This window comes from Musa acuminata, chromosome BXJ1-9 (genome assembly GCF_036884655.1).
Source record: "Musa acuminata AAA Group cultivar baxijiao chromosome BXJ1-9, Cavendish_Baxijiao_AAA, whole genome shotgun sequence".
Classification (NCBI taxonomy): Eukaryota; Viridiplantae; Streptophyta; class Magnoliopsida; order Zingiberales; family Musaceae; genus Musa; species Musa acuminata.
In genome coordinates this window covers 34,030,009-34,102,097 of record NC_088335.1, presented here as the reverse complement: position 1 = coordinate 34,102,097, position 72,089 = coordinate 34,030,009, and the positions used below count along the sequence as shown (strand labels likewise).

Below are 72,089 nucleotides of genomic sequence, written 5' to 3'. Positions count from 1 at the left end.
TATATATATAAATATATATATATATATATATATATATATATATATATATATATATATATATATATATATATTGTGATGTCCTTGGATTTGTGCAATGGGAATTGGATCGTGATGAGATCACGATAATGAGATCGATTCACCTTTAAACACATATTCTAAATAATCCCGGTCATAGGTTACTCGAGAGGGACATTGTGATAACCGAATAGACTGGTGTGCTGTATACCCGTCCATATGATGGATGCAGCTGGTCTCATAGCTGCTCGTGTAGGGACACAAGGGATATAGTACAGGTGCTTATTGGAGAATGAGTTCACTGATTGATCCGCTTACGGAATGCTGGATGGTTGATGATGCCTTATTGTCAGACAGTGATTCCGTAGTCCTAGTGGTGTATCTGGTCCTTAGACTTGAGACACCAAGGATGTACTGTATGAGTCCTCCACTCTTTGATACCAGACTTATAGGTTTGGTTGTCCCAGATCTAGTACAGCTGGTCATTGGGAGTGGTAGTCGACCTTACGAGGCCTATTGAGTGTCGATAGAGGATCATCCACTCTTGGTGTCATGAGAGGAATATCCCATGTGTTCTTGCTCAAACAAATCCCTAGTTAGGGTCATTCGGGTTGAGAGAGAAAGAGTTCTCCAAGAGAATCCGATTAGAGCGAGACTCGAATAGAAACTATATGGGTCTGACAGCACCATACTCGATATATGGTCTCTAGGATATTAGAGGGATGAGGGACTATAGGTACACGGTAACTGAGGATAGACAGGTCCAATGGATTGGTTTCCCCTGCATCGTTTGGGGACTATGGCGTAGTGGCCTAGTACATCCGTAGTCGATGAGTCGAGTGAATTATTACAGAGATAATAATTCACTGAGTTAAAAGGAGTTCTGATAGGTATGACTCACGGCCAGCTCGATATTGGGCCTAGAGGGTCACACACATATGGTAGGCATTGCGATGAGTAGAGGTTCGGATATTAGATATCCGATGGAGCCCTTGTCTTATTGGATGCAGATCCAATACCCACTAGGGGAGGACCCATTAGGGTTTGACAGGGGACCTCTATAAATAGGAGGGATTCAGAGCCTCATAGGCTAGAGCCTTTGCTTGCCTCTCTTATTCTCCTCCCCCCTCTCCACCTTAGAGTAGGCCTGGAGTTTTTGAGGAGCGTCGTCGCAACCCTGCTATGTGGATCACCGCTAGAGAGGAGGACGCTTGACCTCCTTCACCCTCTCCTAAGGATCTGCAAGGAAACAGGGATATACGATTTCCCTAGGTAACACAACCTCCTCTATACGCAATTTTAAGTTTCGTGGATTTAGCGCACCAATCTTCGCATGACGACGAACATCTCTTTGGGAATCGGGGATTTTGTTTTCTTGTTCTTCCGCTGCGCATCTGATGTTGCCCCCAAGATTTCCCAACATGTAGTCCATCCCATTGAACATATGAGGACAAGTGATAAAAAGATGATTTTGATTATCGGCAAAAGCCATCTCTTTTGGGTTTTAAATTAAATAGAGAGTAACTTTGTTCTAATACCAACTATTAGGATCGTGAATGACACTAAGAGAGGGGGTGAATTAATGCTATCACAAAAATTAAGTTGATTCGAAACTTTTGGCTTGATAAAAATGTATCGAATAAGATATTAAAAGTGTGTTTGACATAGAATAAGAGTGATAAGTAGTTAAGGCAGAAAACAATAGTAATGAAGAGCAACAAGAAAGTGCATATTAATTTTATAGTGGTTCGGTCATCGTGACCTACGTCCACTCCCCATTCCTCCTCCGTTGAGGCCACCGACATCCACTATCAGTCTTCCTTCAATAGGTGAAGACCAACCACCCTCTTACAACAGTTTCTATTTTTTAAAAATTTAGGAGAACTTTTTACAAGCCTCACACCTCTCTTAAATTTATCACAAAACTAAAAAAGGAGGAGGAGGACACTTAGCACTTTTTTAATACTTTTATAACAAAAATCTCAAGACTTCTGTTCATATTTTTTGTGCTTTTTCATGTATGAAAGAGTGGGATATTTATAGGCCTCAATAACTTTAAAAATGGAGCAAAAAATATCTCATCCTAGGTTTTTGGGATACTGGTGGTACTACTGAAAATAATAGGTAATATCAATGCCTACAAACTGACACTAGGCGATGATACTGTAGGGAATTTTTGGGCAACATCACATTCGCAGTGGAAGAATAAAAAAATAAAATCCCAGAATTCCCGTAGAAAAGAAGGTTTTATTGTCGTGCAAAAGTTGGTGTGCAAAAACCCACGAAACCAAAAAACTACACGTAATATAGTTACCTAAGGAAATTATATATTGTTGTAAATCTGTAGATCTGTGGGAGAGGATGAAGGAGGTCAATTATCCTCCTCTCTAGAAATGATCCATGCGATAGAGGTTGTAGTATGAGAAGGAAGGGAGAGAGGATAATAGAAGGAGGCAGCCAAAAAGAACCGCAGCCTATGATCTTTGGTTCCCTCCTATTTATAGAGGCTCTTTGTCAACTTAACCATAATGGATCATGTTATATTAGATATTGGATCTCTATCCAACTATCAAATAATCTCTTATTAGCTCTTATTAGATCTCATCTATATGATCCAATAATTCAAGGGTTTATTTGATATGCAATAAGATAAATGCTCCCGTAGGGAAATATAGGGGGCGACATCATATGCGTAGCGGAAGAACAAAAAATAAAATCCTTAATTTCCCAAAGATTTTTTCATAGTCGTGCAAAAATTAGTGCGTCAAATCCATGAAACTTAAAATCACACGTGAGATAATTATGTTACCTAGAGAGATCGTATATCCCTGAATCTCTATAAATCTGTAGGAGAGGATGAAGGAAGTCAAGCACCCTCCTCTTTAGCGGTGATCCACAAATAAGGGTTGCGACGATGCTCTTCAAAACTCTAGGCCTACTATTTGAGGAGAAGAGGAGGAGAATAGGAGATGGCAACCTAAAGAGACTTTAGCCTATAAAATATTCGTTCCCTCATATTTATAGAGGTCCCCTGTTAACTTAACTATAATTGATCCTATCCTATTGGGTATTGGATCTCCATCCAACAACCCAAGCCTCTTAGATTAGTGGATCTTTATCCAATAATCTCTCATTGGCTCTTATTAGATCTAATTCATAAAATCCAATAATTCAAGGGCTTATTGGATATCCAATAAGATAAAGGCTCCGACGGATATCTCATATTTGAACCTATATTCATCACAATGCCTACCATATATATGTGACCTTCTAGGCCCAATATCGAGCTAGCCATGAGTCGTACTTGTCAGAATTCCTTTAGCTCAATAAATTATTATCTTAATAATTCACTTAACTCATCAACTATGGATGTACTAGGCCACTATGTTGTAGTCCCCAAACGATATAGAGAAATCTAATCCATTAGACATGTCTGTCTTTAATTACCATATACATATAGTCCCTCATCCATCTAAAATCCCAAAGATTGTATATCAGACATGGTGTTGTCAGACCCATACAGTTTCTACTCGAGTCTCACTCTAATCAAATTCTCTCAAAGAACTCTTTCTCTCTCAATTTGAATGACCCTAGCCAGATATTTATTTGAGCAAAAATACATGAGATATTCCTCTCATAATACCGAGAGTGAATGATCCTCTATCGTCACTCATCGTAAGGTTGGCTACCACTCTCGATGACCAGCTATACTAGATTTGAAACCTCCAGACATATAAATCCGGTATCAAAGAATAGAGTACTCATACAAGACATTCTTGGTGTCTTAGTCTAAGGACCAGATACACCACTAGGACTATGAAATCGTTGTCTGACAATAAGGCATCATCAACCATCCAACATTCTGTAAGTGGATCAATTAGTGAACTCATTCTCCAATGAGTACCTATATTATATCCCTAATGTCCCCACACGAGCAGCTATGAGACTAGCTACATCCATCATATGGATATGTATATAGCATACTAGTCTGTCCGGTTATCTCAAAGTCTCTCTCAAGTAACCTATGACCGGGATTATTTAGGATCTATGTTTAAAGGTGAATTGGTCTCATTATCGTGATCTCATCACGATTCGATTCTCATTGCACAGATCCATAGACATAACAATATATTCAAGCAACAAGCAATATAAAGCAATAAAATGTTAAATAATAATAATAAATAAAAAGATTACGTATCAGGTCACATGTGCCATCACTCACGTGATTTGCTTATAGGGCACCTATGACTAGCAATCTCCCACTTGACTTAAAGTCAATCACTTATGTGTCTAATCCCCATCAGACTCATGTGATGCTTAAAGATAATATGAGATAACGGCTTTGTTAGTGGATCTACGATGTTATTTTCGGATGGAACTCTTTCCACTATTACATCTCCTTGGGTTACGATCTTTCTGATAAGGTGGAACCTCCACAAAACATGCTTAGACTTCTGATAAAACTTATGTTCCTTCGTTTGAGTAATCGCCCCGTTGTTGACGTAATATAAGGGAATCAGCTCCATGTTATCTAGCATGACTCCCATATTTGTGATGAACTTCTTCATTTGTTGCCTCTACTGTAGCAATGTACTCCACCTCTGTGGTTGAGTCAGTAGTAGTATCTTGCTTGGAACTCTTCTAGCACATTGCTCCTCTATTCAAGGTGTATACATACCTCGAATTCGGCTTGCTATCATCGACATCAGACTGAAAACTTGAGTCTGTGTAACTTTCAACCCTGAGGCTACTACCTTCACATATCAGTAAAAGATCCTTAGTCCTTCGCAAGTACTTAATGATACACTTTATTGCTTTTCAATACTCCAAGCCTAAATCTGCCTGATACCTACTTGTGACACTTAGAGCATGCGCTATATCAGGCTTGGTACATAGCATGATATACATGATAGACCCTATCCTTGAGGCATATGGTATCCTATCCATGTCCGTACTTTCTTCAGGAGTCTTTAGGGATATACTCCTAGAAAGTGATATCTTATGTCTCATCGGTATGAGACATCTCTTGGAAATTTTTATATCAAACATTTTGATAATTGTGTCTATGTACCTGGATTGGGACAAGCCAAGCATCCTCTTGGATCTATCTCTATAGATCTGAATCCTCAAGATATAGGATGCTTACCCTAGGTCTTTCATAGAGAAGTATCTAAATAACCAAGCCTTTACTATTGATAACATTCCTATATCATTCCCAATGATTAGATGTCATCCACATATAATATCAAGAAGGTGATAACACTCCCACTTACCTTCCTGTATACACAAGGCTCATCTTCGTTCTTAACAAAGTCATAAGATCTGATTGCCTCATCAAATCTTATGTTCCAACTTCGGCAAGCTTGCTTTAATCCATAAATGGACCTAAGCAACCTACACATCTTATTTGGACAATCCTTGGACACGAATCCCTCAGGCTGTATTATATACACTTTCACCTCAAGGTTGCCATTGAGGAACATGGTTATTACGTCCATCTGCCAAATCTCATAATTATAGTGTGCTGCAATAGCCAATAGAATTCAAATGGATTTTAGCATGACTAAGAGTGAGAAGGTTTCATTTGTTAGGATCAAGAGCACTAAGAGGCGGGGGGGTGAATTAGTGCAGCGGAAAACTTTCGACGATTAAAACTGCATTTGTACGTTGAAATCCGATTCCGATGTAAAAGTCATTTCGTGTAGATAATAACTTTGAAAGCTTATGGAAACATATTTGAAGTAAAGGAAGGCAGTTTGCAGTTAAGATAGAAATCAGAATGTAAGCGCAAACTGAAATATGATGTTCGTACGATAAAACCAATTTTTATCTTAACGCCAATTCGGAAAATACTTAACTAAGAAACACATTTGTAAATGAGCAGAAGGCAATAAGCTACTGAGGAGGTTTGCAGTAAAGATGAGATGCTCAAAGTAAATGCAAACCAGAGAAGACGAGAGTTTATAGTGGTTCGGTCAATCGTGACCTACATCCACTCCTCCGATTCCTCTTCCGTCGAGGCCACCAGCATCCACTAACGATCTTCCTTTACTAGGCGAAGATCAACCTCCTTCTTACACCCCTCTTCTCCTTTTACCTGGTTTAGGAGACAACCCTTACAAGCACTCACTCTCCTCTCTTAAACAGAATTCTAACACTTCAGCTAGAGGAGGAAAATTCTAGAGATTGCAGTAGCGTTTTCTCTCTTTTAATCTCTCTATGCTTGTGTTTTTTACCCAGGGATGGGAGGGGTATTTATAGGCTCCAAACCAGTTTGAATTCCGAGCTCAAAACTGTCATCTCCCGAAATTCTGGGGTCTAGCGGTTGCACCACCTGACTGGGGCAATTGCACCGCCTGGCAGAGCTCGGAGACTGAGCCTTTGGGTGGTGCCACCGCTTGTCAGGGGCGGTTGCACCGCTTGGCAGAGCTTGAAGACTGAGCCTCTGGGCGGTGCCACCGCCTGACAGGGGCGGTTGCACCGCCTAGTCTCGCTCGGCGATTGAGCCCTGGCAGTGCCACCACATGTCAGGCGCGGTTGCACCGCCCAGTCTCACTCGGAGACTGAGCCCAGGCGGTGCAACGCCCCAGGAGGTGCCACCGCCTGCCTAGGGCGGTTGCACTACCCAGCTTTCCTGGGAGACCCTCTACTGGGCGGTGCCACCGCCGACCCTAGTGGTGCCACCGCCTATTAGGAATTCTGGTTCGAATGGGTTTATCCATTTGGCTCAATTTGGGTCTATCAAGGGCCCAATTGCCCCCAGATTAAGTTAATGGGATCACCTCCCATTCCTAACTTAATCTACATGCTAACTACGACAATTCTTAAGATATTTACTACAGCTTGCTCCGGTGCGTCAATCGCTTCTTCCGACGAGCTTTCGGCGAACATCCGACGAACCTCCGGCGATGCTCCGACGGACTTCCGGCAAACTCCTGGACTTGTGACGATCCACTTGGTGAGTTCCGATGAGCTTCTTTTGGCAAGCTCCTGGACTTCTCGGATTTGTTCCCGTAGAACCTCCGACAACCGTTCGGACTTCCGTCGAACTCTCGAACTCCCAACGTGATCATAGTCTTGACTCCGGCGCAACTCCTGCTGCATGTCTTACATCCATCGTAGTTAATCCTGCACATGTAAAACAAAACTTCGATCGAGATAATTATTCCTAAGCAATTAACCGAGTTGTCTGGCATGTCATTGGTCCCTCGATGCTTCGTTCGATTTTTCGGCGCATCGTCCTCTCTTGCGGCCTATTGCCCAATCGGCTAGTTGACTCCGCAACTCCGATATCCTTGGCATAATACCCGCTCTTCTTGGCCCGATGCCCGAGTCCATGACCCGAAGCCTTCTGTCGATATGTCGACCGATCCACCGGCCCGACGTCCAATCTTCTGACATGTTCCTCCGGCACAACATGATTTTTCCTGCTTTAATTGTCTCATCCTGATCGAAGCATCCTACATCACTCAAAACGCAGATTAAAACATAAACACAATTATCAATTGGTTTTATCATCAAAATATGAGATTCAACAATCTCCTCCTTTTTTATGATGACAACCAATTGATGACGGAGTTAAACTTAACTCCCGGAGTTTAAACAAACTCCCCCTATCAATATGTCATATTGATAGAACTTTGAATTCAAACTGAATTCAAGTCATTGCAATATTCATCATGAATACTTGCAACACGTCATCATGAACTTATGCATAGACTTATGCATTAACATGTCATGTCATCAACATACTTCTCCCCCTTTGTCATCAATAAAAAGGAGAAGTACAACTATTCTTGTGTTTGTAATATAAGTTCAACTCATTGCATGAAAAACATAATATTAAATTTTTATCATCATGCAATCTAGCAATTTTATAACATTTTAGAACTTGCAAGCTAGCAATTTAGAGATGTTCAAGAAAGCAACTCTTGCTTCTTTGAAATATGCAAGTTTTACAAGCTAGCAAATTCAAAGATACATAAGTTGGCATATTTGCTTTTCTTGAGATAAGCACGATAGCACATTTTTACATTTTCTTGATGATTCAAGCTAACAATTCTCGGTGATGTTCAAGATAGCAATTTCTTCTCTTTTGAGAAGTACAATTTTTGCTTTCTTCTTGAATTGTGCACGCTAGTTATCTCCCCCTTAGTCATTGTCAAAAAGAAGGGAAGACCCTTTCTAAAGAAGGGAAGACCCTTTATGTCAATTTCTAAATCATGACAAAGGTGAGTAATCATTCTTATTTCAAAATTCCATAATTGAGATAAACCTTGAATTCAAATTAAGGCAATTTTAATCATGATTCATATCATATGCAATAGATCACATAAAAAGCATAAGTATTGCATGCATCATTTTAGCAATAAATCATAGCATTTCATCATATGCCAAGATATCATCGAGTAAAATTACGATGCAAGTTCTTGATATCTTAACCTGATGCAAACATAGCATATGGCAATCATAGCATTTCGATTATCAATTTACCATATATTTCGATTCAAGCTTCTTTTGATATCTTAACATAATTCAAATTCAAATATGGCACTTATAGCATTAATTCATATATTTCTCATTCAAATATGGCACTCATAGTATCAATTCATATATTTCTCCCCCTTTATCATCAACAAAAGGAGAAGTAGCTCTAGTTATTTTAAAAGATATGCAAGTTTTTATAACATGAAGCTAGATTTTCATCACAACATATAAGCACAAAAGCATAGCAAGATTCTTAAGTTCAATCATGGCAATTCAACACTTGCTTCTTGTGCAAGATTGCACTTTGCTGTTCTTTGCATGTTCTAACTAGCAAAAGCTTTCTCCCCTTTGTTTTTGTCGAAAAGAAGGGAAGAGTACAAGCTAGCCAGCATTTGCCTTGAGCTAGCAATCTTTCTCCCCCCATGTCATTACCGAAAAGAAGGGAGAAATCAATGGCCAAAAAATTTTAATCATTATACAGGCCATATTACAAAATCATGTCATGATATCAAGAAAATTCAAGAAGGACATGATTAATTCGACAAATCCTTTTAATAGAGCAAAAGAATTATACAACCAAGGATCATGATTAAAATATATCAATATCATAGATCAAGTCATGATTCGTGATTCATCATAAAGCAAATTAATTTTCAGTCATCACATAAGGCATTTAAAGAATTTTTGAAACATAGGAGAATGATTAATTTAAGCATGCAATGTTTCAATCAAATTCAAGTCATGAATACCAATACTTTCATATTGTGAGGATCAATTCATGAATACCAAAAGATATTATTTGTGATTCCAATTTTGCAAGATTAAGATTATGATTTCGATAAAACTCATTCAAATCGAATCGTTAACTTGAAACTCATAATCAAGTCATCAAAATCAATTTCAAGATTCACAAAATATCATGAAATCATTAATCTTGATCAGATGGAAAAAGTATTTTTTAAGTGATTTTTTTTCATCTAAGCATGCCTTAGTCTTTATATGCCAAATCAAGATAAGCATGAAAGTTCAAGACGTAAAGGCAAAATCTTATAAAACAACTCATCAAGCAAGATTTTAAACATCCATTTTCAACCCATATAAAGAGTACGTCAAGAATTCAATTATCTCATGTCATGAATTCCAATAGGCATCTCAAAATATCAACATCACATTAAAAAGATATTTCAAAAAGATATATCAATAAGTGATTCATTTGTATCATTTCATTCATTCGGAAGATTCTCCTCTTTGGTAAATAAATGTAGGAGAACAAAATGAATTAAGGAGATGTAACATGATTGAAGCACTGAACATGATTCATATTTAAAATGTGTCTCATGTCATAAGTATGAATCAAGCATTTGTAAAATCCGAAATCATCCTCAAAGTTACATTCAATAAATTCATATATGACAAGCATAGATTTATTGAAAAGATGATAAGATAGAAGATCACATTTCATTTTTATAAATTTCTATTCATGTGATTTGCTTCTTATAAGCATGCCTTTACCTTTAATAAAACAAGTGTCAACATTTAAGACGGAAAGGTAAAAAATAAATCATCAAGCATGATTCCATGATAACATCCTTTTAATATCTTGATATTCATCATCAAGTATGATTTCAAAAAGTATGTTAAAGAGAAATCATTAAGATCAAATGCATGATACACTCATTTATTTTCAAAATATTCATCATGTTTATTTTCATGAGATTCACAAGATTGGTAAAATAAATTCATTAATTTCAATAGGATAGAAAATTATTTTCATTTCATACAATTGATTTCATGTGAGGGTATTCAAGTTTTTATGAAAACATGTATCATCATTTAAAATCGAAACATAAGTTTCGTCATGAAGCCGTCAAGACCAAACACATCATGATATCACATCTATCATCAAAAGACTATCAAGAAATTCTTACATAGATGTACATGCACTATGCCATCTTAATATGTCATGAGAATGTCATCTTAATTCGTCATAGAAATGATTAGACCAAAAATATATTAATCTAAAATGAGAGTTTCAAATCAACATTTACTTCAAAAACTCATGCATGACATAAAATCATCAAGATACACATGCATGGATTAATCTTAAGCATTATCACATATCATATTATCATCCCTACTGTAAATACATCATTCAACATTTTCATACATAACATGCATGAAACCTTAGCAATATACTTTTCATGATCAAATTTTTAATTCTTCAAAGATGCTAAAAAGAAAAACATGATATAATTTTTGAAAAATAATTTATTTATTTCCTATTCCTACTATCTAAATTAAGCACTCATGAAGGACTTCAAGTAATTTTAAAATAATTCAAGAGAGTTGAGTTACTTACCTTGTAGTCGAAGCCCGTCAAAGCCCAATTCGTCGTTTCACCTTTGGAAGTTTTTGATTCATCCTTGGTTGCCTTCCTCTTCTTTGGCCTCTTCCTCCGTTCAAGTTCATTATTTATTTTAGATTTTTGTTTAATAAACTTATTAAGATTTAGTGTTCGAAGTTCAAGTTCATCATTGTCCTCATCACTTGAGTCATCGCTCAAGTAGGATTTATTTGTCCGGGATTCCAAATCCTTCTTGTTCTTTGGAAGGTTGTTTTGTTCATCATGTTCATCATGTGCATTGTGCACCATTTCATATGTCATCAACGAACCAATTAGTTATTCAAGTGGTAAGTTGTTTAGGTTTTTAGCTTCTTGTATTGCAGTTACTTTTGAATCCCACTTCTTAGAAAGAGAACGTAAAATCTTGTTTACGAGTTCAAAATCCGAAAAACATTTGCCAAGAGCTCTTAGATTATTGACGATATCCGTGAAACGGGTGTACATGTCGCCTATAGTCTCGCTTGATTGCATTTGAAAAAGCTCAAAATCATGCAATAAAATGTTAACTTTCGAGTCTTTGACTCTACTAGTTCCCTCGTGCGTGATTTCAAGTGTTCGCCAAATATCAAATGTCGTTTCGCATATAGAAATCCGATTGAACTCATTTTTGTCCAAAGCGTAAAATAAGGCATTCATAGCCTTTGCGTTTAGAGAAAAATACTTCTTCTCCAAATCCGACCATTCGTTCATCGGTTTAGAGGGAAGTTGACAACTATTTTCAACAATATTCCATAAATCCAAATTCATAGAAATCAAGAAAACTCTCATTCGAGTTTTCCAATAAGTGTAGTCCAATCCGTTAAACAACGGTGGACGAACAACCAAAAAACCCTCTTGAAAGCCATGAAGAGCCATTTCTCTCGGGTGTAAATCCGAAATGAGAAATACTAGGCTCTGATACCAATTATTAAGATCAAGAGCACTAAGAGGGGGGGTGAATTAGTGCAGCGGAAAACTTTCGACGATTAAAACTGCGTTTGTACGTTGAAATCCGATTCCGACGTAAAAGTCATTTCGTGCAGATAATAACTTTGAAAGCTTACGGAAATATATTTGAAATAAAGTAAGAAGGCAGTTTGCAGTTAAGATATAAATCGGAATGTAAGCACAAACTGAAATATGATGTTCGTACGATAAAACTGATTTTCGTCTTAACGTCGATTCGGAAAATACTTAACTAAGAAACACATTTGTAAATAAGCAGAAGGCAGTAAGCTACTGAGGAGGTTTGCAGTAAAGATAAGATGCTCAAAGTAAATGCAAACTAGAGAAGATGAGAGTTTATAGTGGTTCGGTCAATCGTAACCTACATCCACTCCTCCGATTCCTCTTCCGTCGAGGCCACCGACATCCACTAATGATCTTCCTTTACTAGGCGAAGATCAACCTCCTTCTTACACCCCTCTTCTCCTTTTACCGGGTTTAGGAGACAACCCTTACAAGCACTCACTGTTAGGACTCTAGCTAGGAGAGTCCTAATTGAGAGGGATATTCATGTAAAACCTACCTAAGCCAACCCCTATTAAAGAGGTGAAGAGGCCGGCTAGGGTTAGGAGGTTGCTTCTTAGAGAAGAATTAGGAGTTGTAAGGGAATATGAGTCTTAAGTAGGAGTCTTGAGTAGGAATCCTATTAGGAGTTAGGGTTTAGAAGCCCTATAAATAGCCATGTATTCCTCCTCTTTTGATAAGCAATAGGTGAATCTTTTCTGTAGCCTTTGAGTAGCAACTTGGAGGGAGGAACCCCTATAGAGTTCCAAGGAGGCCGATCCCCTAAAGAGATCAACCCCAAGTTTAGAATCTGCAAGGGTTCTAACACCTGGTATCAGAGCAGCGTTCTTGGTATCTCGCTGCCCTTCCATAGCCATCCATCAACCCTCCACAACCACTCAAAGCAATTCCCACAATTGCTTAGAAGATCGTCGCCAAATTCCACCGTCATCTCCACCACCGCAGATCATTCTTTGATCTCCCCATGAATTGCAATAGGTTTTGGTTTCCTACCTTACTGTTGCTGCAATTTAGTTATCCCTATTCGAAAATCCAAGAAAAAAAAATTTGTTCCTATATTGCTGCAAATTTTCATCGTAAGTTGCTTAAATTTTTTGACGAGAATTCTACTATCGTAACTTACACCAATTTTCTTGCTGTTACTGTCAAAATTTTCTTAATTAAATTGGACATCCTTGCTGTCATATAAATTGAGATATAGTTGTCAATTCCCTCCTCAAATCTCTCAAATTTTTTGTGGAGATTTCATCGAGAAACCACTGTTTCTTCAACGACAATTCTGCTCTTACAATACAACACAATTCTGCAGCAAAGTTCCACTTATTTCTATCAAACCTTTGCTACCATCTACCATAGATCCAAAACTTTCATCCACAACCCTAAAACTTCACTAAACCACACCCTCAAACTGCACCCAAAACAGCCACAAAATAAGCCTAAACCACAGCCTACATCTACCAATCCACCAACCCTTTCGACCATCACCTCTCTCAACCTATACACGCCTTTAACCCGACAACAAAAGAGAGATCATAACATCATAGATTTGGAGGCATATACTATGGCATCTGAGGAGGAAATCAATGCTAAATTCGAAGCCTTTGAGGCACGAATGGAGGATATGATTCGGACACTCTTTACTGAACTCAGATTGGGCCGATCACTAAGCCCGAAGAAATCACATTAAGGAGAGAGCTCTGCCCAATCACACCAAGCCCGAAGAGATGACTTCCAAATGAGGGGAGGTTCTATGATCGATCCCAACTATACACGCATGAGGGTGGACTTTCCTAGATGGAAAGAAAGAGACCCAATTGGTTGGATTTCGCGTGTGGAGCAATATTTTTAGTACCACAAAACCGCGGACGCATCTATGGTGAAAATTGCAGCTATACATCTTAAAGGGGATGCCATACAGTGGTTTGACTGGTTTGAACACACTTATGGAGTCCTTTTATGGCGACAATTCAAAGAAGGATTGCTGATCCACTTCAGACCAACCGATTTCGAGAATATTGACGGACAATTAGCAAAGATCTGACAAACCTCCACCATTCAGGAGTACCAAACCAGGTTTGAAAGGTTATCTAATCAAACTTGTGATTAGTCTCAAAAATAGCTATTGAGGACCTTCATTGAGGGCTTGAAGCGAGAGATCCGGGGAGAAGTTAAAGTGCGCCAACCGTACACGCTTATGGCAGCCATCTCTTTCGCATGACATCAAGAGGAGCGATTGAATCATGAAGCTTGGAGGACTAGAGTTGCTCCTCAACCAAAAATACTGAAGCCCTCAGCCCCCCCTACTATCGATCGAGTCCCTGCACCAAAGAAGTTGACAAGAGAAGAGCTTCGAGAGCAATCTGCGAAGGGGTTATGTTGGCATTACAATGAGCCGTGGAGCCGCGAGCATCGCTGTAAAAAGGGCAGTCTTCTTATGATTGAACCAGTAGAAGAAGAGATCATTGAATATCTAGAAGAGAGCCTTGAACATGAAGAAGAAGATATGGAAGAAGAGTCATAACCGACCGACATTACGGTATACGCACTAGTCGGCTACTCAAACCCATAAACGATGAAAGTTGGAGGCCTTCTCAAACAACAGCCGATCACTGTTCTCATCGACACGGGTAGCACTAATAACTTCCTAAATAGTGAGGTTGCTGCTCAGATAGCACTGCATATTGAAGGTTGCAGCAAGTTCGATGTAAAGGTTGCCGACGGTAGAATCCTAAAGTGCGACCAAAGATGCCCGCAGGTGAAACTATTATTGCAAGACCAAGAAATTATCATCGATTTGTTCCTCCTACCAATTGATGACTATGAGGCTGTGCTTGGCATAGAATGGCTGACTACACTATGACACGGACTTAGCTGGTTTTGCCTAAGTCGTGCGGCACCCTCGCGCGTCCGTCCGCAAAGGTCAGCCTCCCCGAAGCCTCCCATTGTCCCTTAGGACCAACAAAAGGGAGAACGGGTTAAAGAGAACGCCTCAATCGGGATCCACAAGCAAACATGTCCGAAAAAACACTTCATAGACAATGCAAATTACAAACAGACTTTACAAGCTCTGAACAGTGGCACAACAAAGGGTAAAATGGTCCATTACAGACCGAGAATCTCTCGCACGTGTCCACATGACACAACCTTTATTTACAAGCCTAAAGAGGCCACCAACCCAACTAAAATGGGACTATTAAGCCTTCAGCCGCCCCTTTACATGTTGTACAAGGCATGAACATGCCAAAAGACACGGACATACATAAGCATTACATCAAACACCTTGTTTAGAAGTTTGTCCGTGACATTCTCCCCCACTTATTCCTTCGACGTCCTCGTTGAAGCCTTTGTCGACACTGCAACTCCTCGCCTTTGCTGAGTCTTCAATCTTCTGCTCCAGCTACAATGCGCCTCTTGGCTCCCAGCTGCTCTCCGCTGCTGTTTTTGAGTAGTCGAACCTTTGATCCGCCATGCTGCTTTAACTCACCAATAACTCTGACTTTGGTGTGGGGTTGGCTGAGTTGTGTTGATCATTGTTGATTCCTGCGGATCCCCCAGATGAAGGAAAAGACCATCCTTACTGCGCTAGTCTCTCAAATTCCACATGCTGCTTGAACTGGGTGGATGCTTGTTGGAGCTTTAACGAGCATCGTCTCGCAAACTTCTGAAGTTTTGGGTCCTTCCTCCACAAAATTTTACTCATTGACTCTTTTTTCACTTAGTTGTCGCATCCAAGTAGGTTCACATCACTTCCGCTTTCGATTGGCATTTCGTTGGGAAATGAAGCGGATAATCTACTCTCAGTAGCACTGATCACCGTTGGTGAGGATTTGACAACTATTGTCTTCCATTATCTTCGAAGGGTCTTTGAACATATGCAGAGCTCCTCTGCTGGATAGATAAGAGAATTGGGGTACTCGGTTTCGCCCATTCTCTTAAGAGTTGAGAAGGCAAAGGTTACTTGACTTCGCCCGCCTCCTCGAGGTTGTACTTCATGCATCGAGCTGGTTACTGGCCTTCGCCTACTCTTTGCTCACACTTCTGAAGCACATGAAGTATTTGCACTCCTTGCGTTGAGTTAGCTACTGTGATTCACCTTCTCAATGCCATCGAACTTCTGGAATGCAGGAAGTTTTCACCCCAACTTGGAGTAGTTCTCTCATAGGTTTGGTCGCCTCTGGGATTGTACTATCTTCTCCATCAACCCTGCCGCCTACTCCTCTGAGTAGCAAAGGTACAGCACCGCGTACTGCTTGCTTCGTTCCTTGGTTATGCACTCTTGCATGACCCGAAGTCCTTCACTTTCGGCTATCTTGATGAGAAGCACATTGACACCGGTCTTACGAAGTTCTTCGGCCTCTGCCCTTCAGCCTTGTCTCGGTACTTGAAGATTGCCTCTGCATTCTCCATCTCCTCGGCCCCTTTCACGACCAAGCACTCTCCCTCCATGAGAGTAAGGGATCAATGACTTTCACGGAAGTCCCGCCTCTGCGGTACCATGGCGTTGCCATGCCCATGGCCCTACTATCCGTCGCCTCGCATCTGCATCCCTTTTCTTCATGATCAGTAGATATGTTTCTGTGGCACTCCTTTGAGTCCACCTCCATTCTGACTGATGCTTGATTTTGGGTAGCTAAGTCCCTCTGGACTCGTCGTCGCTTCCTCGCCCCTTTCGACCTCCTGCTTCAACACCTCTGTGTTCTCCCAACAGTATGTTTGGTCGACGGAAAGATAGACTGCAACTCCCATGCATGGCCTCTGCCATCGCATTATAGGGTTTGCACCGATTCTGTTCTCCTTAGCTTCCTTGGTAGCAACGTTCGCTTACTCGACCTTGTCCTCTGACTTGTCGGGCTCCCTTAAGCGAATATGAGCTCTGGAGCAGTCCAACTCTCCAGTTGCTTCGATCATACCTCTGCATGATCAAGTTCCTCCCATGGAACTTACTGGTACTTGCATTCGAACTTTTCCCTTAGTGGAACACAGCCCCCATATGCTGATGACCAAGGTTTTCATTCGATGCAAAATTCGATGCACGCCCGGAAGACCCGCCTCTACGGTACCATGGCCTTCACTCCTTGAATCCATAGCCCTTCTTGCCGTCGTGTTGTTCATCGAAGTGGAGCTTCCAGTAGCTCCCGATCATACCTCCATATGATCCAGTCCCTCCCGGGACTATGTCGTGTGTGTCGCATTGCCACGAACTGTTCCACCACGATCCACTGCACCATGTCGCCTCCTGGTGACATCTCCATTGCATTATGATCCTTATGGAATAAACTCGAATTGTTAACCCTCCATATGTGGCCTCTACCAATACATCGCAGGGTCTCCTCCACCTTCGATTTTGTTCGCTCCTTTGGCAATCGACCTTCATCCACCCACTCTTGGGTCACACCTAGATGAAGCACCGCTCTAGGACAGTCCGTCGCCTAGTCTCTCCCGAAGTCCACCGACTTCACTGTAATTTGTGCACCATTGTCTGGATCCTGAGCCTCTGCCCCTACCAGCATAATCTCCGCTGCGCACCGCTTCCTTCATAGCAACTCGAATGGCAACACTGTGATATATTCTTCAAGAGTACCCGCCTCTACGTCCTCTTGCCCCATGCTAAGGCCTTCTGAACCCAACTTCGCCTCCGCAAATTGAGTCGCCTTAGTTCCTCCATCAAATGCTTCTCCGAGATAAGGTGCATGTGCCCCGAAGCTCCCTTCGTCTTTGGCACCATGCAAGATGAGTCCGCTCCGTCATAATGAAGGACCCATGGAACAACATGATCCTACTATTGCCTCTGCAAGAGTTCATGTCCTTGACCTCTGTCTAAGGAAAGCACTGTGCCTCTGCTCCACGTTCCAACTTCTATGCTGGCTCCCTTCATGTGGCTTGGGTACTTCGCCAAGTTACACCCAAGTTGCTCCGCTCCTCGTTTTTGCATTGAGTCGATGGTGGCCCTTGTGCCCACCATTCCACGGGTCAGCCCTCCCTTGAGTCTGATCTCCACATCAACTCCAAGTGTGCCTTCATTTAAGTTGCTTTAGGTCGCTCCCCCACTTGATCTCGCAATGCATCCACCAATGCATTCTCTCGAGCGAGATCATGCGACAACTCCTCGCCGCTTGCTCAGTCCATCGAGTTTCGTGGAGTTGTTGTTTGTTGAGGTACTCCTCCTCAACATGTGAGGTCCGTCTCACATGATTCTCCCTCTGGAGAGCTGGGACTTATCCCTCCTGGGTAACTATCCCGTTGGAGCAACATCTCTCTTCGTTTCGAAGACCACCATCCCCTTGGACTACTCTGATCTGCTGAACAAACTGTGCACTGTTCTGCCTCCTGCAAACGCACTTGCTAGATTGCGACTCCATGTCAATACAGCCCCCCGCTGCACCCCTCAAGGCCTAGCAACATGCTGAACTTGTTGCACACTTTAGCCTCCGACGGACGTATCCTTCACATGCCGAAGAGAAAGTTTCAATGATCCATGGCGCCGAGTTTCGGTCGCCTTGGGATGGCCACGAACATTCCGTCGTCCGCATACAAGCCCATGCATGAGTACCAAATTCTTCGAGTTAACAATTCCCCTCACCTTTGTGAGCTTTGCATAACTCTTTTGGTCGTTGAGCAACTCATTCCACCTTGCATGGTCTCATTCTTGCCAAGCGCCTCGCTTGCCTAGAGCACCATCAAGTATAGTTGTCAACGTTGAGCCGTAGCTCAAACTCAGTCATCCCAACCTTTGTGCGCTCCAAATTCTTCCAAGCTTGCCTGTTCTCGTGGTGCCTCTTGCACGAAGGGTTGGCCATTCCTCTGAATGCCAATCTCAGATGTCCGCTCCTCTAAGCGACTCTTTTCCCTACATCTCCATGCTCGTTTTCCCTCAAATGGTCGCGCGTGTGCTGACTGCCCTCAACGCAGCCCCGCTAGGTCCCCCACGTTTGCATGTCAAGTGTTTCTATGAGTGCTTATCCCGCTCTAATACCATATGACACGGACTTAGCTGGTTTTGCCTAAGTCGTGCAGCACCCTCGCGCGTCCGTCCGCAAAGGTCAGCCTCCCCGAAGCCTCCCATTGTCCCTTAGGACCAACAAAAGAGAGAACGGGTTAAAGAGAACGCCTCAATCGGGATCCACAAGCAAACAGGTCCGAAAAAAACACTTCATAGACAATGCAAATTACAAACAGACTTTACAAGCTCTGAACAGTGGCACAACAAAGGGTAAAATGGTCCATTACAGACCAAGAATCTCTCGCACGTGTCCACATGACACAACCTTTATTTACAAGCCTAAAGAGGCCACCAACCCAACTAAAATGGGACTATTAAGCCTTCGGCCGCCCCTTTACATGCTGTACAAGGCATGAACATGCCAAAAGACACGGACATACATAAGCATTACATCAAACACCTTGTTTAGAAGTTTGTCCGTGACAACTAGGTGATGTCTCTTAGAACTTTTCCAAATTAATTATGAAATTCTACTGTAAGGGCAAACAGATCATCATACGCGGGAAGTGCGGAAGCAACGTAACCACTGTTTCGACCCAACGAATGGAAAAAGTTTTACAAAAGGTAAATGGTGGCTTTTTGATGCATCTCCAGCCACAACCAGAAGGGAAGAAAATAGAAATTGAAGATCAAAATCTTGCCCAATTGCTTACTTAATTTGCCGACATTTTTGTTGAACTGCGCGGTCTTCCTCCTTCTCGGCAACATGACCATCGAATTCCAATCCTTCCGGGCAAGCCACTGGTGAACACTCGACCGTACCGATATCCTCACCTCCAGAAAGATGAAATTGAAAAGATCATAAAGGAGATGCTTGAAACAGGGGTGATTCGGCCAAGTTGCAGCCCCTATTCCTCACCGGTGCTACTTGTACGCAAGAAGGACGGAACTTGGCGGATGTGCATCGACTACCGAGCTTTAAATGGCATCACCATCAAGGACAAGTACCCAATACCAGTGGTGGATGAACTTCGTAATGAATTGAAAGGAGCTCGAGTCTTCACGAAGTTGGACCTCCGATCCGGTTACCACCAAATTCGGGTATGTGAAGATGACATTCCAAAAACTACATTTCGCACACATGATGGCCATTATGAATTCTTGGTAATGCCGTTTGGACTCACTAATGCTCCTTCAACCTTTCAAAGTCTCATGAACGATATTTTTTGGAGCTTTCTTCGTAAATTTGTACTGGTATTTTTCGATGATATTCTTGTTTATAGCCCTTCTCTTGAGACTCACTTTCAGCATTTACGGATTATTTTGATGATCCTTCGGGAGAATACTCTTTTTGTTAAGTAACTAAAGTGCAGCTTTCTCCAACAAAAAGTAGAGTACCTTGGGCATATAATATCAGAAGAAGGAGTGGCGGTAGACCCAACAAAAATTGAGGTAATGCAAGGCTGGCCGAAACCTACAAACGTGAAATTACTGCGTGGGTTCCTTGGACTAACGGGCTACTACCGAAAATTTGTTAAGGACTATGGGAAGATCAGTGCACCACTCACTTCTCTATTGAAAAAAGATGCTTTCCAATGGTCGAACAAGGCCTCCGCTACCTTCGACAAACTTAAAGCAGCCATGACAATAACGCCGGTGCTTGCGCTACCAGATTTCAATAGACCCTTCATCATTAAGGGCGACGCATCTGGAGTCGGAATTGGAGCCATTCTCATGCAAAATGGTTAACCACTCGCATACACTAGCAAGGCATTATCTCCCTCCCATCAAAATATGTCAGTATATGATAAGGAGATGCTTGCCATTGTACACGCAGTAACGAGGTGGAGACCCTACCTGATCGGCCGACGATTTCAAATTAAAACTGACCATAAAAGCCACAAGTACTTTTTGGAGCAAAAGATATCATCCCCTGAGCAGCAAAAATGGGTAACCAAACTTCTTAGATTTGATTATGAAATTATTTACAAAAAGGGGAAAGAAAACGTTGTTGCAGATGCACTCTCACGGCTACCTGAGCAAGCTAAGGTTTCAGCCATCCCCCTTCCTACCACCGGTCTCCTCGAGGACATTAGGGAAGAATGTAAGAAGGATCCAGAGATCAGCAACATCATAAAAAAATTGAAGGAGGATCCAAGTGCAATAGCCCACTACACTTGGGATTCTAGGGATCTACGCTACAAAGGTCGCATTGTGCTTATACCTGACTCTCCTTACATCACAATCATCATGCATGAAATGCACTTCATACCTTCAGCAGGGCACTCTGGATTCCTAAGAACCTACAAAAGAGTGAAGCAAATTTTTTATTGGAGAGGGATGAAAAAAATTATTGCTGAATATGTGGCACAATGTGATGTATGTCAACAGCACAAGGGTGAAATTGTGGCAAATCCAGGGAAGCTACAACCACTACCCATACCGGACTCAGTGTGGACTGATATTTCCATGGACTTCATTGAAGGGCTGCCACCTTCCAAAGATAAAAGTATGATTCTCGTGGTATTTGATCGACTTACGAAATATGCTCATTTTTGTGCTGTGAGAAATCCCTACACTGCTGCTAGTATTGCCCAGATTTTCATAGAAAATATTATTAAACTGCATGGGATGCCAAGGTCCATCGTAAGTGATTGTGACATGATCTTCACTAGTAAATTTTGGACCGATTTATTTCAGTTACAAGGCACCAAACTCAAGATGAGCACAGCGTATCATCCACAAACTGACGGCCAAACAAAGGTGGTAAATAGGTGCTTAGAGACGTACCTTCGGTGTTTCGCTAGCGACCGACCAAATGAGTGGGCGAAATGGCTTCTCTAGGCCGAATGGTGGTATAATACTATATATCATTCATCTACAAAATGTGCCCCTTATGAAGCATTATATGGTCAACCAGCCCTTGTGATTCTAAAGTATGTAATTGGCTCGGCCAAGGTAGATTAGGTCGACCAAGAATTGATTGATAGGGACAAACTCTTACAACTGTTAAAAAATAATCTCTCTACCGCTCAAGCCAGAATGAAGCAGCAAGCCGACACACGACGAAGTGAAAGAGAATTTTCAGTAGGAGATTGGGTTTATCTTCGCCTACAACCATACAAGCTACTCTCCATCAACACCCGAGCCTCCATGAAGCTATCCCCAAGTTTTTATGGGCCCTATTAGATCACAGAGCGTATTGGAGCCGTGGCGCATAGACTTAAATTACCTAAGGATGCCAAAATTCACCTTGTCTTCCACGTATCATGCCTGAAGCCCAAATTGGAAGAACACGAGTCACCCCAGATCCAACTGCCCAACACAACTGAGGATGGAGTTATTCAAGCCCAACCACAAGCCATCCTCGATCGCAGGATCATGATACGTCACCGACATCCCTCTACTGAAGTACTAGTGCATTGAAATAATCTACCACTTGAAGACGCCACATGGGAACCATATGAGGAGCTGAAGACCCGGTTCCCTGAGTTCATGGAATCTCAGCCTTGAGGACAAGGCTGATTTGAAGAGGACGGGTCTGTTAGGACTCTAGCTAGAAGAGTCCTAATTGAGAGGGACATTCATGTAAAACCTACCTAAGTCGACCCCTATTAAAGAGGTGAAGAGGCCGGCTAGGGTTAGGAGGTTGCTTCTTAGAGAAGAATTAGGAGTTGTAAGGGAATAGGAGTCTTAAGTAGGAGTCCTATTAGGAGATGGTTAGAAGTAGGAGTCTTAAGTAGGAATCCTATTAGGAGTTAGGGTTTAGAAGCCCTATAAATAGCCATGTATTCCTCCTCTTTTGATAAGCAATAGATGAATCTTTTCTGCAGCCTTTGAGCAGCAACTTGGAGGAAGGAACCCCTATAGAGTTCCAAGGAGGCCGATCCCCTAAAGAGATCAACCCCAAGTTTAGAATCTGCAAGGGTTCTAACACTCACTCTCCTCTCTTAAACATAATTCTAACACTTAAGCTAGAGGAGGGAAATTCTAGAGATTGCAGCAGCGTTTTCTCTCTTTTAATCTCTCTGTGCTTGTGTTTTTTACCCAGGGATGGGAGGGGTATTTATAGGCTCTAAACCAGTTTGAATTCCGAGCTCAAAACTGTCATCTCCCGGAATTTCGGGGTCTGGTGGTTGCACCGCCTGACTGGGGCGGTTGCACCGCCTAGCAGAGCTCGGAGACTGAGCCTCTGGGCGGTGCCACTGCTTGTCAGGGACGGTTGCACCGCTTGGCAAAACTCGGAGACTGAGCCTCTGGGCGGTGCCATCGCCTGACAAGGGCGGTTGCACTGCCCAGTCTCGCTCGGAGACTGAGCCCTGGCGGTGCCACCGCTTGTCAAGGGCGGTTGCACCGCCTAGTCTCGCTCGAAGATTGAGCCCAAGCAGTGCCACTACTTGCCTGGGGCGGTTGCACCGCCCAGCTTTCCTAGGAGACCCTCTCCCAGGCGATGCCACTGCTGACCCTAGCGGTGCCACCGCCTATTAGGAATTTTTGTCCGAATGGGTTGATCCATTCAGCCCAATTTGGGTCTGTCAATGGCCCAATTGCCCCCAGATTAAGTTAATGGGATCACCTCCCATTCCTAACTTAATCTACATGCTAACTACGATAATTCTTAAGACATTTACTACAGCTTGCTTCGGTGCATCAATCGCTTCTTCTGGCGAGCTTCCGGCGAACATCTGACGAACCTCCGACGATGCTCCGACGGACTTCCGGCAAACTCCTGGACTTGCGACGATCCACTTGGCGAGTTCCGATAAGCTTCTTTTGGCAAGCTCCTGGACTTCTCGGATTTGTTCCCGTAGAACCTCCAACGACTGTCCGGACTTTCGTCGAACTCTCGAACTCCCAACGTGATCATAGTCTTGACTCCGACGCAACTGCTGCTGCATGTCTTACATCCATCGTAGTTAATCCTGCACATGTAAAACAAAACTTCGATTGAGACAATTATTCTTAAGCAATTAACCAAGTTGTCTGGTATGTCATTAGTCCCTCGACGCTTCGTCCGATTCTTCGGCGCATCGTCTTCTCTTGCGGCCTATTGCCCAATCGGCCAGTTGACTCCGCAACTCTGATATCCTTGGTTCAATACCCGCTCTTCTTGGCCCGATGCCCGAGTCCACGACCCGAAGCCTTTTATCGATACGTCGACCGATCCACCGGCCCGACGTCTAATCTTCTGACATGTTCCTCCGGCACAACATGATTTTTCCTGCTTTAATTGTCTCATCCTGATCGAAGCATCCTGCGCCACTCAAAATGCAGATTAAAACATAAATACAATTATTAATTGGTTTTATCATCAAAATACGAGATTCAACCTACATATCTTATTTGGACAATCCTTGGATACGAATCCCTCAGGTTGTATTATATACACTTTTACCTCGAGTTTGTCATTGAGGAACACGGTTGTTACAACCATCTACCAGATCTCATAATCATAGTGTGCTGCAATAGCCAATAGAATTCAAATGGATTTTAGCATGACTACGAGTGAGAAGGTTTCATCATAGTCAACACATTGCCTTTGATGATATCCTTTAGCTACTAGCCTTGTTTTCTAGGTCTCTACTTTTTGATCTACTTCGATCTTTTTGAAAATTCACTTGCAACTGATGGATATAATACCCTCGGGTGCTTCAATTAGGTCCCACTTGCTACTTTCAATTGATTTCATCATCCAAATCTGAAATTTAATATTGTTTATATATAAGCGAGAGCAGAGAGTCTAGGATAAGTAATTATCCTATCAAAGGCATATCCTAAGGAATCCTACCATAATATAGACTTCCTTTCTCTATAACTCTCATTAAAATTCAATCAATTTTATAACATATCTTATTCAATTAAAAAGGGTTACATAATATAATATTTTCCCACTTGGCTATTAATTGATAAGACATAAAAATAAATTAAAATCAAAATAAATAAAATAAAATTTATTTGAAAATAATTTTACCTAAATGGATTTTAAAAAAATTTTAAAAGTATTTTACACATGGCCATGAATTTTAAAACAAGCTAATAAGTCCAATAAGCATAATAATACTACATTAAGTCAAACTACCAATATGAATTATAGCGGTCGTATATCATCAATGTCATACTCCCTTCTATATACCATAATATTATTAACCTTTTCTAATATAGTCCATAATAACCTCTATAATTTGTCTAGTCAAGACAATCTTATTATTATATTCAACCATAATATGCATAAACATAAATATAAATAGAATAGTAAAATTAAATAATTTTAATTAAGTGTGAGTTCAAAACTATGGATTATGGTTGTTCTATAAGATCATTAGAGGCGGCATCAATATCATGTGTGAGTGCATCGATATTATTTTATTATTCACTCTCATTAATTCTCTCAATAATTTAAATAACGATAATCTCTCGATTAGGAGATGATAAAAGAGAATGAACTTATATCTCCTTAATATCAAAATTGATCTTTCAAGATTTTTCACTCTCACTGATTTCGTCATTTTTTAGGAATATTACATTATCAAATTTTACTATCCTCATACGATAATTAGGAAAATAAAATCTATATCCCTTGAATTTTTCTAGATAACTAATAAAATACTAAAAATAATTCTTGGATCAAATTTCTTTTCATGTAGAGTGAATACTCTTATCTTTGTGCGACATTCCCAAATATATAAATGTCTTAAATTAAGTTTTTTACTAGTCCATGACTCAAATGAAGTTGGTGGAACTAACTTACTAGGAACCCTATTAATATATACATAGTTGTCCTAAGAGCTTTACCCGATATTGATTTAGGGACAAAGAAATAGCTTAGTTGATCATGCCTATAAGAGTACTATTTTGCCTTTCAGCAATGTCATTCTACTATGACACACTTGGTAAGACACATTGAGCATAAATATCTCATTTTTTTAAGAATCTACCTAAAGGATCAATATTCTGATTGGGTTTATTATATCTGTCATAAAATTCACCACCTCTATTAGATTTGATAATTTTAACTTTTCTATCTAATTATCTCTCAACCTTATTTATGTATACTTTAAGAGTATTAACAGCTTGAAACTTTTTATGTATTATATTGTCATATCTAGATAGATCATCTATAAATGTGATGAAATACCTTTAAACAGGGAATATAAAGTGGTCCGTAGATATCAATATAATTAATCTCAAGGAGTTCTTTACTTCTTATGATATTTTTCTTTATATGCTTAGTTTGTTTTTCCTTAATGTAATCTAGCAAACACTCTTTATTAAACCTTTTGTTCTCATTACTCGCTACAACCGCATCAAAATATTGTCAAAGCTGATAGCTATGCCTGCTGGCTTAATTAAGAAATTATTACCTTTACAAAAAATATCAATATTTTTTCAAAATGTAATGACTAGAAGAGCGAATGATAATAATGATCCGCATAAAAGAGATGCATAGCTTAATAATATTATATTTGTGTGCATCATTAACCATGTAGAGCAAGTACTAATATTGTGGAATGATGCATTTCAATTAAAAGACCCACCATGGCAAAGCCTTTCAAAATTAGTGAAGTCTAAATTTTTTAAAATATTATTTTTCACTAATTTTTTAATTCTTTCCTTGAAGATATATCACAATCGTCTATACCATAATATAAAAGATTTTATATTACTGAAACTACGAGTCAATCTAATATTTTGATTGCAAGGTCAATAATATCTTTGTAAACTCTAGATTCAAATTAATTTTATATAAACCATTACATTAAATTCTAGAAATAATTTTTATTGAATAATAAAATATACTGAGTTTATCATTATTAAAATAAATACAATATCCTAACTCATCAATTCTAAATAAAAAATTAATTTTTTAGAAATAGTAGGAATATAATATGTGTTAGTAAGATCCATCGGATGACTCGTCTCTAGGCGTAGGCGATAAATTTCCATTGATACCACTTTCACTTTGAGATAATTTTCCATAATGATGAATCTTTTATATTTTTTTAGTTTTTAGATTAAAAAAATCCATGCATATTATTAGTAATATGAGTTGAAGCACTAAAATAAATCCACCAAGTATTAGAAGAAATTTCTATAATGTTTGATTTGAAACATACAAAGGTCAAGTTTATACCTTTCATTTTGAACCAAGTTTTATATTTAATATGGTCATTCTTCACATGTCTTTTCTTACTATAAAAGAAAAATACTTTATTATAGAAGTTTTTTTTTATTAATCTGTTTAACATTTTCAGTCCCTAACAAATTTATTTGATGGATGACGCATCGACTTTCTTTTCTTGTTATTAGCTCCTTGAGTAGTAGTTATAATATTATGAGAGTTTTCATGCCTTAATCTTAATTCTTCCTGAACACACATATTAGTCAGTTTATTCATATCCCACTTATCCTTATTTGTATTATAGTGAATCTCAAATGAGTTAAATTGAGGAGGAAGAGAATTAAGAATGAACTGTATAAGGAAAGACTTATCAACATTCATACTTAATATTTTAAGTTTCGTAACTTTGTTAGTCATGTTGAGAATGTAATCCTGAATCCCTCGAGTGCTATCATACTAAGCTATAGTAAATTCTTTTATTAATGCATTAGCCAATAACTTATCAATATATTTGAATCTATCTTTAATAGCCCTTAAATATTTTCATACACTAGTTATAATCAGTAATAAAGTCATTATATTATTTACAATCATTATTTTTATAAACATTAAATAAAACTTATTAGATATTTTCTAAGTATTTATTTTATTAATATGTTTTATAGTATTTTCATTAGTCAAGTTTGCGAGCTTTTCAATGAGTAATGCTAAATCACAATCTAATACACCTAATATGAATTGGGCATACTCTAACTATTATGAATAATTTGATCCAGAGAGTACAAAGGTGTTGGAAGCATTAGAATGTATGGAAGGAAATATTACTGTAAAATATAGAATAACATTAATAATTTAAATTTCTAAGATATGATGAACTATTAATATCATTTATATTTCATATTTAAGTGAAATATTAACACTTAACAGTATCTATAGAGAACTGATATAATCCTTGTGGAATAGTATTGCTACCTTTCAGTATATAATCCTAAACTGTCAGGATTTCTAAACCAGTATTATCCTACCTAATCACATAATTATTTAAAATAGATTATCCTTTGAGATTATCTAAATCTTTTAATTATGTGTGATATTGTGAATATTATTTCTTTAATATTATTTAAAACTAGTTCTTTAATATAATTTTATAAGTTATTGGTCTAGGCTACTTTAGTGGCTAAAAGATCATTATAGTAATATAAAATATAGTTTAAAATATTCTATAAATGATAAGACTTTTATTGTAATTCGTATCCCATAAGCTTATCATCCTAGGCCACCTTAATAACTAACAATCAATTAGAACTTAGGGAGATGAGTTCAATGATAATAGAACAACTATAATAAGTATTAAAATTAATCAGTAAAAGAAAAAACTCATATGTTAACTGTAATCATGATAAAATATAAATCATGTCTTCATGTGAAAGATAAATATTATTTTATAATTTTAAATATATATATTTGAATAACTAAATAAATATCCAATAATAATAATTGAATTTTATTTACCACATGCAAAATACAATCAATAAGTCATATGATAAAACTATAAAAGAAACCATAATTTATATTTTTTATTTTCGTATAAAATCTTAAATTAAACGAATCAATTTTATTTAATTGGACAAGCCCAAAATTGGGCTAAGCATCAACCCAATTAAGTAAGTTAAAAATAAAAAATGATCAAGGTCAAAATAGATCAGAATTTTAAAATTTTTCACATTTGATCAAAACTAAATCCAATCAAATAACCGAAATATATCATGATTAAATTCAATCACAATAAAAAAATCATATTAATTAATTATATAATTGAGGATATGAATTAAAAATTCTCAATTTCATAAGGATAAAACTATAATTTTGCTATTCTAAAAAGAAGGACAAAATACTAGATGATATTAATAAAATATAGAAGGGCATAATTATAATTTGATTGAGAAACCCTAATCTCAAAAGAAAGGGCAAAATTATAATTTGATAAAATCCTAATCTGTCGCATCGCTTGTGCGATTGCCGTCGATGTGACCTTCGCCTGTACTTCCAACCCGACGTGCAATCACTCTCTGGGCATGGCCTTTGCCTGTGCATGGCTAAAGCTTGGGCACGGTTATTGTTTGTACATGGTCGTCGCGTGTGTGATTGGCCCAACGCTCAGTTTGCGGTTGTTGTCGGTGTGGCTACCGTGATGCATAATCAATCATGACATGCGACTCATCACTTGTGTGGCCACCTATATGCGGCTAATAGATCTACCACAGAGGGCCACACGCAACAGTGCTACTATAGTCGGTGCGGTTGGATGGTGATGCACAGCCATCGCTATCACGTGATCATCGAATTTCATGATACAAAAATCAAATCTCATGTCACCCGTAAGAAGACAACAGGATTGACTAGATAGGAATTTAGATTGACAATATATAAGGATCATTCATGCATTGTAAATAAGAAAATAATAGATTTAAGGTATTTGATTTTAAGAAACTAAACTCTGATACTAATTGTAAATATAAAATTAATTATATGCTATATGTTACGTAAAAATATTTAATGTCAGAATTGAAATCAAATAATAATAAATCAAATTTATGACGTGTACCTTTCAATGCTATCTGAAAAGAACTTTATCATTTCTGTAGGAGCATCGTCTTCGAATCCAAAAACCACTATCAATCCGGAAGGAGAACTAGACTCTCATTCTCTTTTCTTCCTATCTTTTCATAAGATCATTTAGATTGATAGATTAGGGACAATGAGGATAAGCGATGAATCGTAATCTCTTAATGATTATCATGTATCCATGTCCCATGTTCATGTCCATGTCCATCACGTCACACAGTGTAACCATGCCCGTTTAATCGCTAGAGGTCCTATCTATATACAGGTAAGAGCAGAGGATTCTATTATAATATAGGAGAGTTTCTCCTATTAGTAATTAGGAGAGTTTCTCCTATCAATAACATCATTTAAGAAATTTTATTATAATATAATTTTTTTTATTAATTATAACTTTTCATCTGTTCAATAATATATCTTATTCAATTAAAAAAAGATCCCAAAGATCGCATAATCTAACTCTGCATACCACATAAACTAATTTTTTAAGTTAGCAATATAAATTGATCATCTAATCATTTAATAACTATCAGCGCACGAGAACACCCTCAAACTTTTAATGAATAGTCGTTCCACCAAACTAATCATCTCATCATTAAGTTGGTCCAGAAAATTGACTGAACGGATAGGGGAGAGAACACACAAAGAAATTTAATTATCAATTTACATAGACACTCGAAATTCTGGTCCTTTAACTACTTTGATCATTAACTTATTCTTTAGTTGAGAAAAAAAGAAAGATCACTCATTATTAAACTCGAAATTTTAATTTTTTTTTGACTTGTGCTTTAATCATTAAGAAGTTTTTTCAAGAAAAAAAGACCACTTGTTATGAAAAGAATTGAATGATTCAAGTTCTACTTTAAGGCACAAACGAGTTTTGTAGTTTTACAAGTAATTCTCGTACGTGTAATGTGAGTTATTATTTTGATGAATTAATGGAAACAAGGAGACCGTATTAACCGGTCATCCGTTTGAGCCGATCTAATCTCCATCCGGTTCAACCGAACCGTACAGTTTTCAGTGGACCGTGGAACCCTCGAACCACAAAACGCCGGATGCCGGTGATGGCGGTCTCCTAGGGTTTTAGCACTCGGCTCCGCTCTCTCGCCCTCCCTCTTCTCCTCGCCTCGATCATGGTGAGAAACGAAGGCATACGATTCGTCTCCTCCTCCATCAAGATTCCTGCGGCCTCGTCGTGGCCCCCGTCATTCCGCCCACTCCTCCACTCCTCTCTTTTCGCGCGTCACACCCTCTCCTTCCACCTCGACCGGGCCAAAGAGGCGATCCACAGATTCCTCACCTCGCTTCCGAATAAATGGCCGCACCCTCCGTTGCTGTGCTTGTCGTCGCTCGCCATGGCACGGCCGGAGGCGGAGCCGAACCCCCGGCGGCACGGGAGGGAGGACGAGGAGCGGGTGCTCATCAGCGAGGTTCTGATACGGAACAAGGATGGGGAGATGCTGGAGAAGGCCGATCTGGAGGCGGCCGCCGCAGGAGCGCTCAAGTCCTGCCGGCCCAATTCGGCGCTCACGGTGCGAGAGGTGCAGGAAGACGTCCACAGGGTCATCCAAACCGGGTTGTTTTCCTTGTGCATGCCTGTTGCCTTCGACACCAGGGACGGTATCCGGCTGGTCTTTCAGGTAAAGATCCAAATCAATGGTATTTCTTGATTAATTTGGGTTCCGATATAAAAGGAAAAAGAGGACATTTATGGGAAAAAAAACAGATTTTCATTTGTTGATTGCTGCAATGGTTCCTATTTGTACCTGCTTCCGATTAATTTTATCAATGAAAAACCTTACTAGTTGCATAAATATGTCTTTGTTTTTACCCAAGACACTATAAACATATTTCATCGCATTTGAAAATTACTTAATTTCTAATCAATTGCCAAAATTATGTTCCTATAGTCCTACCATTTCAATCAACATTTGTTTTTACTTTCATCATCCGGGTGCCATCAAGAGCTAACATGTTAGGAAGTTTTAGACATTATTATTATCGTTGTAGTTGTAAAGTTTTCTTTGCTTGTTTGTTATTAGATTCCTATCACCAATCATTCATGGACATCGTTCCATGTATAATCATAGGATCCAGAGCTGATTGAATATGTGACCCTCAGTGAAACTAAAATGAAGACATATTGTTGCCAAAAGCCCAAAATAGTGAAGTGCATGTTTACAACTTCACATTCTGGTTGATAGCAAAAACAAACTCATTTTTATAATTTTTACCATTTTCAGTAGTATCCTGTTTATAAGAAATAATCACTGAGGACTGACTGTTTTTCTCAACTTGAACATGAATTTATGTAGTGGTACTGGGTTTGTTCTTATTGACATCTTGCTTTAACTTTTCCTAAACAATTTTGTTGTACAAAATTTTCATTCAATTTTCCTTTTAGGTCAATGTTAGTTCATCAGTGCACTGCATGGTTAATGAAGTCTAGCATGATATGTATTTTTTACCAGGTAGAACCTAATCAGGAATTCCGAGGATTGATTTGTGAGGGTGCAAATGTCCTCCCTTCAAAGATTTTGGAAGATGCTTTTCGTGATGGATATGGTAGGTTCTTGATGTAGTCTCATCTTTATGGGGGTTATCTTGCCACTACCTGCAGATGTTGCATTTGTTTGGACATGATTCAGAGCGACTTAAATGCACCTTGAGAATATAGTTTTAAAGAGCCAGTTTATATTGCTATAAAATGCTAGACAGAAGGATGTATCGAATTGCAAATTTTTGGTCAAGGTTCACGTATATTATCAGTGATTGTTAGAAAGGTTACGATGAATTTTACTTGTATGTTTCTTTATGTACTATATTAATATTCTTTTAGGGCTATGTCCCGCATTATCTCCAGCTTGTCCATTATTCACTACAATGATGATCCATGACGTTTGGCCTCGTCCCCTCTCCATTCATTTGATGTGTTGATGCTGCTTGAAATTATATCTAAATTTGGCATGTCTAACACCTGAGGTTTTACAAGTTGATATGACTATGTGATGTTTATACTAATATCTTGTAAATTTTTGCATTTGCATGTGAACCATCTTAATATTAATTAGGTTGAGATTCATTATTACGCTAGTGGTTTGTAATACAAGTGATCGATGGCAGGCTTTGTAATATTTAGTGGATTGTACTTTTCTTTTTGCTCCATTTACTTTTATCTAACTAAAGTTCTAAATTATTAATGTGCCATGTTTTTGTCAAGTTATGCAGGACAAATTGTAAACATAAGGCATTTAGATCAAGTGATCAATTCCATTAATGGGTGGTATCAAGAACGTGGGCTAACTGGATTGGTTGGTGAAGTCAACTCACCTGATGGTTTTTCTTTTGTTATATAGAGTTATATGCAATTAATAATATCACAAAGTAAGGCTTATGTCAATGCTCTGATGAACATATTAACCTGATAATCACAATTTAATTGTTTTTGCAGGTATCATATGCTGAGATCCTTTCAGGAGGGATAATTAGGTTAGAAATTTCAGAAGCTGAGGTCAATAACATCACCATTCGTTTTCTTGATAGAAAAACGTAAGAAACCTACCATTGAATGAATTTAGAACCTAAATACCGTAGGAACAACTTAATTTTTTATCTCCTGATAATTGTTTTTTTTCCTTTTCTTGATAATTAATTCAGAGGTGAACCAACTGAAGGGAAAACAAAACAGGAAACTATACTTCAACAGCTCATAACAAAAAAAGGGCAGGTCAAAATATGGCTGCATTTATGGTTTTGTATATTTTGGTCTACAACTTTTGATGTGCATTCACTTTATTATTATTATTATTATCTTTCTTAGGCCTTTGCTTTTTGCTCAGAAAAAATAAATCTCACAATTTGTGTTATTGGAAAGTTAGTGCAATGAAATAAATTCAGTCGGAGCCTTATTCTGCATTTGGCTGATAATTTAATCAAATAAGGCACTAGATCGTGTTTCATGTTCTAAATTAATGTCTTTTATTATATGCAACATTATTGAGTAGACAATTATATCATTGAAAGAAAATAGATGATTATGGAAGAGTAACATATGATAATAACTTTTTAGTGAACTTATACACATGCAAACTTTAGGTTAGCATATTACATGCTATGCATGTGCCATTGTAAAGGCCATGTCATATTATGCCTCTTGGTCCCAATGAACATGCACATTTTATGGTGCAAGCTAATCTGCTGTGACAGACTAGAAGTTTTTCGGAGGACGTGGCAGTAGCTCATTGGTAGAGCTTATTGGGCCCATCTTGGGTCTCCAGGAGTCAAAGTGTAGTCCAGAAATTAGGCTAAGGGCCGATGTGATCTTTATTATGTTGTTGAATGGACACCTGCCGCATCTTGACAATTTCAAAGGCCATATGACCAGAGACAGTTGAGCCTTCATTCTTTACATAAGCTGGTACATAGTGCACATCAGTGTTCTATGCTTTTACTTCTCTGGGGCAGTACTGCATGTTATCTCTTATTGAAATCACTGCAATGCTGGATTGATGTTACTGCATGTTTGTGTGAAGAAATTATGAAGTACATTATTGTCTGATAAAATTACTACGTCTAAGATGTCAAACAGATCGTGCACCCTTTTATATGTTCATTACATTTGTGAGTAATTGTCAGATAACAAACTTGACAGAAAGCAAATCTTGGTATTTTTTCTTAAAGAGACTCTTGAGTTCTATTAGCAGCAACGACTAGGATTTGTAATGGATTTATAATGTCTTCTTGACTATTTCATATTTTCTGTTCAACATTGCCTAAACAGGTATACAGTAGGTTACAGGGAAAAAGAGATGTTGAGACGATATTAACAATGGGAATAATGGAAGATGTTACAATTATTCCACAGCCTACTGCAAGTATTTGACACTCTCTGTTACTGGAAGATGTTTATTTTTTTTATGTCACATTAATATCAAACCAAATTTTTTATGATTTATCATATTTTCTTTTTGCAATTTCTACAATGGTCATGCTACTTTAATAACTTAAGAATTCCAGAGTATTGTCGGTTATCAAGTTGTATTGTTTTTTTCTTTTAACTATCAATATATTTTGTAAATTTTATTTTCTAGCTCTTCTTTGTTCTTTATAGAAATTTTTGACATCTTTTCTCATGTTTTACCCAGAATATAAATAATATGACCTTTTTTGCTTCACTTAATTAAAAAAAAATAATGCTGTTTACTTATTTTTCAAATACTTGCTAAATACAGAATTGTGGTGCTAGTGTTAGCTTTGGTTGTCTTCTATCTCAATGGACCCTAACTAATTATACTCTTATTTTGAATTAGATCCACGGAAGGTTGATTTAGTTATGAATCTTGTAGAACGTCCTAGTGGTGGTTTCTCTGCAGGTGGTGGAATTTCAAGTGGGTAAGTGATGTTAAGGGGAAGTATTCATTTGAATTTGGTTCTACAACAATGCGCATAATGGTAGCAATAATTACTTGGTGGTATGTGTAGGATAACAAGTGGACCCCTTTCAGGACTGATCGGCAGGTAATGTTTATTACCTTGTTTTATTCACCAATGAACTATTTTTCTTGCTTTTTGCATGACATCAACCATGAAGTCAATGATCCCTATGCTTGTAGTGCCATCAGCTATGTAAGTGCATGAATTTACCTCAGTACACTGTGTAATCAAATATATTTTAGAACAATTAAAATCCATGGATGTTGAACTTCTCTGCTTCTCAAAGCTCAGGTATTATGCTCTTGTAGTTTTAAGGTTTTGATGCTTTGTTTTTTAATTCTTAAGTTCTTCAAAAATATTCTTTGCCTCTTCATTATTCTCACAGCCTAAATATATTTGGTAATGTAGTTTTTCTTATTCCTTTGCTATGTGGCAATCAAGGTTTGTCGTACCGGACTGTACCGCCCGGTACGGGCGGTATGTACCGGTCCGACAGGCTAGCGGTACGCGGACCGTCCTGTACCGGTCCGCCCGTACCGAGCACTGTAGCAGTGCACTGTAGCAGTGTAGCACTGCTACAGTGCTCGGTACACCTGAGTGTACCGCTCGGTACACCTGGGTGTACCGAGCGGTATACCGTACCGTACCGGTACCGAGCCTGTGTCGAAACGCCGGTACGGTACGGTACGGCGAACCTTGGTGGCAATATCTATTGGCCATGTGTTTCTCTATTGTTATATGGTATGTTTCAAGGTCTTTTGAACAAGGTTTGTCGTACCGAGGCATACTGCTCTGTACGGGCAGTATGTACCAATTCGACTGAGGACTGGGATAGGTAGTACATTAGTATGTCCCTTCATACTGTGTTGGTACACTTGGTACAGCTTGATATGTATCGTACCGAGAGTTGGTTGGTACATTGGTATGGACCAGTAAGGGGAACCATGATTTTGAAGTATTTTTGGTATTTCAAAATGAGCCTGAAATCAACTATTTGTATGGAAATATAGATACTTTTGGTTGAAAGCTTTGTCATAGCAAATGACCATAGTAGTTATTAATTTATATTACATAACTCTTATTTGCATGTTAGGAAGGAAGAGATAAAACAGCATTTATGTTAATTTTTTATTTTGAATACTTGATTTAACATTTATTCAAAGCCAAACTCTTCCTTGATAGAGTCATTATTATTAGTTGTGCTAAGATGTTAGGCATGTATTAACGTCAATCATGTTTTCTATTTGATTATTTTAAATAAGCCTTTACTAGCAAATGTGAATTGATGAGATCCTTACATTTATTTACAAAAAAGTACATGTGTAAAAATTGTGATAAGAAGACAGTGCTATTGTAGTTTGTTAGTGTATGTACTGTTGAATTACCTCTACTTGGATGGTCATGCATAAGTGGTTAAGCAAGCAAGCGGCTAATGATTTATCATACATGCATAGTATTATTGAAATATTCCCAAAGTAGATGGTACAGCCTTGAAATTAATTAAATTTGTTTACAGTCTCAATTGACCTCCAGACTTTGTCAAATTGAATCCATATGATCTGCTGTTCTATTTTTTCATTTTGTTGCAGCTTTGCTTATTCTCATAGAAATCTATTTGGGAGGAACCAAAAGCTCAATCTTTCACTAGAAAGGGGGCAAATCGACTCGATATTTCGCATAAATTATACTGATCCGTGGATAAATGCAGACAATAAAAGAACATCCAGGACAATCATGGTTCAGGTAATTATATCGATTAGATATATGTTTTTGACAATCAATCATCTTTCCTTCTTGTTATCAGAATTCTCGGACTCCTGGAACACTAGTACATGGAAATAATCAATCTGATCATGGTGGCCTAACCATTGGACGAGTTACTGCTGGAATTGAATACAGTCGACCTTTTAGACCAAAGTGGAGTGGTACCGTTGGTCTTATTTATCAGGTATATAGTTTAGATCCTATTGTTCGTTTCTGGTACTAGCCTGCTGCATATGACACCATTTATTTATTTGTCTGATACATGTATAACTGATGTATATATACATATTGTGTTATATGGATATTTGGATTAGAGTTTTTAATTTCGAATGATACTGCCCATACTGGGCGGTACATACCGGTCTGCCAATAGACCGGTACACGGACCGCTACTGGGCGGTACCATCGATTGGGGCTGTTTTCGTCCCATTACTACCCCAAATCAGATGGTGATAGTCGATTTCAACCGTCGCCGGCTGCTACCAGGCGGTATTAGCCTAGGGAGAAGGAAGAAGAGGGAGAAGAAAAGGGAGAACCTAGAGATCCGGCGTCGCTCTCCCTCGATGATCCTGATCTATCATCGCCCTCACAAACTGGATGTTGCAAATGAGATGTTGCCTCCTCGTCTGAGGCGACGAGGCCTCGACGTCGTCGACGACTTCTAATCCACATGGGAAGAAGCCTCGGCGTGGGGAGAAGAAGCCTCTGCGTGGGGAGAAGAAACCTCTGCAACGTCGGCGACTTCTCCTAATCCGCACGGGGAGAAGAAACCTCGGCGATGTCACCGAGGTTTCGAGGTTTTCTTCTCCCCACGTGGGGAGAAGAAACGACGCGACGTCGCCTCAACGTTGTCCCCCCTTTTTTTTTAACTTTTTTGATATATATATATATATATATATATATATATATATATATATATATATATATATATATATATATATATATATATATATATATATATATATATACGTCGAGTAGTATGCCAGAGCATATCGCTTGGTATACTCATACCATACTGTACCGAGCTGAACTCGATACTCCGGTATGGTATGAAATCACGAACCTTGATATGGATTATATAATTTGGTAATAGTACTTGTATTTGGTGTTTGTACAACATATGTCCCTTTGTTGTCATCAGGATATGGAAAAATTCACATTTTTACTATTGCAATGTTGAACCTCCAGATTTCCTGAACATGGGAAAATAGTTTTACAACTTCTCATTTGGAATTTCATGTACTTGTGTTTGCTTGTAAGTTTGAAAAGACAATAGTCTAGATAATTAATATGAAATGGCAAAATTGCCATTACTGTCCATGGGTAAGTGATCTGAACATCAAGTAGTAAGCGCACTAATGATATCAGTCTGTATGATCTGAAAATTAATTTTATTGTGTCTGAAACATAAACTGTTTACCAGTAAGTTTTCTAAAGACACTGGAACTATATGATTTGCTTCCAAGATATTTATCATCCACATGGAAACTGGATTATAACTCCTTGATCCTCATCATGATTTGAATACGCTAGAGTTACTGTTCTAATATTTTTTAATATTCATAATTTCTTATATCCAGTATGGATTATTTTTGGGATTTTTTAACCTCTTTCACTTAATTACTGATGCCTTTGTTTGGTTCACTTGGATTAGTAGGATTCTTTTATCTGATGTGGGATCTCAGGCTTCACAGGCACCACTAACACTGTCCAAATTGTGCTTTTCTTTGGCATCAATGTTTCTACATTGTATAATATCAATGACTGATGCTCTGGTGTCATACATGCAGTGGTGTATTTTTCTGCTCGGGAATCCATGAGAGCTTTGCACCAAATAAACCGTTTCAGTTTTCCAATCACACAACCTGAAACTGGTTCAAGTAACTGAAAAACCAACTGAACTGCACAGATCACTTGGTTGAATTCATTAGTCAGATTTTATTATCCAAGAAATTAGATACTTACCCTATGCCAAATCTTTATTATTTTTTATTAGTCTAGGCACTAGAAGATGAGAGCAAAATTTTTAGCATTAAAGAAGTCATGGCAGCATTCTGACGACCTCATTGAGCTTCTGCTCTTGGATTGATGACCTCATCTCATCTCTCAATATATTTCTTGGAATGGAAAATTTGCAAAGTGTTGACGTGTTGTGGCACGGTGGCATTAACAAATGCTCCAGTTAAGCTGAAATTGAAACTGATCCAATCTTAAAGAAAATAGCCGAACCAAACTTAACTAGATCCTCCAGTTCAGCTGGGTTTTTCCAATTTTTTGGTTGGTTTAACAGTTCATCATATTTGTTGCATGAAGAGCCTGGCACCACATGGACTTTTATACCATCCGATATACAGGGGAATTATGACGATCACATCAAGTTTAACTTACGTAGCATAAGGCAACTTGAATTTCTACCATTTATAAGAGAGAAGCAAAAGCTAAGATCTTATGATGTCAACAAAATTTAAGATCTTAGTATGTAATTCTTGATTCACTCGTCTTTTCTCTTGTTTGTACTTTTATTTCTGCTCCCTAATGTATATTGCAATTTATACTGTGTTAGCGTGCTGGTGCTCGTGATGATAAAGGTGAACCCATTATAAAAGACTTCTACAGCAACCCATTAACTGCTAGGTATCTAGTTCTTCATTTACCTCTCAGTGGCAATCTGAGCCTCAGTGTTTAATAAATATGCTGCAATTTCTTTGTATATTGTTGTACACTTTGTAGTTAAGTGTTTTGGAATCTTATATTTTTGTTCACATGATATTTCAGTGGCAATGCTTATGATGAAATGCTGATTGCAAAGTTGGAAAGTGTCTATACAGATTCTGGTGATCGTAGCTCCTCAATGGTCGGTCTTCTTTTAGCCTTTAATTTAATTATGTTAGATGATTTCATTGGCCTGATTGTTATTTGATCTTCCATTGTCATTTTACTTCCAGTTTGTGCTCAACATGGAACAAGGACTTCCCTTCCTTCCCGAGTGGCTGTATTTCAACAGGGTCAGTGCTCGTGCTAGACAAGGCTATGAACTTGGGCCTGCACGCCTTATGCTTAGGTATGACTCTTTAGTGATATTTTAGCACTATGAATATTGTTGATATAAGATGAATATGAGTGAATGTACGTTGTGACTGTGGAAAGCCAGAAAATTTCTATTTTTGGATGGTGATTTGTTTTCTTATAACTACAGGAATGGATAGTATTTTCAGAAGCTTTACAATTACTTTTTTGGGCCACAACTTGAATATATAATTACTTGAGCAAAATCTATATGCAGTTTTGCCATGAGGAATGTTTATTATACTTGTACATCTCATGATACACTCCTTGTAAGTAATATTCATACTTGGACTGACATACACCCTGTGAATGTGAACAGGAAGCCTGCAATGGCTAAATGGTGGTGTGTGAACTACTTTAAACTGATTAAGATCAATCAAGTAGTTCAATATAATCATAGTGACTTTTGGTTTTTGAGGAATGTTTGACTATTTTGATAAGTGGAATATATTGTGTAACATATGGCAAGTGGGGTTTTTGTTATTCTTATGTGGAACTTCATTTTTAGGAATGTTGGACTTAAAACAATTGGGCTTGTGAAATAAGGTTGCCTATTCATGCTCTTTCTCTTGTGCTTTTAATTCATTCCATCATATTTATGGATTGGATTTTGGGGTCATCTGATAGAAGCCACAACTATTTGAAAAAGTTCTTTACAAATCTAGAATTTATTATTCATACCTTGTGCAAGTCAGACATAACCAGTGATTTAAAAAGTGCTAGGCGCCAAGGTTCAAAAATGCCCGAGGCGCTAGGCGCTTGCCCGAGCGAAGTGAGGCGCTAAAATATAAAAATATATAATATAATTAATAAATATAATTATTTATATTTTTAAATAAAAATATGTTATTAAATTAATCTAATAAATACAAATACTATTACTAGTATATAGTATACTGTTAACATTATACTATCGAAAGAGGAGAAGAGTGTAAGGGAAGAGTCGGAAGACCGAGGGTGTTGACTGAGAAGAGCGGGAGCGGCAACTGCGAGCGATGACAGTAGCAGCGGCAACAGCGAGCAACGATAGCGAGAGCGGCAAGCGGCGACAGTGGCACCGGCAGCAGCGAGCAACGGGAGAGGGAGTGGAAGCGACGAGCGGAGACAGTGGTAACGGTAGCAGCGAACAGTGGGAGCGGGAGCGGAAGCGGCGAGCGGAGACAGTGGCAACGGTAGCAGCGACAACAGGAGCGGGAGCGGCGACAGTGGGAGCGACAGCGGTAGCGGTGAGCAGCGGCAGCGAGAGTGGTGAGCGGCGACAGCGAGCAGCTACGGTAGTCGCGTGAACGGCGAGCATGGCTAGGGTTGGGGAAGTCACGCTGATATTGGTGCTTTAGTTGGTTCGTTTGAACCAACTAAAGCACCGGAGATCTAACCAAACCTCAAACGCTGGTTCGGTCGCCTGGTTTAACCCAGGCGCTCGCCCGAAGTGCCCGACGCCTGGGCTCGAGCGAGCGCCCAGGCGGTGCCTCTTTGAAGCGCGCCGCCTGGAAATGAGGCTCGAGCGCCTAGGCGAGTGCCCGAGCGCCTTTTTAAATCACTGAACATAACCTATATTAAAATGCTTGAGTAGGAATTAACAAACACAGTCAATGTTCTAATGACCAGAAAACATTATCATATTTTCTTTTGTGGACTTGGGAGATGATCAATGTTCCATATTCATGTTTGTGCTTTGTGCGGGACACATTATTTAAAGTACAACTCAGTGCATCAAATGATTGACCTGAAAAGGCAAGAAAATTTATACTCATGCAGAAAAGAAAAATAAATGTACATTTAAAGGATTCAAAAAGAGTATGCATATTCTCCTAAGGTGGGAAGATAGGTCAATGATGTGCTTTACTAGCATAGAAAAATAAAGATTTTTTTTTATCTGATGATGAGAAAGATGTTGAAAGCCCTTATATTATAATAAGATAGGGAAAAAAGGTATAGTCTAAAGCCTGTCAGTGGGTTGAAAACTAGTGACTTTAACCCTGTATCCTGTAACCCACATCTTAATATCTTAATTAGAAAATCATTATTACAAGTGATAGCACATTGTTTAGAACTTATGAACTGTCATTTTACTTAGATGAGGAAATGCAAGCAAAGGTAATCGATGAGGTAATGCAAGCAAAGGTATCCTTGCCTTTTCCCTTTAACCATATTAACTTCATATATTAACTTCTGCTGTGGTTCATGACACAGTGCTCTATGTGTGCTTGTGCACTTGGGATGGTAACAGCAACAATGGTGGTCCATGAGAACAAAATTCTTTTACTAATAAAAAAAGGAAATAACATAAGCATAGGTTTAGAATTTATGGTTCAGACGCCTATTGGTCGGCATTCAAGCAATTTTAGCATGTAAGATCTTTATAAATAAATGTGTTTGCTTGATCTCAGATGTCTAATATGGATTTGAATGCTTTGAATGGTTCAATTCTAATGAACATTTAAGCAACTGCATTGGTAAGAGTTAATGGCTCCCATGAGACAACTAGGGTGAAGATGATTCATAGATGACAACTTTGATGGATCATATTTCAGTACTTCATGCTAGCTGCTAAGGATCTCAAGTCATGCCTTTACTTTTTGTGGTCATTGTTAAGTTGCATCACTTAGATGATTGAACATCTATATTTTAACCACTAGAAAAGGAAATGGAAGTGATCTCATCAACTACAGGTATGTTTGTTAAAAATTCCTATACAGCATGCCACATTCCTTATTTATGAACCCCTTTTTTCTTTTATGATTTTCATCTCATAAGTAAGAAATAGGAGATAGTGTAGTTAGTATATGGCAACCTTTTTGATGTACATCTAATTCTTTCTGACTCTGTTAATTATAAAACATTCAGCTGATTTTGCTACTACATTCCATGCACAAACAACTCCATACATATAAAAATACTAACCTGCTTCTGTGGATCACAGTGTTTCTGGAGGCCATGTGTTTGGCAAGTTTTCTCCTCATGAAGCATTTGCTATTGGTGGGACAAACAGCGTAAGAGGTTATGAAGAAGGTGCAGTAGGTTCTGGCCGTTCATATGCTGTTGGCAGTGGAGAAATCTCCTTTGGCATGGTAAGTTTTGAGTTTTGTTTATTCTATAATGTACTTTCAATGTAATTGTGAGCCATTAACTGGAATAGAATAATGGAGAAGCATTAATAGGAAAGTATTATATCTGCTTAAATCACTTGTATTTTAATACTATTTAAGTGACCATTTCAATTATAAGAAATATGGAAATAATTAGGTACTAGTTGGTATCTATGGCTTGTGTCTGCCCCATTGCAAGTTTAGGTTCATATATAACTTGTAACATTGCTAAAACATTCTTCATACTTGTCTCTCCCAATACCATGACAGCTTTAATGTTTAATATCTTACAGCATCTGTTACAATGTTGACGTAGAGGAATAATCTTGATGGGGTATAGTTGGATATTAAATCACTTGAGCCTTTTTGCTTCTGCTGACTGCCTTTAGAACTGATACACCAACTTTGGCTGCTGCCACAACACTCAGAATTTGGTAGACAAAGTGATTCAAGTCTGCCCAAGCCATCTAGTTGCCTGGAAGCAAAGATGCCAACAACTTAAGATTGCAGCGAGAAATTAAAGAGAGTGCATACCTCATCTAAAAACATCCATTGTTTGGAAGTTAACCTCTTTTGATTGCTTGAACCTCAAAATGATAAGATACACCTTTGGTGTTATTTCTGTCACAAAGTTTGAATGTGATTCATAGCAGTCTCTGGGACCCTCGGACAACCCTCGTAGCTGTTGTGTTTGTCAATTCTAATCGCAAGTCTCATCTTCACATTCTTGCATCAACTTTTTTCTATTCTTGTTTGTAGTATGGGCCACTGGAAGGTGTGCTGTTTGGAGACTATGGAAGTGATCTTGGTTCAGGTCCTACGGTGCCTGGTAAGTCTACGACTAAGAAATTTAAACTTCTCTTCTACATTTGAAGGGTTCAGTAATATATCATAAGTATATTCTGATGATAAATCAAGCAAGGTCCAAAAAGCCTCCTACCTTATGATTTGCTTCCTGGAGGAAAGTAGGAGTCAATTAAGTTCCATTTAATGCAGTATACTGTGTGTAGGTAGATATGATATTTCCAGTGATTTGGTAAATACATAAGAATGGAAAAATTAATATTGCTATCTTGCTTGCTGACCCTCGTGTTGTACAGGTGATCCGGCTGGGGCACGGGGGAAGCCAGGCAGTGGTTTCGGTTATGGGATTGGTATTCGTGTGGATTCACCGTTGGGGCCTCTCCGCCTTGAGTATGCATTTAATGATAAAAATGCAAGGAGGTTCCACTTTGGAGTAGGATATCGCAACTAGATGATGCCCTCGGACTTTCAGCTACTACAAAATCTCCACTTTGGAGTTGGATATCACAAGTAGATGATGCCCTTGGACTTTCAGCTACTACGGAATCTCCACTTTGGCATTGGATGTCGCAATTAGATGATGCCCTCGGACTTTCAGCTACTACGGAATCTTTCATATTGTATGTATAATCTTTCTGACGCATGCAGCTGCAGTTTTGATAATCTAGTGTATGTGGACAACATCAACCGTGTAGATCTCAAGGTATGCAACTATGAACTATTTTTGTCTTCAGTCGAAACAGAAGTTTGCTACATAGTGGAGAGAGCCAGTTATCTTTCTTGGCTTGCAATCTTGACTTACATGATGCTTTGAAATCAGATTATTATTCTTTCAGAAATTTTATTCCAACCTTGTACATGATGCACTTGACGGTACTCTGTGTTGCAGAGGATCGGTGCCGAATCCACAAGAAAAACTGTTTCAGAGTTCAAAGCACGAGAGATCACCAAAGACCACATTAAAGCCTTAGGAAGTGGGCACTCGGCCTATGGGGTCGGTAGTATTGACTGCTTCGAAGAGGATGACGAGTTGTCGTCTGTGATCGAGTGAGAGCAGTCGTTGTGAAACAGGGCTATCCATCTTCGTATCCTATCGACCAAACTTCAATGGCCAACCAGAGGTTGCCACTTCACTTCCCTAGTCAAACCTTCACATAACACGACCCTTGTGAAACAGGGTTATCCATTTTTATCTTCTTCATGCTTATTGCCAACTTGACTCTCCAGACCATTTTTATCATCTTTTTCGGATTTGGGCTAGTCACCATTTCTCACTCCCTTGGTTCGACCCCACTTCTCCTCTAAAGAGGCTACAGTTGTTATTGTGAGGGAGGGAGGCTATCCCTTCGAGGGTAGTTTCCTCGATTAGTGGAGCCCAACAATCTACGAATACTAGATTGTTTTATTTGTCTTCGATATCTGACTTTGTTCTTTATTCCTCACAGAGATCTCATTCGAAGACTCTTCTATGTTATTTACAAGAAGGATAAAAAGATAAATATGTTAACAAATCATCCCAAACGAGAGAGAGGAATGAGCCTAGAGAGCAATCGAGGCTCTTGTCAAGGTACCATACTAGAGGAGGAGAGGTGGTCCTTAGTTTTAGTAGCCCATTGGAAGCATTTGATTGATCATTCACCCTCCTATAAAAGCCAAAGGAGATAGATTGAAGGCACCTCCCGCTCTCAAGGTGCCATGGAGTAAGCTCCCCACTCATCCTCTAAGAGGAAGCATCAAGATAGCCCAACACTCGTAGGCTGATGTCAAAACAATGTCCCGCATCCCTCTTGGGCTAATTGAGTGCTCCAGCTTGACTTTTTATATATGAACTCTATCCAATTAAGCAGGATGAGTTCATGTGCCAATTGTTAGGCTGCTAGGCTGATCTTACGAAGGATGAGTTCTCATTTGCGGGCGATATAGTGGAACTAAAGGGTTATGCATTCGAGCGTTACGAATGGGTTGTATTCATGAGACAGAGTCCCTCAACGATGCCCAAAAGCAGGTGATGACAACATTGAGCTCTTGAGATCTTGGGTTTGACACCTTTGACTTCTGTATTGGTTTTGACTAATGTCAATTTCTTTGTGTCCTTGGGTTTGGTGCCTTTGACTTCTTTATTAGTTTTGGCTAGTGTTAATTTCTATATTGCAAGGGCATCAGTTCATGATAGTGGTACTCGACCAAGCATCTATCACCTTAGCCATGATGATGGCCCTCCTTTGGAGCAAGAATAGCACCAAATTAGGCTAATTAAGGTAGATTATCCTATAATGGAGAATATGTTAGGATTAAGAGAACTAAGAGGAGGGGTGGGGGGGGGGAGGGGTGGGAACTTTAACGTTTGTACGATGAAAGCATTTTCGATGAAAATCGTTTCGGAAAGTTCTTCAACTTAAAACTAAACAAAAGTATAGTTGAAGTAAAGCAACGAAAGCAGTTTGCAGTTAAGATAGAGAGCAGAATGTAAATGCAAACCGAGATTTAGAGTGGTTCGGTCAATCTTGACCTACATCCACTTTTGGCTTCCTCTTCCGATGAGGTCACCGACATCCACTAGAGGCCTTCCTTCAATAGGCGAAGGCCAACCACCCTTTCACAGCTTTACTCTTTTTGACAGGCTTAGGAGACAACCCTTACAGATTTTCACTCCTCTCTTGAATGATCAAAACTTAGAAGAAAAGAGGGAGAAGAATATCTAGCATTTTACAATAATTTTAAGCTCTCAAATTCTCAGAATAAATGCAAGCTTTCGGTGTCCTTTTATGCAGGAAAGGGTGGGGTTTACATAGGCCCCAATTAGTTTGAATTTGGAGCTCAAAAGTGTCATCTCCTAGATTTTCAGGGTCCTGGCGGTACCACTGCCAAAACTGGATGGTACCACTGCCTGACACTACTCAAAGACCGAGCTCAGGCGGTACCACTGCCTGGCTTCACTCAGAGACCGAGCTTAAGTGGTACCACTGCCTGACAGGGGTGGTACTACTGCCTGACTTCTCTTAGAGACTGAGCTTCTAGGCGGTGCCACCGTCGGCCAGGAAATCTGGGTCCGAATGGGCTGATTCATTCGGCCCAATTTGGGTTTGTCAAGGGTCCAATTAGCCCCAGATTAAGTTAATGGGATCACCTCCCATTCTTAACTTAATCTTCATGCTAACTATGATATTTAAGACATTAATACTACAACTCGTGTTTCGATGCGTTAATCGCTTCTTCCGACGAGCTTTCGGTGAACTTTCGGTGAACATCCGATGAACCCTCGGCGATGCTCCGACGGACTTTCAGCAAACTCCTGGACTTGCGACGATCCTCTTGGCGAGTTCCGATAAGCTTCTTTAGCAAGCTCCTGGACTTCTCGGATTTGTTCCCGCAGAACCTCCGACGACCGTCTGGACTTCCGTCGAACTCTCGAACCCCTAACATGATCTTAGTCTTGACTCTGGCACAACACCTGCTGCATGTCTTACTGCCATCGTAGTTAATTCTGCACACTTATCTCAACATATAAATTAGATAACCAAATAATAATTGATTTCATCATCAAAATCCGAGATTGAACAATCTCTCCCTTTTTGATGATGATAATCAATTAATGACGGAGTTAACATTAACTCCCCTTATCTATATGCCATACTTGAGATAAGTCATTCTTGAATTCAAAGCCTTTGAGTTCAAAAGACATATTGATAAGTTAAGTTCATTTAACCTTATCAATACTCCTATTATGATTCCTATCATGATGTATCTCTTTGAAAATGATGTCAAGGCTTGACATCCATTTTCACATCTTACATTTCAAATATGAAAAATAGCAATCGTAGCAATTCATCATATGGTAAGATATCAACATGTAAAATTACGATGTAAGCTCTTGATATCTTAACATAATGCAAATATTTCAAGTGTATAACAATCATAGCATTTCATCATATGGCAAGATATCAATATTGTAAAATTACGATGTAAGCTCTTGATATCTTAACACAATGCAAACATTTCAAGTGTATAACAATCATAGCATTTCATCACATAGTAAGATATCAACATTGTTACAATGCAAGCTTTTGATATATTAACATAATGCAAATATGACAATCATAGCAATTATAGCAATTCTATCATCAATTTACCACATATTTCTCCCCTTTTGTCATCAACAAAAAGGAGAATGATTTAAGCAAATTTTAAGCATAAGTGTGGTAATGATTCATGTTATAAAAAGGTTCATGTTATTTTTCAATAATAAGTGATAGGATACCAATTATACAAATTTTTTAAGCAAACATGATATGAAGATAGCTTTCATTGCTTCTTCCCTTTTATTTGTCATTAATGTTTTGCATTAAGGAGGAAAGCCATTGTGAACTTACTTGAACGAAGTTAAAATGATAAAAGATTAAATCATACTTCATTTTAAAAATCTTCCTTCATCAAGAAGGAATTCATAAGAAGGAATCATTTCATCAAATCCATTTCTCGAAAAAATATTTTTCACAAGGTAAATCTATGAGAGATGCATTTGTTAATTGATTCCATATGTCAAAATTCAATAATACGGAACAAACTCGATATGACATAGGCTTATAAAAGCTATATTAAGTCCAGAAGAGAAATACTAAATCATGTATTGTTAGGATCAAGAAATTTCGAAAGTGAAATTTAACATATTCATGCATTCAGATACATTTTTGCTATAGCTTTTCAAATGCTCATCATCATGAAAATTTTTGCATCAAAAACACATAATTTCTAATGTATTATTAAGGCATGTAATTGTGTAAAATTCTCATCATAGCAATTAAGAAAGTTCAAAAAATAAATTTAATAAGTTCATGCATTCGTACACATTAACATTCCTAATTCTCTTCTAATGAAATCAAATTGTTCTTCACTTAAAGGCTTTGTAAAAATATTAGCTAGTTGATGTTTAGTATCAATAAACTCTATAATTACATCATGATTAGTAACATGATCTCATATAAAGTGATGTCTAATATCAATATGTTTTGTTCTTGAGTGTTGAATGAGATTCTTTGTTAAACATATTGCACTTGTGTTATCACATTTAATGAAAATATTTTTAAGATGAACTTTATAATCTTCTAAGGTATTTTTCATCCATACAACTTATGCACAGCATGCACTAGCTGCAATATACTCACCTTCGGTTGTTGATAGTGCAACCGAGTTTTGTTTCTTAGATGATCAGGAAACAAGGGCATATCCCAAGAATTGACAGATTCTTGATGTGCTTTTTCTATCTAGTCTACACTCAGCAAAATACGTATCAACATAAGCAATTAACTCAAAATTCTCAGTTTTTGGATACCATAATCCTAGATTTGTGGTACCTTTAAAATATCTAAGTATTCTTTTAACTATTTTAAGATGAGATATCTTAGGGTTCGATTGAAACCTAGTACAAAGTCCTACACTGAACATGATATCTGTTCTAATTGTAGTGAGGTAAAGTAAAATTCCTATCATACCCCTATAAGTTTTTTGATCGAAGCTTTCTCCACTTTCATCAATTTCTAACTTAGTGGAGGTGCTCATAGGAGTGTTGATAGCTTTTGAGCTATCCATATTAAATCTTTTTAGCAAATTTAAAGCATACTTAGTTTGACTAATAAAGATGACATTGCTTAGTTGTTTAATTTGTAAGCCTAAGAAGAAAGTTAATTCTCCCATCAAACTCATTTCAAATCCAAGGCTCATAGTTTTAGCAAAAGATTCACAAAGAGATTTGTTCGTAGAACCGAAGATAATATTATCAACATAAATCTGAACAATGAGAAAATTATTTTCAAAAATTTTAATAAACAATATAGTATTAACCTTACCTTTTGAGAAATTATTTTCAATAAGAAAAGAACTAAGTCACTCATACCAAGCCCTTGGGGCTTGTTTTAAACCATAGAGAGCTTTAGTTAATTTAAATACATGATTAGGGAGGCTAATTATTTTCAAATCTAGGAGGTTGTTCAACATAAATTTCTTCAGAAATAAAGCCATTAAAAAAAGCTCTTTTAACATCCATTTGAAATAACTTAAAATTATTATCACTAGCATAGGCAAGGAGCATCCTTATGGCTTCTAATCGAGCCACAAGAGCGAAGGTTTCTTTGTATCGATACATTCTTCTTAGTTGAAACCTTTGGCGACTAATCTAGCCTTGTTTCTAACCATGATACCATATTTATCTTGCTTGTTTCTAAAGACTCATTTAGTACCAATAACTAATGGTCATTTGGCCTAGGAACAAGCTTCCACACCTCATTTCTCTCAAATTGATTTAACTCATCTTGCATTGCGATAATCCATGAATCATCTTTCATAGCTTCGTCAAAACATTTAGGTTTAATTTGGGAGAGAAAAGCGACGTTGGCATAAAAATTTTTAAGAGAAGAACGTGTTTGAACCCCCTTAGATGTGTCTCCTAAGATTAGCTCCTTAGGATGAGTATCTATATACTTCCAATCCTTAGGTAAGGATGTTTCAAAAGTGAATGCATCCAAGTTGCTAGTTGGAGAAGGGGTTTCATTTAAATTCAAAGAATCGAAATTAACATTATCATCAAAATCATTTTTCTTGATTTCGAAAATCTCATTAAAAACAACATGAATGGATTCTTCTATAATTAAAGTTCTTTTATTGAAAATACGAAAAGCTTTAGAAACCGAAGAATAACCAAGAAAAATTCCTTCATCGGATTTAGCATCAAATTTTCCTAAGACATCTTTTTCATTCAAGATAAAACACTTACACCCAAAAACTTTAAAATATGAAACATTGAGTTTTTTGTTATTCCACAACTCATAGGGAGTTTTGGTAAAGGTTTTACTATAACTCTATTTAAAATATAGCATACAGTGTTTACGGCTTTGGCCCAAAAATATTTGGGTAGACTATGTTCATTCAACATAGTTCTTGCCATTTCTTATAAATTTCTATTTTTTCTTTCTACTACTCCATTTTGTTGAGGATTTCTTAGAGTAGAGAACTTGTGATTGTATCTATTAAATTCATAAAATTCTTGAAAATCACGGTTTTGAAATTCACCACCGTGATCACTTCTAATTAATGAAATCATAGAACCCTTTTCATTTTGAACAAGTTTACAAAACTTGCTGAAATATCTAAAGCATTCATTTTTGTGTTTCAAGAAATAAGTCCATGTGTATCTACTGTAATCATCTGCAATAACAAAGGTGTATTTGCTACTCCTAGGCTTGATATAGAGATTGGTCCGAATAAGTCCATATGGATCAATTGCAAGGGTCTAGAGGTGCTTATTTGGTTCTTAGATTTAAAGCTACCCTTAATTTGTTTTCCTAATTGACAAGTATCACACATATTATCTTTGATAAACTTGATATGAGGAATTCATCTTACAAGTTCTTTGGATGAAATTTAAATGATTCGTTTCATGCTATCATGACCTAATCTCCTATGCTAAAGCCAAGCATCGTCATTCAAAATCGAGAAACACATTTCATTACAAAGATCATTGATATCAATGGTGTATACATTATTTTGTTTTAATATAATCATAGATGTATTTTTGTGTGGTTTTTCAATGATGCAAGCATTAGATTCGAATTTGACAATGTATCCTTTATCACACAATTGATTAATGCCCAAGAGGTTATATTTTAAACCATCAACTAACAAAACATCTTCAATAAAGAAGTTGGATTTATTACATATGGTTCCTTTGCCAATGATTTTACCCTTGTTGTTGTCTCCGAAGGTGGCATAGCCTTCGTCTATGCTAGTGAGCTTAGAGAATTGAGATGGATCTCCGGTCGTATGCCTTGAGCATCCACTATTAAGGTACCATCTCTTGCTCCTAGCTTGTGATAGTATATGTTTCTACAAAAAAGGATAATTTTTAGGTACCAATTTAATTTTGGGTTCCTTAAAAACTGATCTAAATTGTTTATCATGTTGCATATAATTTATCATGGTTCCTTTAGGAACCCAAATCAATTTGTTTGGACTAACTTTCTTGAATGGACAATGATAAGTTCTATGTCCAAGTTTGCAACAAAAGTTGCATCTGTTTTGGTATGATATATGCAAGATAGGGCCTTTAATGAAGGTGGTTGGATTTTGGTAAGAACTTCTCACAAATCCGATTCCACTTCTTTTAGGAACGTGACCCTTATTTGTAAGGATCATATTCAAAGACTTGCTACCAACCTCGAATTTCTTCAAGGTGTCCTTAAGTAGCAAGTTCTCCTTTTAGAGAGTTTCTAGATCATGGCATTTCATACATGGAGCTAAAATATCATTAAGTTCAGTTTTTAATTTATCAAAATTATTAATAACAATATCATGCTCCTTTTTTAACAATTTATATTTTCTACTAATTGTTTTGCATTCATCAAACAAGTCATGGAAAGCATTTAACAATTCATCAAATGATAAATATGCATAAATTAAATTCGTTACCTCCTCTCCAATGGCCATGAGGGCATAATGAGCAACTTGCTCGGTGTTGGACTCCTCGTCTTCGGACGCGCTTGAGTCATCCCACGTTACTTTGAGCGCCTTCTTCTTTGGTGTTCTCTTCTTGGCTTGGGGACAATCACTTTTGTAGTCCCGACTTCTTGCATTCGTAGCAAATAACTTGGTCCTTTTTGGGTTCAAGTTTATTTTTAGTGTTATTTTTAAATTTATTTTTTTTAATAAATTTTTTAAATTTCATTGTTAGAAGTGCCAAGTCATTATCAAAGTCTTCATCTCTTGAGTTTTCTCTCAAGTGGTCTTCTAGAGTTCTAAGTGTCATATCCTTCAAGTTCTTTAAAAGGATGTCTTCTTGCTCTTCATGAGCTTTGCAAGTCATTTCGTAGGTCATTAATGACCCGATTAATTCTTCAAAAGGGGAGTTGTTTAAATCTTTAGCCTATTGAATAGTAGTGACTTTAGGGTCCCAACTCTTTGGAAGGGATCTTAGACTTTTATTGACGAGCTCAAAATCTAAAAAACTTTTACCAAGTCTTTTTAGACCATTGACGACATCCGTGAAACGGGTGTACATGTCGCTTATGGTCTCGCTCGGTTTCATTCAAAAAAGTTTATAAGAATGTACTAAAAGATTGATTTTTGACTCTTTCACTCTATTTGCGCTTTCGTGAGTCACTTTGAGTATATGCCAAATATCAAATATAGTTTCACAAATCGAAATACGATTGAACTTGTTTTTATCAAGCGCACAAAATAAGGCATTCATAGCCTTTGCATTAAGAGCGAAAGTCTTCTTCTCCAATTCATTCCAATCGATCATTGGAAGAGAAGACTTTGAAAATCCATTTTCAACAATATTCCAAAGTTCAAAATCCATGGAAATAAGGAAGATCCTCATTCGGGTCTTCCAATAGGTGTAATCTGTCCCGTTGAATATGGGTGGACATGTAATAGAGTGATCCTCTTGGTTTCCAATGTATGACATCTCTCTTGGGTTTTAATCCGATTGAGAGTGAACCCTGCTCTGATACCAATTGTTAGGATCAAGAGCACTAAGAGGAGGGGGGGGGGTGTGAATTAGTGCTGCGGAAAACTTTCATTGGTTTAAAACAATGTTTGTCCGATGAAAGCGTTTTCGATGAAAACTATTTCAGAAAGTTCTTCAACTTAAAATCAAACAAAAGTATAGTTAAAGTAAAGCAACGGAGACAGTTTGCAGTTAAGATAGAGAGCAGAATGTAAATGCAAATCGAGATTTAGAGTGGTTTGGTCAATCTTGACCTACATCTACTTTTGGCTTCCTCCTCTGATGAGGTTACCGACATCTACTAGAGGCCTTCCTTCAATAGACGAAGGCCAACCACCCTTTTACAGCTTTACTCTTTTTGATGGGCTTAGGAGACAACCCTTACAGATTTTCACTCATCTCTTGAATGATCAAAACTTAAAAGAAAAGAGGGAGAAGAACTTCTAGCCTTTTACAACACTTTTAAGCTCTCAAATTCTCAGAATAAATACAAGCTTTCAGTGCCTTTTCATGCAGAAAAGGGTGGGGTTTATATAGGCCCCAACTGGTTTGAATTTAGAGCTCAAAAGTATCATCTCCCGGATTTTCGAGGTCTTGGCAGTACCACCACCAGAACTGGGCGGTACTACCACTTAACACTACTCGGACACCGAGCTCAGGCAATACCACCGCCTGACAAGGGTAGTACCATCGCTTGACTTCGCTCGGAGACTGAGCTCAAGCGGTATCACCGCCTGACAGGGGTGGTACTACCGCTTGACTTTGCTCAGAGACTGAGCTTCTGGGCGGTGCCACCACCGACCAGGAAATCTGGGTCCAAATGGGCTGATCCATTCAGCCCAATTTGGGTCTGTTAAGGGCTCAATTGGCCCCAGATTAAGTTAATGAGATCACCTCCCATTCCTAACTTAATCTTTATGCTAACTATAACATTTAAGACATTAATACTGCAACTCGTGTTCCGGTGCGTCAATCGTTTCTTCCGGCGAGCTTCCGGTGAACTTTCTGGCGAATATCTGACGAACCCTCGACGATGCTCCGACGGACTTCTGACAAACTCCTGGACTTGCAACGATCCTCTTGCCGAGTTCCGACGAGCTTCTTTGGCAAGCTCTTGGACTTCTCGGATTTGTTCCCGTAGAACCTCCGATGACCATTCGGACTTCCGTCGAACTCTCGAACCCCCAATATGATCTTGGTCTTGACTCCAATGCAACACCTGCTACATGTCTTACTGTCATCATAGTTAATTCTGTATATTTATCTTAATATATGGATTATATAATCAAATGATAATTGACTTTATCATCAAAAATCTAAGATTCAACAAAAAAATTGGCTAAGTGGATGAGGTAGCTACTATTAAAGTTGAAGTAGTATTGGGTGCCAAAATCAAGGGTTGAAGAGCAGCTCAACATCTCCATGTTTAAAATAATTGTTGTGGTAGATGACATTAAGGTAGTGAAAGTGATCGAGTACCTTTACATCTCACTAATTGTCTAAATATATTTTTATTTCTTTTTGTTATTAGGAGTTTATCTTTTTTACAAATGGAATGTAAAAGGCTACTATATATATATATATATATACTTTTTGTCTTTCATTGAAGTATAGCTTTTACTAAAACTGATGTATACTTGCACTATGCTTAACGTTGGAGCTGAATCCTTTGCTTAGGAAAAGTACTTCCTAAGACTTGATAGGGACCTTTTTTTTGGGGCGAATTTTTGGGTCAAAGTTATCTCACACCTAGTATCAAGAATACAATAATTTTTTAAAATTTGGGTTACATTGCTCCATATCCTTTAAACATGATTAACATAACAAATTGGCCTATGAACTTTTTCATTTTTTTTAAATAAGTTGGAATTAACTATTGACCCAATCATTAGAGGTTGAGATATAGCTCTTCATCAAACCTAAATCTAGAAACTTGAGGGGTTAAGCTAAGATATTTTTTAATTAATTAAAGATTATATAATATTATTTAGTCCAATAAAATTTCTTAGAATGCATGAGTGCCTAAAAGAAGGATAGACACCCATCACCTATTCTAAATATGAATTGATTGAGGGTGATAATTTTTATAGTTAGCCTCTGAACTTCCTTCATTAAGGTTGGAGATTTCATGTTGAGGATGATCTTAACATTTTTTAGGTTGATATCGATCATCTTTTAATGAATTATAAAATTTAAAAATTTACTCAGGCCAACCCTTATGCATATTTGGAGGGATTCAACTTTTGCTTGTATTGAAGGTCTTCTTAAGGTCAGCTAAATAGGTGAAGGCTTTCTAGCTTTTGACTAATAAACAGGAGTGATCTTCATTTTATTAACTATTATTCTCAAGTCTAAATGGCATGAGCATGTAATAGTATATTTCATGACCAGTAGTGAATGATGGATGCTCCTCATCTTTGGGTGCCACCTTGATTTGATCGTATATCAAAAATGAATCCATGAACTTTAATGATTCATGTTTAAAGGTAAACCAACCGGACGATTTGAGGAATAGAGAAATTATCTTTGGCACAACTTTATTAAAAACACTATATTCAACACATGTCTTTCATTTTTTTATTACTCAGGATATCATATTTCACATAAAAAGTCAACATTTGATAACTTATCTATTTCCTTTACAATAAGCAACTGACATACATGGATGTATCTTCTTAGCTTCTGCTGAACCAAAGTATGGTTTGGATCAGTTCTGATAAGATGTTGTATATCACTAAGAGACTCCAAGTTGAGTCGTAAGAAGCTAATGAGTTCATTCTTCCATTCTTCAGGCAGGTGACTCTGATCTTGAAGTCTTTAACTAGCTTAGTTCCTTATTTTTTTATAGGTATTATTATGTTGATGCAATACATCAAGTATATGATCACATTTGTTGTAAATCTTGGTTGATTAGTTTGTTTTAACCTTCTCTCCTAACTCATAGAGGACTAATTGTGGCAGCAGAATGACTTTGGGCATAACAAAATTAATGTATATCGAGTTCTCTTAGGACAAATGGGTCACATTTTTTGATTGTTTATCGTTTGGGATTATATCTTGACTTCACTTGGTATCATAATTTAATCTTTATTTAGTTTTATTGGGCACTTTATTCCCCATTTGCTTCCGTTTCGTGAGTAATAGCAATTAATGACAAGTAATCCACTTAGATACCTAATTATCCTTTCCTTTTTTTTATTTATTTAACTATGTATATTGATAATTGAATTGAAAAAATAATTTAGTCTCCAAATGATTCTGTTTTAAACTGAAATTTAATGTATACTTAGTTTTATATTGCTCCTAATCTTTTACAAAATTTCATGATTATATATATATATATATATATATATATATATATATATATACGAAAGGATCCAAGAGAGATTTGTGACGAAACAGCTACTGAATCCATAATTAGCGACAACCGCAGGAACACAATATAGGTTAGCCAGATAGATATGCTGGAGTCGGAGTTCCCAATTCCTGTTCTTATTCTTCAACCCAATAATGACTCCAAAACATTAGGCTTAGTTCCAGTGGATCTTATGGTACCCCTCTTTGTCCAGAATAACGCTATCAACGGTGCGAATTAGAGGTACATGGAGGACGAGCATGAACCCCCTGATGTTGCTCTTCTTATTGAACATGCCTTGGAGTTTCAAGCTCCGACGTTGAAGTAGACGGTGTATGTCTCGTCTCTCAAGCTCAACAATGGCTCCAGCACAAAGTTCTGCTTCGCTCCCTTTGCCACGAAGCTGATGGGATTGTACTGCTTTAACCCGGAAACAGGAGTGAAACTGACCGCCCGCCGGAACGCCACGTCCGAGTTCGAGGAGCAGATGAGTCGAACCTTGGTTCCGGCAGAGTAATCGACTCCACCGGACACGAAGCACCCTCGCTGACTGCTCGACTCCAAGGACACCGTGTCCTGTCTCCCATCCAACCCTTGGACCACACTGAATATAGAATCTGCGGTAGCAGCAGTTGAGACTGCGAGGCCATTGCTCGGCCCTTGATGCGCCACCACCATCCCCGGAAGATCAAACGGCTCCAATGTCGCATCATTCTGAGCCGTCGCCGTTGCCGTCGCCGTCTTCATCTTCTTGGTAGCTAGGAAATGCGGGCGATTAGAGTCTTGGAAGATGACTCTGAACGTGGCATGGACGGCTGAATTCGTCCCTTCCGCCGGCCACTCCTCCATCGTTATCGAACCGTTCGAGTTGGAGAAGACCAAAATCTTCCCGTTGGCCTCCTGGATGAGGGACACCAGCTGACCATTATACGAGGCTGGAACCGCAGTGATCCAATCCGCGATGGAGCTGGAATTCCATGTTTTTATGTCCCACTCTCCACTGGTGAGGCCTGCAAGAAGGTAAGGACCAAAAAGAACTGCCTGCAGAGAACCGTATTCCGGCCGATCATCTGCCAGAATTATGGAGCAAGATCAAAAGTGAGATCGTCATGTCATGTATACCGTTTCCAGTTTGATTTCAGTCGAAGCCCAAAAAAAAAAAAAGAGTAATGAATGCACCTAATGAACTCTGTGGAATTTATACTCACTGACCTTTTATGGGTTCCGTCCTTAATTTGAGAGGCAGCGCAAGGGTCAAGTTGTCATTTGAAGTCCAATTTCTGGCAACACACAGGAAGTTTCCTACCAAAACACACAAGTATTAGCAAGCTTGAATGACAAAACCAACAACCAACGTAGTGAGAACAATCTCTAGTTTTTCTTTTCTTTCTTTAGAAATCGACAGGTATTTAGAAAATCAAATTAGGTAGCAAAGTTGGACTTATTTTGCAATTGGTTACTGAACTTGTTATACAAAGAAATAAAACCACTGGAAACTAAGGTTTGATGCAGTCAAGTGTCTCGTTTTTGCTTGCATCTAAAACACTTCTTCTGCCTTTTCATAAATGAAAATCGTATATCAATGTCGAGAAAAGCATGACGACAAAGCTCTTTTACACTGACAGAGCTAGCAGAGGTGCCAAATTTCTTTCATACTACATTTTATCAATGAATGTCCGTATCGATTCTTGCAAAAACATCAATAGCCATGACGATGACTATCTCAGATAACACAAGGACAGATATCATACCAGGAGATGGAAGTGGCAGGTTTTGATCATTCAGAGTCACATTTGCACCATCTAAAGATGTCCAAGATGGCATCCGCAGGTTCAAAGTTGAAGATTGACTAGTTGACTGTGCATGTGGGAAACAAAATGTAAGACAAAAGTCAACTAAGTTACTCATAATGTCTCTCAATCAAAAACTAATTCTCATGGCATTAAAAAAACTTCTGTGATATTCTTTGCCAGTGGAAGTGAACCCAATGAGCAAAGGTCTAAACTTAATGCTTTTACAACATGAAACTTGATTAATGCATAATTCTTAAAAAATAAGAATAACATTTACGGGTATGCTCAGCAGACTATATTTAACTGCTAAGCTCATTGATAATCCACAGTAAAAAGATTGGTACCTGGTTAGTCAAGATTCTTATCGAAATTTGGAGATGAGGGTCAAATGAATAAACAGATTTTGTCTTCTGACTGAGTACAACCCCTGCAGACCTCCAATTAAAAGAACTTGATATATACTGTATTATATAAAGGCTTGGTGTAGTCCCTTTCTCCTCAAAATAAATAGAATCTCCAAGTTTTGAAAATGATTCTATTCCTGCAAAGGGAAAGAGATGATCATATGCAAATACATATGCAGCCATCTAATGATCATGATGATCATAAGCAAATACACATCTAATGAATTACAAATACACAGCAAGATCAGTTGAAACTAAGACAAGTTCAGATTTTTCAGAAACTACTATCTGACATGCAAATGCAGACTTTATGAATTTATGATCGTGTAGTCACTGCCAAATAGATAACTTAGGAAATTTACAAAAGCACAAAGACTTGAAATACCACTTCTGGTAACTTAGGAATCGGAAAGGTCCAGAGGAAACATTACACTACCTGTTCCATAACAACACCAAAATGAATCAAACTTTGTTCCCCACCCATGGTAGCTCCTTGCCTTTGACTGTCCAGGGCCCTGCGGAAGCATGTAAATCATCACCCCAGGCTCCCTTCCTCTTTGAATGCTTAGCACACCATTCATCAATGTTCTCTCATAATAATCAGCATAAGCCATCTCCTTCGTCCATCTAAATAAGTTTCGAGATACCTGCAAGATAGGCATGCAAAAAATTTTGAAAAATGATGAAATTTAATATGCCGACAATTTATTTTATATGAATTAAACATCTTAAAGTAAACTCTAACTCCTCTACCTAACCTTTTTGTATTTGTCATTTCAAGCAAGAACTTCGAATGTAAAAGAAATAACTGTATATTCTGAAAAACATATTAGTGGTAGTACTAGCAAAAGCAAGATTGCCACACCTTAAGCATGTTGTAAGTTGTACAAGATTCTTCGTTTTCTGTGCTTAGTGTATCTGCCAGACGTTTTGGGTCAGACCTGCATATTAAGGTAAAAACAGTCTGTAAACCGTTACAAAGCATCAACACTCAGTAAAGCTAATATTTCTGGCATGAAATTTCAGGATTCATCATCACATGAACAATTTAGTATATATTATGTACATCAGGGTTGTAAACAAGAACAAAATCTTTTGCTAGTTCTATTACCAGAATTCACTGACAGAGGTTCCTCCTGTTGCATAGCTGTGGGAAGAATTCACGATGTCCATAAAGAATGCACCAATCTCCTAAAAAATTAATCAAGTCTATCACTAGGTGATTCAACATACTAAGAGAAATTTTGAGATCTAAATTTCCAGAAGAGAAAAGGATGGATTGCATGGAAGCACTTCTAAAAATTGAAACAAGCCTTTAACTGATGGGCCAATTTCTAGGCCAGAGGCCTATCTTGGAGTTTGGGCAGGAAGTAGGACTAAACTAATAATCAATGGCTCATTTGGCTTCAATACTGTGGTTCAAGTATCTCTCATAAAATTAAAGAATATATATTATCATACTCAGTGATTATATAAATCTTGCATCAAATACATTCAGGTTGTGTCAGACCCAGTCTGGACTTCAACAAGTAAATAATCAAGATTAGGACCTATTTGGTATGGGCTTAAAAGTTTTAACTGAAGGCAGCCAAAAGGGTACTGCTAAGCAGATGGATTTAACATTACCTTGCATCCATGGTTCCACAAGTGCATTTAACCCGATGTGTTTGGTTCATCCAAAAATTACAGTTCTGGTAAGCAATTCAGGTAAAAAAATTATGTGCTAATCATGCAGCTGTGAATGTGAAATTCCAAATATAGCAACAAGTGCTTTCTTGAATGCAATAACCTCAGAAGTAACCCTGTATAGTACGGTCATTGAAACCAGGTACAGAGCAACAGACAGAATACTACTCTTCCAATGAAGAGAGTGGAGAACATACTCATGGAAATAATTCAGCTCGGCTAATAAGTTGCTAATGTCAATCGAAAAGTGTCAATCAATTAAATGATTAATGATCTACACACCACTAAAGTCTATACTCAAATGTCAATTATAAATTTTACCTTGTAAAGTGGATCACCCGTGATCTCATATCGCATTTGTGCTCCTATAACAACTGGGATATGTGTATTTGAATGGAAACCAGAAAGGCTATCGGCCTGTAATCAGAAGTATGAAAGAGTTAGCTTCCTTAGCATTACAGATCACAAGGATGGTGAAACTATCATTGTTTATACAATGGATTTTGCACTTTGCAACTACTGTTCATCACCATAAAACACTTGCTGTTGGTTAACTAATGTATGTTAATCATCACATTTTGTGATTAACACAACTGAGACCTGTTGCATAAGATGCCTTCATGAATGGATCTGGTCATATTCTTTGGCATCTAGATTATAGCATTACTGATGACATTTGAAAAGGTATAAACAGAGAAGAATTTGTTGGACAAGGGAAGAAGAGAAGTTTTGTATAAAAAGATCACTACAAGGACTACCATAAATCTTACACTTGTTTTTCTCGATTTGCATGTTATTTACAATTTGTTGACTGAAAACACCCTTTATTTTTTTAAAAATAAAATATCCTTCCATTATGTCATCTTTATAACCTTGATTGCAACAGTTCCACATTGTTCCAAGAAATTATCGTGTCAGTTTGTCTGCAGCATATTCTTCTCCTGACAGATATACAATGAGTTTGAATTGGAGATAGAATGCTATAGATTAGGCTGTTTAAAATAGGACAGTGACAAATCCAATTCTGAAGATACAATGTCTTGTTCCAGATATGATAGTTTGAATATCATATTCCAAGTCAAAATAAATGTATACGTTGATTTGAAGCAACTAATATAGTGGTAGATATACAGTTAGTGTTGGGCATAGAGTGTTATGGGCTTGGGTGATTGATATTAGACAGTAAAAAAGAAACTTATGAAGAAATATAAATATAAGCTCAATAACAGAGGTATCAGAAAAGGCATTATTAGTCTATCAAAATATCTATATATTAATGTTAATCTTTCATGACACAAGCAGAGTTCAAAAGAGTATGTATCTCATATCATGTGACAAAAAACTGGGGCAAAAATCAAATTGAAACCCTGTTTTCAATTTGAATCAAGTTTACTGCTAGTGAAACAAAAAGAAGATACACAAACTAATATGGAGGCAAAAAGATGTAAAGAATGATTACCTGCACTGCAAGCAAACCAAGAAAACATGGTTTGTCAAAAAGATGAGCCAATACCACATGCTTTGGATCGTTCTGCATTAATTTCAAACAAGAATTTGATTTAGTTTTTTCTCCAAGATCCTCAGAAATAAATTAGATGTCCACAGATTGACTCTAAATGCAGGTAACAAATTATTATTACAAATTGTCAGTATTGAAATTTTTCTGAAGCTGTCACTACAATTGCTCTATAAAGCTGTTTTTGAGCCAGACATTATGTAGAAGTACTAGAAAATGGGAGCTGTAACTTCATATTAAATTTTACCTACATGACAATGACAGACTTGTCTAAAAGTCACATCTCTATAGTGATTTTGATCAACTGAAAAAAAGGGTTCCATGTAGCTTAAGAGCACATAACTAAAAGCTTTAGAAACTTCAGTCTAGCTAGAGAAGCAATGGGTACTAAAATTATCTTTATTAATGCTTTAAACAGTTCGACCATTATTCCCCACTCTACATGAGCTTCTTTCCAGCTAAATTTCTTGTAAGTTCAGACCACCTAGATCCAGTAAACTGCATGAAACTATAAGCCTATAAAAACAACAAAAAAGTGATTTTTTCCTAAAAATAATCCATGTTCATCATGTATTAAGTTACAAACTTAGAAGAATAAGTGTTAACGTGGGTGCCTGAATAACCAGATATAGATTGTAGCATAGTGAAATTGCTTCAGTAACCTGGATATATTCAGATATATTGCATACAAATTATCAAACAAATGGTACACTTCTTATTGCTTTAAGCAAACCTACAATGTGAATTAATGGAATAACTTCTTGTACATAAAGAAAACAAAAAAAAAATGTAGTATTGTTTTTTGGTAAAAAAAACCAAGTATAATCCATCAAGCTGTCTGCTAATGGTAAAATGAGTAGTAAAAAAGCCAAGTATAATCGATCAAGATGAAAAAGCTGTGTAGAAATTACCATACTTCAGACTACATGACTGGAATAAGTATGTAGCAGTTCAAAGAATAATTTACCGTAATACTGTACAGCCTGTAAAGAACATCATTCATGCCACCAGTTTCTTCATTGAGGGACGTCCAATGTCTTTCTATACTGTATTTGAGTATGACATTCTTAACACGGTTGCCAAAGTAATCAGCCATCCCCACCACCATTTGCAATGCTTTGACATTGCTAGCTAATATATATTGATCAAGAAGGCCAGCCATGATCTGCTCATGAATCAGCATTAGTTATTATAGAGTAAATTTAAAGATGAAGACGTAGGCATAAATGTCACAGTAGCTTTCCTTAGTAATCAAGTATCAAGATAGATTACCTTATGAATGGTGTAGTATGGAGCCCAAACACTTTTTATGGCTTCAAAGCGATCAAAAAATTCAGGAGGAAAAGCAGAAAGATATCCTGTGCCTACTTTCTTCTGGCAGTCATAAAGTGCATCAACTACTGATGACATTTTTTCATATAGGGTTTGATTATGTGAACTAGCCCACATCTGAGCAGAGGCACTCATGTAGTGGCCTGCAACATGACAAGAAGTACCATAGACTATTGTTCTGATTTCAAACACAACAAAATAGAGATGACAACAACATAATCATCAACTAAGCTTCCAGGGGCAGTTTAAACAAAAATGACAAAAAGTTGTCATTCCGCTACATGTGTGATAGCCTTAATAGATCTGTAGCTATCTCCAGTAGTTATCTCAGTGAACGGCAGCACAATTAGAGAGACTAAGGGTCATGTTTCCTTTCTCACTACCCCAGACCAATTTCACCAAAATTTTCTAATAAGAACTAAGCAAAGAAAAACTCGTGATTTGGAAAATGCAAGTGGAGGATCCTTAACAATATACTTAATATGAAGCAAGGAGGAACTAACATACAAGTGCGGTCACATGAGAACATGATGGTTAACAATCACACAACCATGATAGAAACAAGAAATAAGTAGTCAGATTAACTTCAAATGATTAATCGATTATGATCATGACTTTTCCATAATTAATCCATGTATCCCTTACTGTAGGGAATCTGAATGTTCCTTCAATGCCAGGGTAACTTGATAGATAAGGTCATGATAAATAGCTCCAATGTGTCTGACGCCACATAACCTTGTATTTAAATGCTCAATCAAATGAAACGCAAAACATGTAATAGCAACTTAATGGGCCGTAACTTGCAGATATATTAAATATGGCAATCAGGGTTCACGTTTGTAGTTTTTAAATAGAAGACAACTATGCATAACTAGAGTGGTTCATGTTTGTAGTTTTTAAATTAGATGCACAATGAACCATAATTGGAAAACATTGATTTGCTATCTTATGATGTCTGATAAACAATCAAATTTAAGCTACATTTAAGTTTATATACACTATAAATAGAGGAAAACATACGTCAATTACAAGTCTCTTTTACTTGTAATAATACTCGAAGTTAGGTATTGAGCTAAACATATTCGAAATGAACCTATGTATAATGTACACCATGAAAGATTACAAAAAGTTACTAGGGAAGATGTATTAAAACCATTCAAGTTAATCAAAAAGTTACTAGGGTAGATGTATTAAAACCATTCAAGTTAATCATGGCACTAGTGAACCAATTTCTAATCTCACATAAAGTGTCATATATAATTGTGCTAATGTGTCAGTGGCAAATCTTTAAACAATAATGCCATGATAACCAAAAGGAGGCTTTCCGGATAGTTTAACCACCATGCCATTTGGGTGGTAGCAGTAAGGTGATATAAATATGCTCTGTTTCTTTAAGCATCAACAAGTACAAATTAAAAAAAAAAAATCATTTCTGTTGTCTGAGATACAATAGAACTGTCAGAACCTGACCATGTCAATCTAAAAAGAAACAGAAAAGGTATCACCAAAAGGCTTGACTGATGAAGAGATTAACAAGAAAGGAAGAGTTCATGAAAATTTGATGCCCAACCACGAAAGACATGCCACAGGGAGGTCATAGGATAGAAAGCAATGATTGCCGCATGGCATCTTCAACAAACATCTTAGTTTTACCACATATAAGGCAGTACCAAAAAGTTCTTTCAAGTTGAGGAACAACGAGAGAAAATTCAATCCACCACAAAGAAACGAACAATGTGGAAATGACTGCAGATGTTTGAGAAACCCAAAGTGAAAACTAGAGGTGGGAAGGGTCACAATTCTTTCAAGTATGTTACCCCCTGAAATATTAATAGCAAAAGGAAGCACTCTTCAGTGACTCATCAACTACTTATGAGTACATAACATCAATGTGAGATGTTAATGAGAAAAACAAATGGCTTTAACCCAAACAAATTAATGAGAAAAACAGGCACAAAATAGTTTATCCGTGAACTATGATAACAGAACATTATTAGTTCGCAAAAGGCAAGCGGTCAGCATGGGTAATTCCTAATCAAAAAAAGAAGAAGTCACTAACCCACGAAATGACCTCTAAGCTCCACATTTGGCCCCTCCCATCCTCCATAAGGTTCACCAGGAGCTGGAAGACCAGCTTGATGCCTAAAGTTCCAAACCAGTCGGTCGACATCAAGAAGTAACAGGTACTCCAGATTAGTCTGCTTGGCTCGTCCATACATGGAATCCGGGTCGAGGCGGACATCATGGAGAGACACTTCATCAAGGAAATTTCTTCCTTGCTGCCGCATATTAGCCCCACCGAAACCCTTCATGCTTCGGTAGAGCATCAGCCAGTCAAACTCCTCCATCGGAGCCTCCTTGTTCCGTAGCTTTCTTGGTCGCAAATCCATCCATGCCGACTCATCGGTAGGGTTTAGGTGGTAATAAGAGAGCATCTGCGCCTTCCAAGTTTGGTTGGTGGTGGACATAAGCTGAGCACGAACCGTGTGAGAGGATAATTGAGTAGGAATGTTGGTGCATTCCTTGCCGGAGACATGACCATACAGTGAGGATGCCAGAAGAAAGAAGCAAAAGATCCAGCGCAGTTCCATATCGTCTTTTGTCGACGGGTATGAATCAGTTTGATGCAAAGCGAGGAACAAATAGATTTGATGAGGATAAGAATCGAAAAAAAAAGAAAAAGAAAATGGAATTGAAGCGACTACATGTCACTCGAATTCTCAACTCCTTTTATACGTATCCCCAGAAAATTCAGTACAAAAAAAAAAAAAAAAAGAGGGTTTTACTTGGAAAGAATGGCTAACTACTGTTCAGAAACCGCAGAAGCAAATGCAAGTGCAAAATCACGCTAAATGCGACCACTATTTCACAAAACTAGAAGACGAAGCAGTGATTGTAGGAGAGATATCAGTGACCAAAATTAGGTGGGTGTACAACAGCGATGACAGAGAAGAACGCAGCTCATGACTAACAACACAAGAAGAAAGAAGAAGAAGTAGCAGAATAAGAAGAAGATAAAAAGGGTGTTGTTATCCTTTGAAAGACATGACACTTCCTTGTACCAAGAAACAAGCCCCCCTCACAGGATATAGAACTCTAGAGCGAAAGAGGAATGGAACGGAAAGATTCCAACAAACAAAGAGCCTGTGGATGAGGGCAGGAGGCGGGATATTTATTTATACTCCACTCTACAATAAGGGAGGAGGGTGAGCTGCACAAAGTCGGTCCGTGAACGCAACAACAGTAGGAAAGATAAGATTTTTTTTTCCTTTTTATCTTCCTTCCTTTTTCGTAAAGAATGGAAAAGAGTAGAGATCGCAGCAGAAAGAGAATTATTAACTAATGAAGAGCAGACGAGTATTGTAATCACCATAATTTCTCTCTTTTAAAATATATTACTTATTTTTTATTTAAATTATTATTTTTCTTGTTTATGTATTATGGTTAAGGGAATGATGGATTGATTTCATTAATCACATCGATGAGTTTAATTTTATCAATCAATTAAATTATTAATCGATTTATTTTCTAGTGAATGTTATGATTTTTAAAATTAAATAGTTTATATTCTATTTTTATATGTGAATCATAATAAATAAATATTATATTTCTATCTTTATGTATGAAAATAAATTAAAAATAAAAATTAAATTATTATTTACCTTTTGAGAACATCATATTTTTGGGCTTCTCGATATTTCGAGAATAGGATAGTCGAGGAAAGATAAAAACCTCTATTCTTTTTTAATTAACTTTCATTCATGCTTTGAAATATTTGATGTTATGATTGTTATAATTAGATGATGCATAATAATATTTTTAATTTTAAAATTTTATGATTAATAAATAATAATAATTAATTTGTGGTGTTATAATGGTTATTTGACTTATCATGGTCTCTTAACCTTAAGTGAATTTTAAGATTGAGTTAACTATTAAAATTCTTATATTTGGATTAACATAATAATTTTGATTTATTTAATTAGATATATTTGTGTTTCAAGAATTATGTACGAATTTTTATGATTTAATTAGTTTTAAATTTAAGCTCATAAATTTAAATTCTTTAATTCATGAATATGAGTTATTCTTTAATAATTTAGAATACTAAAATCTAATTTGATAAGGAGAGTCTAATTATGATTTGATTTGAGTTAGGTTGATCTACTAGACCGAGTCGACCCAGCCCATGTGATCAAGTATGGCTCAACTCACGTGGTCAGGCATAACCTAACATATGTGGCTATGTATGGACCCAGCCAATGTGGTAAGGTACACAACCTAATCTATATGGTTATGCACGATCTAGCTCATATAGTCAAATATGATCCTAACTCATGTGTCTAGGCACGACCCAACCTGCGAGCCAAGCATGATCAAGTTCAACGATAAGGCTCAACTCAACTTGTGAGTGAAGTTTAGCCTAGTTCACGAAATTAGACCAGCCTAGCTATGCGATTGGTGTTAGACATATCGTCGCTCCTCTATCTAACCCATTGTACCTTAGCCCAACATATTACTTAGGACAAGTATGTGTGGCGCACGTTACCCAAAGTTAGGTGCATTAATTCAATTTGGGTTATCACTATGCGACATAATCTGATTATTTTATCTCTTTATTGGTTTGAACTTATTAATTAACTGAACATATATGTTTGATTGATTCAAGCTTGTTTAGGATATTCCAAACTAACATGACTAATTGAAATTAATTAAATTTAAATTAAACTAGTTTAGGGTGATTTCAAATCGATTCTATAAGGATTTGAGGTTGGTTCATTACGTCCTAATTGATTTTAGTTTGATTTAAGTTAATTGAGTCATTCTAATTAGGATTTTGATTGATTGAGAATTATCAAGAGATTAATATCACATGTCTTTAAAATATTTTAATTAATTTGATGAATTTAAAAAGTTTTATTTGAAAGTATCATGGAAATGATTATTGGTTTACTACTTTTCAAAAGTTTATGATATTGATATGATTGTTACAGGCTCATCACAATGTGAAGCTACTACTGGACATATAGTTTAACAGATCATATATCAAGCATAGTCCCTAATAATATTTTATCATACTATCTCTTAGATACATACGTGAATGAAGAAAAATAAGACGATTCTCTTCGAGGATTAGTGGGCCATCAAATATGATCGTTAGATAATTTCTCTATCCGTTGTTGATAGAAACGTGTCCCCACTTAAACGGATGAGAGATACTACTCCATTTGTTGTTAAGAGTACAATATTAGTTCTCTTCCTCGAAAACAATCCGTCTCGTGGATTATGTCTTTTCATTTGCTATTATGAGAGTGTACCGTCGAGTGTGATATATGTATTTGTTATTTGACTATTATGTATGTATTGCATGTGATTGATACATGATTTTATTTATTATATAATAATAATAATAATTTTTTAGTTTTATAATGAATCGATATATTATCATCTCATATTAAATTATTAATATTTGTATATATTTTATGAATAATAAAAAATATTTTTATGATTATTAAGTTGATATATTTTTATTTTATATTTATTTTTAGAATAATCTATCATTCTAGTTAATAAAATAGATTATCGTAATAATAGAGATTTGAATTTAAAGATAAAAAAAAGAATGTATCTTCTGTAAATTTATGAATAATAAAATAATAATTTATTTTTTAAAAATTAAATATGAGCTGTGATAAGTGTAGACGACCGGAACAAACAAGAAGAGGAAGGGAAGAGGAAGAGGGGGATAACGGAATCCACCTCACCTCACGGCGCCAGACAGCCATGTGGGTGGACAACCTCGGCTCGTCCTCCTCCTTCTCCATCTACATTCTGATCATAATGCGTCCCCATCACAAATGCAAATCCTTCTCTTCTACTCCCTATAGGTAAAATTTCAAAAGAAGATGATAACGGGTCAGTGCGACTCTCCTTCTGTTTTCTTCTTCTCTTTTTACCGCTTTCCGTCAGTCTGTTGGATGGTGGCATATGATAACATGCATCGCATGGTGATGGGGAAGGGCCGACGGGGACGTGCAGAAGCAAAGTGTAGTGGAGTGTAATTGGCGTCAATCTGTCCTCCGACCAACAAGCGAAGTGATGAAGAAAGAGACCGAGAGATAGACCCACACCACCCGTTTGTTTCTTTGTCTCTTTGGCCGATTCGACCGTCCAACCAAGGGGGGAATGCGGAGGAGTTGAAGCAATCGATTGGTTTCCCGTGAACTCCAGCCATGGACGGTCGTTGGAATTGGGAATCTTTTCTTTTTAATATATATGTGGGAAGTTGGAACTTCAAAGTGACATGGATTTTTGCTCTCAGTGTTCCGTACGTGGGGAAGGTGGTGGTGGGGCAATTCTTTGATAGATAGAGAGAGAGAGAGAGAGAGAGAGATCGGAACTAGAATCTTGTGGGACGGAGCATTTCCTTGAGAAGGGAGAGTTACTTGGGGAATTCCAATTTCGACCGCATGTGTGTTTGCATACCATAACTATCCATCCATCCATCAATCTACGGTGTGAGGCTGGCTGGCCTGCCGTGCTTCGTGTTGGTTGATCCGTCATCTTCTTCTTCTGATGGGTGGTTGATCTGTCCAACCCAAATTGGTCATCCAGCCAGCTGGCTGACACAGTTATTTTGTTCGAGGACTCGAGGTTGTGGCCTCATTCTCCCAATCAATACAACACTGGTCCTCCCTATCCTTCCAAAGGAGTAATGGAGCGAGCATTCTAATTCTCATGCCCGTCACCCTACGTCCCACTAATTTCTTACGTCTCCACCCTCCATCGATATTAGATGGTCTGTTGACGTTAGATGGCGTAGAATTATTGTTCCGTGAAAGTAGTCCATCCACAATATCGGCGGACCATAAAAACCATACCCACATAAATAATAAATAGATCATCAATGTTTGTACTATCAATATCCACATTTTGACCGCCTTCATAAACTTCCTTGCCTTACTGACTTGATCGTAACTTTAGATCAATCATAATAGCAGTCATCATGCCTTTAACTTTAGATCGTAACTTTGTGATTGAAATGATTTTTCTTTTTACATCAAGTGACCTTTTATTCCCGCGTGTGAATGGCGGAGCATCAAGAACATTTAAATTTAATAAGACTAGACTTCAATTGGTAGAGCTTTAAGAAGAATCGAAAGACTAATTGTTTTGTTTTGACTTGGAGTTGTAAGTTTTCAAGAATCGAAAGCTCGTGCCCAAATCAAGTTGCATGAACTACTTTGGTGCCGGTCTCCGATCCATCCGCGATGGTGGAATAAACTGGCCATAAGGTAAGGAAAGATGGATGGAACGAGAACCGAATGAAGGAATATAATATACATGTGAGGTGTGTATATATATATATATATATAAATAAATATAAATCTTTTGACCAGGTGGAGAATATTCTTTGTCTTTTCAAGGGAGGAGTTCCAAGTTTGATCCATCCTCATGTATCCAATGTATTATGATTCGTGTCGAATGCAAACATTCTAAATCCATGTGTGCTTTAATTGCATTCCTTTGGATTATAATAGCACTTACTAGACTGTGTTTTTAATATTAGATTTAATGGATTATGAGTTGGTCCACTTCTGCCTTGCTAAAGAATTCCTAGCGTCCTACTAAGATTGGATGGAAGATGTGGATGGTAGTTAATTAGATATAGGAAGCTCGGTAATATAGAATGACTCCTTTGCTGCTTACTTTTTTCTTATTTATTTATTTTTATTTCTCAACCTAACTTTTACAGAGAGAGAGAGAGAGAGAGAGAGAGAGAGAGAGAGAGAGGTGACGCCGTGAGCGAGTGTCGCAAGATTCACGAGACATGCAAGGCAAGTTGTGCGAGGTGAGCTGTTTCAGCAGAAGGTGTTTTGGATGTGTCGGTCGGTGGCTTGATTCAGTCCATGAAAGTGATGCGTTTAATTAATGGAACTTATGACTCCACCCAATTTATATTCTCTTTTAATTCCACGCCAACCCAACCATCTTCAATCCGTATTCATCCATCAAACAAGAAGGTTAAGCAACAACAAACAACAAAAGGGTTCCTGTGGTATTTTATTTTTTTAAAATTTAATTTTGATTGTTGTATATGGAAGAACATGTGCCTTGCACAGATACTCTTTTATGGTATCCTTCGGATTTTATTCGGTGGCTTGATTGTTATATATGGAAGAACATGTGCGAAGCTCATTCCTTTTCTTCTTCTGTTGGGTTTGACGGGGATTTGGGGTTAAATCGTCCTCTTTTTTTTTTTCTCTTGTCCCTTAATAATTTTCTTGTGGTTGCATTTGGTTTCGATCTTCATCTTTGGGTGTGCCACACCTCTTCCCTTTACTCGATAGTCCAAGCCTAGATCACCCAACCATGACTTAACTCTTCGTTGTGTAGTATGGAGTGCTGGTTTATTACGCGGTGCTGCTCCAGTATTCAATGCCTCCACGGCTATATGGCCATATCAACTTCTTTACGTTAAATCAATTATACAAAAACTTATAACAAAAGTTGATCAAAACATCTTATCAAGTGTTAAATAAATATTATTACTATGTCAAAAAATATGTATATCATACGTATATAGAAATATAGTAGATATGATTCTTTGTGGCTTACCTATGAGAGAATGGTGGGATAATTATGTGACTAATCTAATCTAGATGGTAGAGTCCCTCCTAGCGTTTCCGGCTCACCCATTGCTTAATGACTCTCTTCTATACTATTTTTTTTTTTATCACTTTGCCTGA

The 72,089-nt window shown here is 37.7% G+C and overlaps 2 protein-coding genes across 3 annotated transcripts; one reads left to right on the top strand and one right to left on the bottom strand.

Annotated features, from left to right (window-relative positions):
• Positions 1-30,657: 30,657 nt before the first annotated feature.
• LOC135584229 (outer envelope protein 80, chloroplastic-like) lies at positions 30,658-44,555 on the top strand. 2 transcript variants are annotated; one of them, XM_065083506.1, is made up of 16 exons: positions 30,658-31,238; positions 32,070-32,163; positions 32,827-32,909; positions 33,050-33,147; positions 33,256-33,325; positions 34,379-34,472; positions 34,908-34,989; positions 35,080-35,115; positions 36,621-36,774; positions 36,836-36,979; positions 39,359-39,429; positions 39,571-39,649; positions 39,741-39,856; positions 42,785-42,932; positions 43,710-43,779; positions 44,051-44,555. In XM_065083506.1, the coding sequence occupies exons 1-16, from the start codon at positions 30,732-30,734 to the stop codon at positions 44,203-44,205; spliced, it is 2,001 nt and encodes a 666-aa protein (XP_064939578.1). In that variant the 5' UTR covers positions 30,658-30,731; the 3' UTR covers positions 44,206-44,555. The 2 variants fall into 2 exon arrangements, with proteins under 2 accessions (XP_064939578.1, XP_064939579.1); XM_065083507.1 differs by lacking the exon at positions 32,070-32,163 and having other exon boundaries at positions 30,905-31,238; positions 32,819-32,909.
• A 12,160-nt stretch (positions 44,556-56,715) lies between these two features.
• Positions 56,716-66,488, bottom strand: LOC103998381 (uncharacterized). Its single transcript, XM_009419843.3, has 12 exons — positions 65,399-66,488; positions 63,280-63,482; positions 62,975-63,172; positions 61,951-62,022; positions 60,813-60,908; positions 59,917-59,996; positions 59,671-59,746; positions 59,242-59,452; positions 58,746-58,942; positions 58,360-58,465; positions 57,821-57,910; positions 56,716-57,678 (listed from the first exon to the last, which is right to left on the bottom strand). Exons 1-12 carry the CDS (start codon positions 65,928-65,930, stop codon positions 56,915-56,917), a joined length of 2,625 nt encoding a protein of 874 aa, XP_009418118.2. The 5' UTR covers positions 65,931-66,488; the 3' UTR covers positions 56,716-56,914.
• Positions 66,489-72,089: the final 5,601 nt, after the last annotated feature.

Excerpts from the sequence above, each read along its gene's own strand:
- LOC103998381 (XM_009419843.3), bottom strand. The coding sequence starts at position 65,930 with ATGGAACTGCGCTGGATCTTTTGCTTCTTTCTTCTGGCATCCTCACTG. Across the intron at positions 58,466-58,745 it reads TAAGAATCTTGACTAACCAG|TCAACTAGTCAATCTTCAAC; the intron begins GTACCAATCTTT and ends CCACATGCACAG. Across the intron at positions 57,911-58,359 it reads CCTGCCACTTCCATCTCCTG|GAAACTTCCTGTGTGTTGCC; the intron begins GTATGATATCTG and ends GTGTTTTGGTAG.
- LOC135584229 (XM_065083506.1), top strand. The coding sequence starts at position 30,732 with ATGGTGAGAAACGAAGGCATACGATTCGTCTCCTCCTCCATCAAGATT. Across the intron at positions 34,990-35,079 it reads GGTGGTGGAATTTCAAGTGG|GATAACAAGTGGACCCCTTT; the intron begins GTAAGTGATGTT and ends TGGTATGTGTAG. Across the intron at positions 42,933-43,709 it reads GAGAAATCTCCTTTGGCATG|TATGGGCCACTGGAAGGTGT; the intron begins GTAAGTTTTGAG and ends TCTTGTTTGTAG.